Genomic DNA, 72089 nt, shown 5'->3' on the forward strand with positions numbered 1-72089 from the left:
CTTTGCTTCATTGGTCCACTCCTCCCACATCCCAAAAACATGCATGGTAGGTTAATTGAAGACTCTAAATTGCCCATAGGTGTGAATGTGAGTGTGGATGGTTGTTTGTTTCTATGTGCCCTGCGATTTGCTGGTGACTGGTTCAGGATGTACCCCGCTTCCCGCCCGAAAATAGCTGGGATAGGCTCCAGCAGCCTGCAACCCTAGTGAGGATAAGCGGTAAAAGAAAATGGATGGATGAATTTAAGATAACGAGACCATTTTCCCACTTTGCATTGTCCGCAACGCCGACGTCTCTCAGGTGACATTTGGAGCGGGCGCTTTGCGTCCGCCTCCGTTCCCTCAGACACCCCAAGCAGGGTGGCTCGGAGCGCTTTCAGGAAGCTCCTGCAGCCGGGGATCGTCCGATGTGTCCTTGCCACCTCGGGTGAGGTGGGAGTCCTGCCTGGCCCGGTCGTCGGCGAGTTGGTCAGGGTGACCAAAGGAAGACTTCTCCACCAAGACTCCAAAAACTTCTCAACTCTTCCCAGCTCCGGCCCCTTTTATGGCCAGAGTGGGTCAAAAAGGGGGGGACTGAACTGGTTGCCAGCCAATCGCAGGGCACATAGAAACAAACAACCATTCGCACTCACATTCACACCTACGGGCAATTTAGAGTTGTCAATTAACCCACCATGCATGTTTTTGGGATGTGGGAGGAAACCGGAGTGCCCGGAGAAAACCTACACAGGCACGGGGAGGACATGCAAACTCCACACAGGTGGGGCCGGGGAGTGAACCCCGGTCCTCAGAAGTGTGAGGCAGATGCTCTAACCAGTCACCCACCGTTGCGCCGGTTTAAAACCAGTGGAATAAAATATTAATTATTGGGTTTAATATAGCGAGACCATTTTCCCACCCTGCATTGTTCCACCCTCATCCTCTTTCATACCAGTAATTAATGTTTCAAATGTTATGTGGTGTGGAGAATATTACTATTTTCATGTGACATTTGTGTCATGGTGTGAGACATTTCATCCGGTTCAGTTAACAACAGATTTGACGTTAGACATTCAAGTTTGCAGGAATACAGTCACTAGTGGAGGTTCATGTAAAGTTCTTAAAATATTGTGGGTCCAATCCTTTCGACTGGTGGGGAGTTAATTAACTTGGCGTCCAGTTGATGGTGTTAACCGTGGCAGTTCCTATGCTAAACAATGTGTCGAGGGAGGCGGCAGCCATGAGTAGGCTCCTTACAAAACGCTTTGAATGTCTGGGAAGTCCGCTGAGATCGGCTTGAGTGACGGCAAATGTTTCTAATTGCTGTCATAAAGGTACGCGGCTGTGTCGTGTGATCCGTTTGGTTCAAACCTTGGAATGTTGCACGCCACTTTGTCTAAGTCTCTTAAAGTCATACCTGGAGCAGCGCTGGGTGGAGGGAGAGTCGGGGGTGAGTCGAAAAGGTGAGCTACGACTGGTGGGGCTGCCACCCGTGAGGTGGCCGCACGGCGCCCCCTGAAGGTGGGTTCCGGCCCAAAGGTTGGAGATGTTTTGTAGGGCTCTGTGACACTTCTGGCGAGGGAGGGCCCCACACTGTCTGTAGCAGGGGCTGGAACACTGGGATGAGTCAGAGTCAGTGGACAGCTGTTGAGCGAATTGTAGCTCACGCCTGACATGGGTTAAGTCATGCTCTTGGTCCCGGAGTTGTTGCTGGAGGTGGGACAGCTCCGTCTCCCTGATTACCATCTGTGTTTTGAGCCAATACGACTGTTCCATCTATTTGGAGCGTTCCGCTTTGAATGTGTCGTTCGGTGGGCCACTGAATGTCACCGGAAGCTTGCCGCAGCAGAATAGTTGCTCGCTGATGTTCGGCCAGTAATTCAAGCACTTGGTCATTAGACACTCGGTCGGCTAATTCTACCAATTTCGCTTTTAAGTGGGCAATCTTGGCATAAGCGTCTTGTAGTTGGTTATACTGACCTCCGGAAGTTAATTCGCTCAAGATAGTGGCTTGGGTTGTTTTATCATCATCATAGTTTAATCTGCCGCTGTCTTTAGGCAGCAACTGTGAGGCTCAGCTGCAGCAGTGAGGTCGGCTTGCCGAGCCTCCGCATCATCGTATTGCATTTCAACGTCAAACAAGCAATCAACAACAAGTCTAATCATAAGTACATTTGACTTTTACCCAAAGTTAAATCACACTTTTGCGAATCAGCTAAATGTCTAAATCGCCTCACCAATTGAATTGACTTGCAATATATTAGTAAGATGTAAGATGGCGCCTACCAGTGTGGCCGCCTCGGTAACGCGCTCTCTAGTATTGTCTTTGTTTTTGTGTTTTTCGTCCGTCTTTGGAGACCTTACACGACTCACTTACACAAGGGGAGACCTGCTAACCATCAAGGAGGCTACTCCGGACTTTCTGTCACCAACTTTCGAAAATCCGCTCAGTTTTTTCCCCGAGTTACTCACCGGAGCGGCGTCCGCGGTTTTCGGCGCATGGATGCGGAAGCGGCGCCACAGAGGAAAACGAGCCGGCATTCAGGTGAAACTCCGCAAGAGAGGACACAGATTGGCATTCCCGTCGATCCACCTCGCGAATGTACGCTCCCTACCCAACAAAATGGACGAGCTTCATCTTCTGTTAAAGACCAGTAAAGACTTCGGACGTTCCGCGGCCATGTGCTTCACGGAGACCTGGCTTTGCGACGCTGTACCCGATGGCGCCGTCACGCTTCCCGGCTTCAACATTCATCGAGCGGACCGCGACACGGAATCATCGGGAAAAACGAAGGGCGGCGGGATATGCCTCCATATAAACGAAAAATGGTGTACGGACGTCACGGTGCTCAGCACACACTGCAGCCCGCATTTGGAGTCGCTGTTTCTGAACTGTAAACCATTTTACGCGCCACGTGAGTTTGCATCGTTTATACTGGCTGGAGTCTATATCACACCGCAAGCTAACACGAACGCCGCATTGCTAACGCTCGCCGAACAAGTCAACGAAATTGAAAAAAAACACCCTGACTCACCCCTCATTATTCTCGGGGACTTTAACAAAGCTAAACTCAACCACGAACTCCCTAAATACAAGCAGCACATCGACTGTCCTACCAGGGAAAATAATACTTTAGACCACTGCTACACTACGGTAAAAAACGCATACCGTGCTATACCTCGTGCAGCCCTGGGCTCGTCTGATCACTGCTTAATTCACTTAATACCGACGTACAAGCAAGAACTTAAATGTGCGAAGCCTACAGTGAAAACAGTCAAAAAGTGGACCAATGAAGCAAAGATGGAACTTCAAAGCTGTTTAGACTGCACAGACTGGAGTGTCTTTGAAAATTCAGCTGGCAGCCTGGATGAATATACGGACACTGTCACATCCTATATCAGTTTCTGTGAAGAGGTTTGTGTACCAACAAAATCATTTCGGACATTCAACAACAACAAGCCGTGGTTCACTGCTAAACTTAAGCAGCTTCGCCAAGCTAAGGAAGATGCATATCAGAGCGGGGACAGGGCCCTGTATAATCGAGCTAGAAACCAGCTTACTAAAGAAATTAACATTGCAAAGAGGATCTATGCAGCAAAGTTGGAAAAACAGTTTAGCGCGAACGACTCGAAATCAGTCTGGCGTGCATTCCAATCGCTGACTAATTACAAGCGACGATCCCCCCAAGCTGAGAACAATAGCACACTAGCCAACGACTTGAATACCTTCTATTGCAGATTTGAAAAGGACAGTTTCACTCCACACACCCACCCGGCCGCACCCGCGACCACAACCACACCTCTGACTTCTGCGTTAACCATCCATGAACAGGATGTGAGACGCATCTTCAAACAACAGAAGATTAACAAAGCGGCAGGACCGGACCATGTGTCCCAATCCTGCCTCAAAGTCTGCGCGGACCAGCTCGCTCCAGTCTTCACTCAGATCTTTAACAGATCTTTGGAAATGTGCGAAGTTCCATCCTGCTTCAAACGCTCCACCATCATTCCAGTCCCCAAGAAACCTGCAATCTCTAGTCTGAATGACTACAGGCCTGTCGCTTTGACATCTGTGGTCATGAAGTCCTTTGAACGTCTCGTGCTGGACCACCTCAAGAGTGTCACAGGTCCCCTGCTGGACCCCCTGCAGTTTGCCTACCAAGCGAACAGGTCTGCGGATGATGCAGTCAACATGGGACTGCACTTCATCCTAGAACACCTCGACAGTGCAGGGACCTATGCGAGGATCCTGTTCGTGGACTTCAGCTCAGCGTTCAACACCATCATCCCTGAACTCCTTTCAACCAAGCTTCTCCAGCTCAGCGTCTCACCTGCCATCTGCCAGTGGATTTACAGCTTTCTGACGGGCAGGACACAGCAGGTCAGGCTGGGGGAGGCCACCTCATCCACACGCAGCATCAGCACTGGGGCGCCCCAAGGTTGTGTCCTCTCTCCGCTGCTCTTCTCTCTCTACACGAACGACTGCACCTCAGCGAACCCGACTGTCAAGCTCCTGAAGTTTGCAGATGACACCACTGTCATCGGCCTCATCAAGGAGGGTGACGAGTCTGCATATCGACAGGAAGCGGAGCGGCTGGAGCTGTGGTGCGGGCGACACAACCTGGAGCTGAACACGCTCAAGACGGTAGAGATGATCGTGGACTTCAGGAGGCATCCTTCGCCACAGCTGCCCCTCACGTTGTCCAGCTGCCTTGTGTCAACCGTCGAGACCTTCAAGTTCCTGGGAATTACAATCTCTCAGGACCTGAAGTGGGCGAACAACATCAACTCCGTCCTCAAAAAGGCCCAGCAGAGGATGTACTTCCTGCGGCTTCTGAGAAAGCACGGCCTGCCACCGGAGCTGCTGAGACAGTTCTACACAGCGGTCATCGAATCGGTCCTGTGTTCTTCCATCACAGTCTGGTTTGGTGCTGCTACAAAAAAGGACAAACTCCGACTGCAACGGACAATCAAAACTGCTGAATAGGATTGTCGGTACCCCCCTACCCACCATTGAGGACTTGCACGCTGCCAGAACTAAGACAAGGGCGTGCAAAATCCTCTCGGACCGTCTGCACCCCGGTCACCAGCTCTTCCAGCTCCTTCCCTCAGGTAGGCGCTACCGATCAACGCAAACTAGAACTAGTAGACATTCCAACAGCTTCTTCCCTCTTGCGATCAACTTCTTAAACACCTAACCTATAATTCCATTACAACAAGCTGGCAATTTTTTGACTTGAGTTCGTTGTCACATTTCTGTGGGGCCAATTATGTATTATGTATTACTTGTGCACTCACTGTAGTTGTCTCGCCATGCTGCACTATTTGCATATACTGGCCACTCATGCCAGAGTAGCATCTGCTCCATTTGCACACTGATTGAGGAGTATCTGTAACATTTCCACAACCGACATTGTCCCAGATGATCGCACTACTCGTCACTTTAAACCGCATACACTCCTTGAAGTCTCAGCGCCCTTTGCACAATGGTCATTGCACCGGACTATTGCAATATTAGTCGTTCGAACTGCTCTAAGTGCTAGAGGACTCTGCATCTTTTTGCACAATTGTTTTTTGTCAATGTCTTTATGTCCCCAAAGTGTTCTGTAAATTGACTGTTTGTTGTACTAGAGCGGCTCCAACTACCGGAGACAAATTCCTTGTGTGTTTTGGACATACTTGGCAAATAAAGATGATTCTGATTCTGATTCTGATTCTGATAGCCATCACACACCGTCAAATCAAGTTGCTTAACTAAATTACAACAAATAATAATTTATTTACCCAAACTAAATAAATGAACTTCAGCCAAGTTTAAGCGCGGATTTTACGTTAGACATTAAGTTTGTAGCAATACAGTCACGAATGGCGTTCATGTAAAGTTCTTAAAATATTGACTCCCAGTCGAGTCACAGACTGTCTTATGAACCCCTGTCTGTAGTGTCGGTCCGTCGCCCGTGGGTGTCGCTGTTTCCTGTTCCAACTCCCAAGTAGCAACACTCAGCAGGGTGGAGGTGCCTCTGTGGGTTCAATCCTTCGACTGGCGGGGAGTTAATTAACTTAGCGTCCGGGGGAAAACTCAGCATCCTTGGGGGTCCGCTTTGAAGTACCAGGCAGACGTGATCCACTTAGCGTCTGCATGGCAAAGCAAATGTCTGTGTCTTGTCAATAGTATTTTGTGTTAATCCGTTAAAAGTCTGTGTGTGACTCTGGAGTTAATGTCGACCTCGGCGGGGAGCGGCGGTAGTGCGAGGCTGGGGTGCCGGGGGGCATCTTTTGCGTGGCATGTCCGCTACAACTATAAACAGGGTTTGGAGAGTAACTGTTACTTTAAAGATTGATGGATGGATGGATAGATAGATTTGCTAGCTAACGTTTGCACACAACTCTGTTTATTGTAACGAGTGAAATGAAAACAAGAGGCAAATTAAGCAGAAAATCCTTGCAACACACATATGCACGCACGCACACACCCAGTAATTTTGAGACGATGATATGTGATGTTACTCTGGGAAACAACTTTTGGTTTCATTCCTGTGACAAATATAGCAGCATTGATGTGTGTAAAAAGAAAAGTTGTGGATGATGGCGATATGAGTTTACTGGCTTACTGGATTTAAGAAGGTAGGTGTGGGCTAGCTAACTTGCTCACCAGCAGTCTCCATGCCTTTGACAGCTCACACTTGTCATTTAAAATGAATAAGTAGCAGCTGGGCCAGCGTCAATATAGGTATGTGGTGCCACTGGGCAGACACAATGGCATACTGGCCTGTCTATGACGTACATATGTGGTACGCATGTTCACGACGGCGCTGTGGACCATCTGAATGAAGCAATCAATTATGTTGCAGCAGGCAGCCAATCATATTGCAGCAGGTCACTTTTAACTCAAATGGAAATCATAACAACGATCAAGACCGGACTCTATTTCTCGAAGAACGTGGAGGATGAGGAGGAGATTGCAATGCGGGGAAAAAAGGCGACCTTCAACCAACATGCACTTGCACAAGATGAAAAAAGGTCACATATCCCTGCAAGTTAAGAGGAAGTTAAAAACATCTCTGCTACGTACCAGCTCTGATAGCAAACCGCCATGTTTTAACGATGACATCACCGCGCAGCATCGGAGAATGTCCCAGCATGCAAACCGACGTTTAAAAGGTGGTTAAAAATGCTGTGTTCTGCCAGTCTGCCTAAGTAGTTAATCACATTAATGTTAATAGCCCGTATGTGTTTTTTTTAATCACACCTCTGCATCCTACGATTTTTATTTTATTTTTTTTAAAAATAATTTTGCCCCAGGAGTGAAAGTGGTATTCAGATTGATGCGCAAGTTTGTGGCTCGTATCCATGATAGGCTGGAGAGATCGAAGTCTCTTCTTCATAAAGCTATAATTGCAAATAGGGTAAAATTAGGGTGCACCATAGTCTGAATATTTTACACAATAATTTGGTGTAAATTCATCGTCCATCCAGCCATTGTCTTCCGCTTATCTGAGGTCGGGTCGCGTGGGCAGTAGCTTCAGCAGGGAAGCCCAGACTTCCCTCTCCACATTACGTATGGGCAGAAGGCGTTTCATGTTTTCTGGGTTCAAATTTGTGGGTGCACATTAAACCTGAGAGTGTATTATACAGCATATTACACACAAGAAATTACAGTATTCACCATTATTTTGTTTGATTTATAAATCAGGATTAAAAAATATGACTCATTAATATATTAATTAAACAACCTTTAACTTATTGAAAAATGTATTTGCAGCCCTTCAACCCCGGTAACCTTGCTTATATAACGGGGGTTTCATTTTTAGATGCAGAGGTCGTAGTTGTTTTACATTCATGCAAAGTACTTATATTTCTATTTAACAGGTACGTGATGCAGCACAGACAATAACTATAATTGGCATGAGTTACTACGCCCAACACGTGGAGGTCATCCAGATATCCGGGGACACAATTACCATTCCACTGGCTGTGTGGAATAACCTCTTTCCAGACCCCCCTGTCATCCTCTGTGAAGGACTCACCCTACATTTGCTGAAAAACACACAGGATGCCATAGTCACACTAACAACGGTGACAGATGATCAGTAAAAAAAAAAAAAAAAAAAGGGTTCTTAGTTGGCATATGCCTCACTGTTTTGAGTCTGTGGATTTTCTCCGGCGACTCCTGTTTCCTCCGCCCAAAATATTATATTATCCATCCATCCATATTCCGTATGATTTTATCCTCACTCATTATATTTTATTTTATCTATTTATTTTAATTAATAAATAATTGTGCAAATTGGGAATTAGTGGTGAGAAGAGCAGTGTCGGCAGTAGAATAACTCATGAACTTTAGTCATCAATCGTTTTTACTGACTTTGTTATGGAACATTTTTGACTCGTTTAAAGTGTTGAAGTATGAAATGCGAGCACAACACACAACTGTGCTTAATGTATCTCCTTCCTGGTAAGTCATGGCACTCGTATCTCAAGGCAGTACTGTACAGTATTTAGGTCTATGGTAGTACTTGAAGAGCCACGTGTTGTTTTTTTTTTTTTTTTTTTTTGAGGTGGTACTAAGTGAAAACGTTCGAGAACCACTGCTCTAACTTGTCTGTAGCTATGAATGTGAAAATAAAAGGACAACATTTAAAGAAGCTCTTAACAGATATCCTGTTTTGTTTCTAAATACATTAAATGTTTAAATTTTCCTTTTGTGGGCTGGGCTAAAGCAAAGACTGTGAAGTCACGAGCCCGGGGGTGTATACTTTCTAGCGCGAGTTCACTCCCCCACTATATAAGTTCAAAGTGACGTAATTTCGTTTGGCGATGCTGCTCAGTTGTGAGTTTGCTGTGCTTAGCTTCCCTAACAAGGCCCGTTTACAACTTCAGCATGCAGTGAGCAAGCTAACGATGGCTACACGCCAAAAATGCATCTTCGCAGGATGCCTACGTTTACAGAACAGCTCGGTGACGTTTTTTTTTTTAAGCTCCCAAAAAATTAGGAAATAAAAAAGCGATGGATTGACTTTTTAAAGACACGCATATGGCGAGCTGAACATCAACAGCACCACCAGTCGACTCTGCAGTGCGCATTACTCCATTTTACGACGGATAATTTTGTAAACTTTCACCAGAGACAATATGGCTTCGTGGGTAACTTGGTACTAGTGAATCAGAATCAGAATCAGAATCAGAATCAGAATCATCTTTATTTGCCAAGTATGTCCAAAACACACAAGGAATTTGTCTCCGGTAGTTGGAGCCGCTCTAGTACAACAGACAGTCAATTTACAGAACACTTTGGAGACATAAAGACATTAACAAAAAACAATTGTGCAAAAGATGCAGAGTCCTCTAGCACTTAGAGCAGTTCGAATGACTAATATTGCAATGACCACTGTGCAAAGGGCGCTGAGACTTCAAGGAGTGTATGCGGTTTAAAGTGACGAGTAGTGCGATCATCTGGGACAAAGATGGTTGTGCAAATGTTACAGATACTCCTCAATCAGTGTGCAAATGAAGCAGATGCTACTCTCGCATGAGTGGCCAGTATATGCAAATAGTGCAGCATGGCGAGACAACTACAGTGAGTGCACGAGTAATACATAATTGGCCCCACAGAAATGTGACAACGAACTCAAGTCAAAAAATGTCCAGCTTGTTGTAGTGGAATTATAGGTTAGGTGTTTAAGAAGTTGATCGCAAGAGGGAAGTGCCGACTGTCTAACTTCCTGGGCTTCTTCTATTGTCCCACAGTTGTCAGGTGCCGTGTTTGGCTGTGACATTAAGTCGACAACGAGGGTAAGTTGACTTGTGTGCTTATTTTTATGATTATAGCCCAAAATAACCATTCAATTTTTAAGTTGAGCCTCCTAACGTGATTTTGTATCGCATAAGCTATCACCCCCTCAGTACGTTTGATTCCTTTTGGCGCATCCATTCGACACACCTGCAGCAACTGAGAGCTGAGAGGTGGCCCTTATTATTCAGGTTTTGAAACCCGATTTTATATACTTCAACATTTCTTGACCGATTGTAACAATTCCAACTACAAAATATTTTCCACATTTCCCCAATTCTTACATTACACAAATCCCAGTTTTCACCCACATTTCACACTTTACCGTATTAAAATACCCACATTTTCCCCATGTTAGGACAAATTCTAAATTATTACCTCCTGCTTCCACATTTCTTGACTGATTTAAACCATTCTATTTTCAAACTGTTCAGCTCAATTCACATTATTCCAGATCATTTTTATATAATGCAACATCATTCTAAATCATTCAATATGATTCAATACCATTCCACATGATTTCATTGAGCCTTTCAGCATTCAGCAAATTGCAGTCTAATTAGTTAGTGCTCTTTATTCCGAAAACCCACACCACACCTACATTTCAGGACCTAGTTATTATTGACAGGTTTCGTATTTAATAACAATATTTGAATATTTATGATTACAGTTGTAGTGTATTTTTATTGCGCACTTGAAGAGAGACATTTTTACAGTATAGCAGGATGCCTGCAGAAGAGTCGCCTGCTTCAGGGATCTTTCTTTCAACTTTCAGCTTCAAAGAGGGAAATTGCATTACTGAGACCAAATCTTTATCCGTAAATTCCCCCCTGTAGTTTACAGGACAATACGTCTACTGGGTAAACAATGAATCGAGTCATAAACGGAGGCTGCTGGTGTAACATCGAAGGTTACGACCGCCATTTGGTCTCATTCATTACTTTGGGTTTCGGTTGATCAATGACAAGAGGGCCACCTGGTGGACAAAAAGCGACACCAAGAGGAAGTAGTTGTATAATTCAAACCTTAGTGAACCAATCAGGCTTAGGGGCGGTACCTACGAGTACCCCCACAGATTCGACATTTTCGGGGGGGGGGGTCCTGATAGCTAATCTGACCATGAAAACAGCTGTTAAGACACATAGGCTTGTTCAATAAACCTGATTTAGCCAAACCCCCTGTGTCTCGGAGTATTCTTTGCTTCCACTCGACATGTTATAGCTGTAAACACTAATGAAAACATTGGAAAGGAGTAAAAAAATGCTCATCATCAGATTATAGGAACACCTTTATTTTAGTGCCTATCTGTTTCCAAAATTTAATAGTATGTATGTGAACGGGTGAATGAGAAGCATTAACTTTGCGTACTTAGGAGAAGGTCGCTTTATTTTGTATTTCATTCAGTCCATTGACTTGCATTAGCTCAAGGGAAAGATATGACACATTCAATATGGTGGCTGCGCTTTACGTATGCCAGCAACGGGCCAACCCGCTGGGGCTGGGGTCTAGGTGTATATATCTATATTTAATACTCTCAACTGTGGTCTCCGGGAAGCTGTCTCCAAATTTGCTGTCAGGTAAATTTGTTTTTCGTGTGTTAGTTTGTAACTTTTGCACACATTGTCTTGACGAGCAATGTAGCAATAGTGCTTGCTATGTCAGAAACGACTTTGTTCAGCTCTTGCTTTCTGCGCAAGACGTAAACACGATGTTCGTCGAAAGATTCCAAGCCTTGCCTTGCAAATAATCTGCTGCGTGCATAGGACCTTTTGTTGTTCGTATCGTAAAGGTGTCACCCATTACACAATATTAATGTTGTTAAAAATGTGTTCCTACGTGTGGCGTTCGACACTGCAGTCAGGCTAGCCTTCAGTTGGAAAGATGAATTCAAGCTAGCCGCCACAACATTAATTAATATATCCATCCAACCATTTATTTTCTGAGCTGCTTCTCCTCACGAGGGTCGCGGGCGCGCTGGAGCCTATCCCAGCTATCATCGGGCAGGAGGCGGGGTACACCCTGAACTGGTTGCCAGCCAATCGCAGGGCACATAGAAACAAACAACCATTCGCACTCACATTCACACCTACGGGCAATTTTAGAGTCTCCAATTCATGCATGTTTTTGGGATGTGGGAGGAAACCGGAGTGCCCGGAGAAAAGCCACGCAGGCACGGGGAGAACATGCAAACTCCACACAGGCGGGGCCGGGGATTGAACCGCGGTCCTCAGAACAGTGAGGCTGACCCTCTAACCAGTCGTTCACCGTGCCGCTTATGTACATTATATATTATATATATTATGTACATATATTACCAGTCCAGTTCTGGGAGACACACTGGAAATTTCATACAGCTCTGGTGTTTGCATTTCAAGATATACTCTTAAATGCTCTGCTCTGAAATCTGCATATTTAGCTGATTACCCCAGATTTAAAAAAAAAAAAAATTCAAAACAATCCAAAGTGAAATCTTGAAAACCTCAACTGACTCATTACACCATACAAATTAAAGTGGTAACTTTTCAGAATGAAAGTACAGTTATCACCATGCCTTGTAAATATATACATAAAAATACAAGTTGTGGCAGTGCATGAAAAAAACCCCGAAAGGGTTTCACCAAACCAACCTCTTTTGAACTGAAGCTGTTGACTGATAATTTGCAATATTCAGTCTCTGGAGGTCTTCGTTTTAACAGAACTGTATTCCTCACAGTACAAAAGTGGCACAACATTTGATATGAAGTAGGCTTACTTTGCTCCTGAAATCTGGAATCTGTTCGCCTTCTGTGAATAGACAATGCAAGACATGCCCTCATTGTAGTGTGCATCTTAACTTTACAGTCTTGACGTCAAGGCAGATTGAAAGAGGGAAACTAAATAATGAAGACAAAACAAACATATCAGCTGTCTTCTTCTTCTTTTCCGAGTGGGGACTGGGGCGACATGGGAGCGCTGTACGAGGACCGTGCAATTATCCAGAACCTCACGGGTTAGGAGTTCTTTCACCTACCCCAACCTTAAAGTTGACTCTGGTTGAATGGATAGGATGGACTGGCCAAATTGGGATTTTAACCTTTACCTGTTGGGTACCTGTTTGTCCATTTGTTTGGCTCTGGCCTGTGACCTTCTACCGCCCTCAAAGCTAAACCTGTGGAGTATCTTCTTCTTCTTCTTTTCCTTTCGGCTTGTCCCTTTAGGGGTCGCCACAGCGCGTCATCCTTTTCCATGCAAGCTTATCTCCTGCATCCTCCTCTTGAACACCAACTGCCCTCATGTCTTCCCTCACGACATCCATCAACCTTCTCTTTGGTCCTCCTCTTGCTCTCTTGCCTGGCAGCTCCATCCTCATCATCCTTCTACCAATATACTAACGATTTCTCTTCTGGACGTGTCCAAACTATCGAAGTCTGCTCTCTCTAACTTTGTCTCCAAAATATCGAACCTTGGCTGTCCCTCTGATGAGCTCATTTCTAATTTTATCCAACCTAGTCACTCCAAGAGCGAACCTCAACATTTTCATTTCCGCCACCTCCAGCTCTGCTTCCTGTTGTCTCTTCAGTGTCACCGTCTCTAATCCGTACATCATGGCTGGCCTCACAACTGTTTTATAAACTTTGCCCTTCATCCGAGCAGAGACTCTTCTGTCACATAACACACCTGACACCTTCCTCCACCCATTCCAACCTGCTTGGACCCGTTTCTTCCCTTCCTGACCACACTCACCATTGCTCTGGACTGTTGACCCCAAGTATTTAAAGTCCTCCACCCTTGCAATCTCTTCTCCCTGTAGCCTCTTCCCCCACCACCCGTCTTATTCATGCACATATATTCTGTTTTACTTGGACTAATCTTCATTCCTCTTCTTTCCAGTGCATGCCTCCATCTTTCTAACTGTTCCTCCACCTGCTCCCTGCTTTCACTGCAGATCACAATGTCATCTGCAAACATCATGGTCCACGGGGATTCCAGTCTAACCTCATCTGTCAGCCTATCCATCACCACTGCAAACAGGAAGGGGCTCAGGGCTGATCTCTGATGCAGTCCCACCTCCACCTTAAACTCCTCTGTCACACCTACAGCACACCTCACCACTGTTCTGCTGCCCTCGTACATGTCCTGTATTATTCTAACATAATTCTCTGCCACTCCAGACTTCCGCATGCTGTACCACAGTTCCTCTCTTGGTAATCTGTCATTGGCTTTCTCTAGATCTACAAAAACATAATGTTGCTCCTTCTGACCTTCTTTGTACTTTTCCATCAACATCCTCAAGGCAAATAATGCATCTGTGGTACTCTTTTTAGGCATGAAACCATACTGTTGCTCTAGTCTAGCCTCCACTACTCTTTCCCATAACTTCATTGTGTGGCTCATCAACTTAATTCCTCTATAGTTCCAACAGCTCTGTACATAACCCTTGTTCTTAAAAATGGGCACCAGCGTACTTTTCCTCCATTCCTCAGGCATCTTCTCACGCGCTAGAATTCTATTGAAAAAACTCCACAGCCACCTCTCCTAGATGCTTCCATACCTCCACAGGAATGTCATCAGAACCAACTGCCTTTCCATTTTTTTTTTTTTTTCCACCACACTACTGTTTACCAGTCAACATATTTAAATCTCTATCCTTAATCACCCTAATCTGCTGCACATCCTTCCCATCTCTATCCCTCTGTCTGGCCAACCTGTATAGATCCTTTTCTCCTTCTTTAGTGTCCAACCTGGCATACATGTCATCTATGCCTCTTGTTTGGCCTTTGCCACCTCTACCTTTGCCCTATGTCGCATCTCAATTTATTCCTTTCGCCTCTCTTCGGTCCTCTCAGTGTCCCACTTCTTCTTAGCTAACCCTTTTCCTTGTATGATTTCCAGTACTGTGACCACCAAGTTTCCTTCTCTCCTTTCCTGACAGAAGATACATCAAGTGCTCTCCTGCCTGCCGTCTCTCATCACCTTGGCTGCAGTTGTCCAGTCTTCTGGAAGCTCCTCCTGTCCACCGAGAGCCTGTCTCACCTCTTCCCAAAAAGCTGCACAACACTCGTCCTGTCTCAGCTTCCACCACATGGTTCTATGCTCTGCCTTTGTCTTCCTAATCTTCCTCCCCACCACCAGAGTCATCTTACACACCACCATCATATGCTGTCTATCCACACTCTCTCCTACCACAACCTTACAGTCGGTAACCTCCTTCAGATTACATCGTCTGCACAAGATGTAATCTACCTGCATGCTTCTTCCTCCGCTCTTATAGGTCACCCTATGTTCCTGCCTCTTCTGGAGAAAAGTGTTCACTACAGCCATTTGCATCCTTTTTGCCAAGTCTACCACCATCTGCCCCTCCAAGTTCCTTTCCTGGATGGCGTACTTACCCATCACTTCTCCATTACTACTATTTCCTTCACCAACGTGTCCATTACAATCTGCACCAAACACAACTCTCTCTCTGTCTGGGATGCTCAGAACTACTTCGTTGAGCTATTTCCAGAATTTCTCTTTCATTTCTCGATCACATTCTACCTTTGGGGATAGCCACTAATCACATTATACATAACACCCTCACTTTCAAGTTTCAACCACTCGATCTGATACTCTTTTCACCTCCAAGACATTCTTAGCCAACTCTTCTTTTAAAATAACCCCGACTCCATTTCTCTTCCCAGCTACATCATGGTAAAATAATTTAAACCCTTCCCCTAAACTTCTAGCCTTACTGCCTTTCCACCTGGTCTCCTGGACATACAATATATCAACATTTCTCCTAATCATCATGTCAACCACATGCTGGAGAGACTACGTCTCTCGGCTGGCCAGGGAATGCCTCGGGATCCCCTCGGAAGAGCTGGAGGATGTGGCTGGGGAGAGGGAAGTCTGGGCGTCCCTGCTAAAGCCACTGACCCTGTGACCCGACCTTGGCTAAGCGGTAGAAAATGGATGGATGGATGGATGGAAGTTTTATTAAGCAGACTTATCGTCTATTGGAAAACACCCACAGTACACAATAAGACAAAAGTAAAGTACATCAGTAAAATCTTTATATTTAATTACCATAATTAATTTCACCGCTTTCCCGTACAAGAAACAACAGGAGTCTAGGAAATTTCACCTGCACTGTCCAGTATGCAGGTATTTGTTTCATTGTCACACTGGATGAATTTTTGGCTAAAAAGTTACAGAATCGATTTGTAGCCACTGAAACCTTTCAGATTGTATCGTTCTAAATGAACAATATCGTCCTTGAAACAAATCGGCAATGATGATATGATATGAATCAAATCGTTGCTAAAATGAATCATTACACCCCTAAAGGGGATACATGCATACATATGTACACACACACACACACACAACAAATACCTATAAAATACATAAAACATGGCAGTGAAATTGCAGCATTAGGAAAGGGAGTAGGTAGTCTTGAAAAGGTGAGTTTTGAGTCCGGAGTCAATGTTACGGGTGGCAGGTGGCAAGGAGTTCCAGAGTTGGGGAGCAGAGTGGCTGAAAGCTCTGCTTCCCATGGTGCTGGGGGGAGAGTAAGGTGGAGAGAGGAGGATCTGAGGGAGCGAATGGAAGTGGCGATTTGGAGGAGGTCGGACAAATAAGGAGGACCGAGATTTTGGATTTCCATGAACGTGTGGAAAATTATTTTATATTGTACTCTTTATGTAATTGGGAGCCCTGGGGAAAACCTGATGTCACTGGTGAGGATATCGGATTTGATTTGAGATTTGAGCTGAATGAAGTGGGAGTGAAGACAGAGGAGTGGAACCAGTAGAGGTGTGTGTGTGTGTGTGTGTGTGTGTGTGTGTGTGTAATACCAGTGGCAGAGAGTCTACTGAGAATGGCGTGTGAGATAACATCAAAATTCTTCAATCAAGTCGAATAGGATCTGGATGGAACAAAGTCCAGAGTCGGCGGTAGTGAGGAGGTCGTTACCCGGAAGAGGGGACTCCAGCCTTTTCCAACTGAGGACCATAGTCTCACATTTGGAGGTGCTGATTATCATCCCAGCCGCTTCACACTTGGTTGCAAACTGTTCCAGCGGGAGTTGAAGATCACGGCTTTATATAATGAAGCCATAACAACCACATCATCTGCAAAAAGCAGGGACATAATATTGATTCACCAAACCAACCCCTACAACACCTTGGCTGGGCCAAGAAATTATGTCCATAAAAGTTATGAACAGAAGAGTGACAAAGGGCAACCTTGGCGGAATCCAACTCTCACTAGAAATTAATCCTACTTATTGCCGGCAATGTAGACCAAACTTTGACACCGGTCGTACAGGGACCTAACTGCCCGTATCAGTGGGTCCGGTACCCCATACTCCAGGGGCACCACCCCAAAGGATTGCCCGAGGGACACGGTTGAATGCCTTCTCCAAGTCCACAAAATGCATCTATATACCGGAATGCATACCGGTTGGGCGAACTCCCATGCACCCTCAAAGACCCTGCAGAGGGTGTAGAGCTGGTCCACTGTTCCCCGGCCAGGACGAAAATCACACTGCTCCTCTTGAATCTGAGATTCTACTCGATGAGATGATGGACCCTCATCTCCAGAACCCCTGAATAGACCTTACCAGGGAAGCTGAGGAGTGTGATCCCCCTATAGTTGGAACACACCCTCCCAGTATGCCAACCCAGAGGCACTGTCCACGATGTCCACGCGATCTTGCAGAGACTCATCAAACAGGACAGCCCAACAACATATAGGAGCCTTCAGTAACTCCGGGCTTATCTCATCCACCCCCGGGGCCCTGCCACCGAGGAGCTTTTTAACCATTTTGGTGACGTCAACCCCAGAGATAGGAGAACCCACCTCTGAGTCCTAAGACTCTGCTTCCTCATGGGAAGGCGTGTCGGTGGAAGCAAAGCAAAGCAAATTTATTTTTTAGCGCATTTCATACACAAGATAACTCAATGTGCTTTACATGATTAAAAACATTTAAAAACAAAGAAAAAAAAACAGCTTATAAACATTTAAAACGAAAAAAAATAAAAGTACAATTAAAACAGCATACAGTACAAGAAATATCATTTAAAAGGGGAAATGCTCTAAAAAGCATGAGAAAAAAGAAGAGTTTTTATCCTGGACTTAAAAACATTCCCACTTGGGGCTTACGTCACTTCTGTTGGCAACTTATTCAATTTGTGTGCAGCATAAAAGAAAATGCTGCTTCACCATGTTTGCTTTGGACACTGTGCTCCACTATTTGACCTGAGTGTGTCGATCTCAGAGCCCTATGGGGTTTATATTCTATTAGCATTTCATTCATCTATTCAGGACCTAAACCGTTTAGTGAGTTATAAACCAGTAGCAGAACTTTAAAATCTATTCTAAAGCTGACCGGAAGCCAGTGTAAAGACTCTAAAGAGAATTGGAGTAATATGTTCTGACCTCTTTGTTCTGGTCAGAACCTGAGCTGCAGCATTCTGAATGAGCTGCATCTGTTTAATGCTCTTTTTGGGGAGTCCAGTCAGAAGACCATTACAATAAGTCAAGTCTACTTGAGATAAAAGCATGGATGAGCTTCTCCTGGTCTGCTTGACACATGCAAGCCTTCACTCTGGATATGTTCTTCAGATGGTAAAAGGCAGTTTTAGTCATTGATTTGATATGACTCTTGAAAGTCAGGTCGGAATCTATCAGAACACCAAGGTTTCGGACTTGGTCTTTGATTTTTAAAGAGAGTGACTCCAGGTATTTACTAACAGCAATCCTCTTCTCTTTGTTGCCAAAAACAATTATCACAGTTTTATTGTGCTTTAATTGAAGAAGATTTTGGCTCATCCAGTTATCTGTTTTATTGATTAACAGTGACACAAACACCTCAATTGAACTGTAGTCATCTGGAGACACTGCTAGATATAACTGTGCTTCATCTGCATAATGGGTAACCAAGGGTAGCATATACAGGCTGAACAGGAGCGGTCCAAAAACTGACCCTTGAGGGACCCCATAGGTCATTGCCATTCGATGAGATTGAACACTTCCAATGGTTACAAAATAACTCCTTTCCTCCATGTAGGACCTGAACCATTTAAGGACTGTTCCATTTAGTTCTACCCACGTTTCCAACCTGTTCAGCAGTATATTATGAACTACCGTATCAAAAGCCCCACTGAGGTCCAACAAGCCCAGAATTGACACATTTCCCGAGTCAGTATTCAACCTTATATCATTTAGCTGCTGAACTGTTTTCTCGACAGTTTTTTGGTCAACTGTATTAAATTCTGACATGGTAACAGAGTTTTTCCTGGGTGGCTTCAGATGTAGTATCATTTTATCATTTTGCTGATTTGTGATAATATTGAACCTGATGGGTTGTATTTTTTCACGAAAATAACAAGCAAATTCATTGCATTTATCTGCTCTTAGGAGTTATGTAGCTATCTGTTTCGGCGGGGTTGTGAGCTTGTCAACCACAGCAAACAAGAGTGCGAGTATTGTTGAAGTTCTTACTGATGATTACAGAAAAGTGTTGCTATCTAGCCCTGACTAACTCTTGGTTAAAATTACAAAGACTTTGTCTGTGGCGATCATAGTTAATTTGGAGTTCAGTTTTTCTCCACTTACGTTCTGCTTTCCTACACTTTGATTTAGAGGTATTGACCATCATTGTACTCCTTCACGGTGTTCTTTGTCGCCTCAAGATTGTCTTAGTTTTAATAGGGGCGACAGCATTCATGACATTTGAGATTTTACAGGTGAAATTATCCAAAAGTTCATCTGTCTCAGCATTCACTGTTTGTGGCACAGCACTGGGCTCCATAAACTTAGTCTCGGTACTCTCATTTATGTACCTTTTCTTAATAGACATAGAGGTTGTCTGAACTTTTGGAAGAATCTGTAATTCAAAAAATACAAAAAAAAATGGTCAGAAATAGCCATATCCTTAATGTCAGTTGATAGAATTTCAATATCCTTAGAGATGACCAGGTCTAAGATGTGACCTTGAGTGTGGGTTGGAGTCTTAATATGTTGAGTGAGGTCAAATGTGTCTTGCATAACAGAGTTCTTTAGATTTTTTTTCCATGTTGTTGTCAAAATGAATGTTAGTCTCCCGTTATGACACAATAGTTGTAGTAAGTACAAATAACTGACAGTAGTTCTGAAAAGTCCTCCATAAATTTTCTATTGTATCTTGGAGGCCTATAAATTCTTAAAACAATAACCTTTGGGTCAACCTTTAACTAAAAAACAGAGATATTCAAAAGAGCTAAAATCACCCGGTATAATTTCTTTACACTGAAGTAATGACTTAAAAATAACAGCAATACCACTGTCTTTTTTCACTATTCGACACTTGTTCATATCATTAAAATTTGCTGGTGTTGCCTCATTTAATTTGGTATTACATCAACTTTCTGTTAACCACGTTTCATTTTGTAGCAAAAAAGTCCAGATCATAGGTTGTTATGATGTCATTAATCAGCATCGATTTATTACCCAGTGACCTTATATTGAAAAGAGCTAGTCTCACAGAGATAACTGGAGTCAATGGTTTGATAGGTTCACATTTTTTTTAGTTCAACTTTTTTGGTGCCATAGTTCTTTGACCACCTTTCTGTCCATTGTAAATTACAGGGATAAAACATGCCTGATCTCCATAGGGGTCTGACTTATTCTGGAAAATATGTCAGTCAGATTCGCAGATAAGGTTCTTCAAGGGTGGAGGAGGGGCCCTTCGCATCTTAGTGGACGGTGGTTTCAGGCGAGGGGGGATGGGAGGTAGGTCTTGGCGTGGTGTGCGTTGGATTCCAATATTGACAATAGTCTTCATCATGTCCGTCACACCTAGCAGAGAATTTAGGCTAGTAGAGAGTGAGTTTTGCGCCAATGGGGCAGGGAGGGTTGTGGGAGATTCAAGGTGTGGCTAATCTCATTTGTCATTCGCTCCTCCGATTGTTTGGATGATGCTGATCAATCCGTCTGCGCCTCGTGTCGCCTTATCTCCTGTTCCTCTGATTGTTTGGGAACAACAGCATCTTTTTGTCCTTCAGCCGTGTCACCAAGGCCAGTGTTTTCTTTTTGGGCCGCTGAATGACGTACACAGTAGAAAATGTTGGCAGCCAGTAATTTAACCCCTTGTCTATTTAGACAGAAACCGTGTGCCTTGTAAAGATGGTGCAGTACACACTTCTTTGAGCCACTTATTTAATTGACTGAGACTAGAGAAACATTCATCTCCAAATCGTACAAGTGGGAGAGGTCCACTAATAAAAACTTCAACATCCAAACATTGCACTTTTGTTCGGAGAGCAATGAAATCTCACTTCAGTACCTCTGATTGCTCCTTGAGAACATAGGGCCCCTGTGAATATAATGACATATTTCTCAGTTGGGTGCTGATTGGTTTTCTGCAGGATTTTTTTTAGAGATATCACACCATGTAATTGGTAAGTGTTCTCACTGCAAAAAAAATTCACATCCTTGACAGCTCCATCACCAACTATTAACATTTGAGGTGTCTTTTTTTTTTCTTGTGTAATTTAGTTTCATACCTTTCAGGAGTGGTGGAGGATGAGCATTCTTGGCCAGGGTCTTGTAAAAGTTGCTCAAATCTATTTGTAAGTCTGATGTCAATGTATTGCATTGACTTGTGTCCTCTTCTCTTGCCCTTCGCGGTAGCTACTGTCCAAGGCCGCTCACTCGGGTTTGAAGCAGCCCGCAACGCAGGCCAGCCGGATTCCTCGGTAATCTGCTGGTGTTGTGTCCTCCCTTTTCGATGTTGTCCCATATCTTTGGGCTTTGCTCCCAGAAAATTCCCGGGAAAACTATTGGCTGGTCCATTACCGTTTCCACAGACCACATCCGTCCTCTTTGTTGAGATAAGTGGCTGTCTGTTGGCACACTTCTGCTCACTATTTTGAGAGATCGGTAGAGTGGTTTAATTCCCCGACTGTCCATTTACATGCACATACACTTCAAGACGGTGGATTTTCGTTTCCAGGATTAACATCCTCTGCAGCAGTCCGTGATAGTCCTCAGTGGTAAAGGGAGACATCTTGATTGCTGGTCTTGTTGCTAATAGCAGGCTTGTGCTAGTTAGCAGGCCATGCGCACGCAATGGTGAAAGGGTATCAGAAAATATTGGAATATAGCAACTGTATCTACAAAAAAAGTGTAGTCCCACAGGTTGAAAAATATCAAGGAGTCGCTGCTTCTAATTTAGTTTGAAGAAAAACAAGCTTATCAGCAAGAAAAATGTAAACAGAAGTGAAGCAAGCAGAGCGAGCAAAAAAGTGTCTTCACTGTACGAGAGCGAGAGAGAATAGGAAATGTCAGCAGCTGCACAAAAGCAGTGAGCAAGAACTTTGGATACCCAAGGAAGCTGGATTACAATGGATTTCTCACATTTACTACAAGACTGTCGAGCATCTTTTGGAAGACTGTATTCTTTATTGGAACATCACATTATCTACTAGGATCAACGATTACGGAGTTTACCCTCTTCTGAACTGTAAGTACAACGATTTCTTTGGCGAGGCCGCCATCTTCTGGACTTCAGTGAACAGCCCTGCACCGTACTTTCTTGTGGTTTGTCTTCTGTTTTATTATATGGCGGCTTAGGTTGTAAAACTATATGTTGCACATTGATATAATTTGAGAAACGAATTTGAAGGTCCCCTCCTGGAGCCGTCATTGTGGTGGAGGGGTTTGTGTGTCCCAATGATCCTAGGATTTAAGTTGTCTGGAGCCTAATGCCCCTGGTAGGGTCACCAATGACAAACAAGTCCTTGGTGAGGGACCAGATGAAGCATGACACAAAGAATCCCTTCAAATGAGAAAAATATTTGGACCTTGTTTTCCCTTTCCCGGATGTGGGTCACCGGGGCCCCCCTCTGTAGCCAAGCCTGGAGGTGGGGCTCGATGGTAAGCGCCTAGTGGCTTGGTCTGCACCAAGGGGGCCCGGCCGAGTACAGCCCGAAAAGGCAACGTGGGTTCCCCTTCCCATGGGCTCACCACCTGTGGGAGTGGCCAAATAGGTTGGGTGCAATATGAACAGGGCGGCGGCTGAAGGCGGGAACCTTGGTGGCCCGATCCTCGGCTACAGAAGTTAGCTCTAGGGATGTGGAACATCACTTTTCTGGCAGGGAAAGAGCCTGAGTTTGTGTGCGAGGTCAAGAAATTCCAACTGTGTCTGGCTCACCTCGACACACAGCTTGGACTTTGCATGCCTCTGCAGTCTTCTTTAGAGGGGTTGGACTCTCTTCCGCTCTGGAGTTGCCCACGGTGAGAGGTGTGGGTATACTGATATCCTCACGTCTCGGTACCTGTACATTGGGGTTCAACCCAGTCAAGGATAAGGTAGCCTCCCTCTGCCTTCGGGTGTGGGGATGGGTCCTGACAGTTTTTTGTGCGTATCAATCAAGTAGCAGTTCAGAGTACCCACCCTTTTTGGAGTATGCTGGAGAGCGCCCCTGTTGGGGACTCCCTTGTTCTTCTGGTGGATTTCAGGACTCACGTGGGCAATGAGGGTGAGACCTAGAAGGGTGTGATTGGGATTGGGAGGGAGGTTTGGTCCACATTGCTGGCAATAAGTTGAATGTTTCCAGTGAGAGTTGGACCCCCGCCAAGACTGCCCTTTGTCATCGATTCTATTCATTGCCTTCATGGAGAGAATTTCTAGGGGCAGCCAAGGCGTTGAGGGGTCCGGTTTGGTGACGTCAGTATTATGCTTTTTGCAGATGATGTGGTTCTGGTCGCTTCGTCAAGCCCTGATCTTCAAGTCTCGTTTGAAGCGGTTTGCAGCCGATTGTGAAGCGGCTGGGATGAAAATCAGACGCCTTGGGATTCCCCTGGAAGAGCTGGACGAAGTGGATGGGCTTCCCTGCTTAAGTTGCTGCCCCCGCGACCCAACCTCAGCGAAGCGGAAGAAAATGGACGGATAGATAAAATTGAAGGTTTTTTGAAAAAAGTATTTTCTACAGAATTGGTTCAATTTATTTATTTATTCAATCAAGATTTTATTTGTCTGTGTTTTGTATTTTCTTCTGGTGAGTTGTTTATTTTTTTCAAACTACTAGAATTTCATTACTAAAGCTGCTTTTAAATTTCATGTCTTTGTGTCAGTCTATTTACTCATAAGTTACAGTTACATGGTATTTTTCAAAAGTTGGTAATTGGGGAATATTGACTTTAAAACCCAAACGAATAGAATAAAATGAGTCTAGGCACCATTTTACATGGGGATTAGATGGGCTACAGAAGAAACATAAAATGACTTTCAGCCTCCCTCAGTCTGGGGCTCCTCACAAGATTTTACCTCATGGCATATCAGTGACCATAAGAAAAGTGTGGCATTAGCCCTGAACTACACGCTAGGAGCTTGTTAATAGTCTCAAGGCAGCTGGCACCACAGTCACCAAGAAAACCATTGGTAACACACTACACTCTAATGGATTAAAATCCTGCAGTGCCTGTAAGGTCCCCCTGCTCAAGTACAGGCCTGTCTGAAGTTTGCCAATGAACACCTGAATGATCGGGAGAAGGTGATGCAGTCAGATGAAAACAAGATCAAGCTGGTCGGTATTGTAGCGTATATTGGTTTGCGTATAAGATGATTCTGACTCTGAAACACTGCTCTCGAGTCCTCCGTGTTTAACTCACTGCGTTCATTGCAGCAGTCACCTCCTGCCACTCGCGTTTCGTTTGATTTGTTGTGGCACTTCCACAGCCACCAAAAAACACACCTTGCTTCCACCTCACCAATAAGCATGTCAACTTCAGTCGCCAGGAATTGTCTTTTTTTCTCCGAATTGTTTCTGTCGTCACCATAATTCACCCATCACAATACATGTCAGCATGTCTCATTCATAATCAGGAGTTGATTTTGCTTCGGGATCCATGTGCACTTTTTCCTAAGTGGAACTGTGACTTGTCAAGGAAAATTCCCTACAGGTATGCATACACAGAAATTCTCCAAAGGTGTGCGTACACACAGTTTGATGGGTTTTGGGTTGTACACAATTTTCAACTTTTGAGCATACACGCAAACTTTTGGCTGGAATCCTACGCACTCTATGATGAGTAAGGTCCCAGTTTCACGCTGAGAACAAACTAATCGTCAGATGTACATCAAACTTGACAAAAAACAAGAATAACAATAGTTTATAACGTCGTTATACCTGTCACTCGTGTCAAAATCCTATAAATGTGTGATATTGGATGCCGAAATCGAGGAACATTTTGATATTTGTAGGAAGTACAAAGAGTGGAAGGAAAAGTGTGTTCATCTGCATTTATAATTGCCGAGCCAACTTGTCTCATCTGCAACGAGGTTGCAGCGAGGACGTGGGTTGCGCGGAGTGGTGGTGGTTGCTTGGAGTGGAGGTTCACCACCGCATGAGTGTATCATGGCGATCCTGCGCCGTCCAGTCACACCGGGGACCACCACCGCGTAACTGGTTGGAAGTCGAGTCCGTCGACCGCTGAGCTAAAAGCCTGGGCTGGGTGTTGATTGGGTGGGGTCCTCAGCCTCCGTGGTGCGGGCACAGCAATTACAGGACACTTCTGTCAGTCTTTGTGCATGTAAAACGGTGTCAATTCACTTGCATGTCCGCAGGCACACACCCTTGGGAGTCTTTCACTGGGTGTGGGGCCACACACTTATTGCGACAAATAACTCATGAATATGCAAATCGCTTGTGTATCCCCTCACTTATACTCTCGTCCTGTAGACTTTTATAATTTACATAGTTAATCCACCACACTTCAGTTGTACAGCCGGGTTCGCGACCCTTGTCCTGCATGCTTCTTCTCCTGTCCTTGTCCTGTTCTATCTTGTCCTGTCTTTCCCTCACAGGGTGTAGCACTAGAGCCCCATGCAACACTGTTGTTGTTTCATTGTTGTAGATAATGTAATGACTTACTTCTCTCATCCTGTTTACAATTAGTGCTTTGTCTTTTGTCTTAGTTTCTCTCTCCCCTCGAGAAACTTTGTTCTGTTCGACTGATTGACTCTGATTCTCAATAAACTTCAATTATAATACTAAGAAACCACAGCGGAAGCTTACAAACTCCACTGTGACATAGTAAAACTGTTCCGGCATAAAAGGGATACAGATCTTCCATTCTTGCTTGACCTAACAGCCGAACGGGACAAAAAATAAAAATAAAATAAAAGCCCGGGCTGCCAGCTCATCACACAGCCTCGCTTGTTCCCATTACATGAGGAGCATGTCTCGCCCGATCAATTGCAAAGCGACGCTCAGACAGGCAAGGGGCGTTCGAAGTGATGCTGATGTGTCCTGTAATTCCCATTAGTTAATATCACTATTTTTTATTGGGTGATTATTTATTGCACATCCCTCATCAACAGTTACAGCTAGCGCAGCCGCCATTTTGCAGAAAGTACTTCCCCCATTAAACGGTGATTCTGCATTTGGGTCACTTGGGGAGTCACATGGGAAAGTCAGCCAATCAGTGTATTTCTTCTGACGTCCCGTCACATGGGTTACTCGGCCAGTCAGGTGCTTAGATACTCTAACACGGAAGTGAAGGGAGCGCTATAGCAGCTTCCCCCCCCCATTGCGCTTGTAGCAGCCCGGCTCATTATCGTGCCTTGGCAAACGTCAGCTGGTGGGCTGCTAGTTGCCGACCTCTCGTGTAGATGAATAAATGAAGGACACATTAAACCACTTCTTTTATTTTATTTGTTTCATGTTTAGTATTTTGTTTGCAATAAAATATTGAACATGCAGCGCTTTTCCGGTTTCGTCTCTCAGCCATGACACCCTCTCCATTTGCAACATTATGCTACCACACTGGAAAAAAAGTCCTTAACTTGATCATCACTTGCACATGATTCAAATGAGGTAAAGTGATGGAAACCTCAAAAATAATAAAATTATATTAAGTAAATTCAAATGACTTTTCATTGTAGTAGCAGTAACACTGTCGATGGGCTGCAATTGTTGATTTAAAAAAAAATAAAAAATAAAAATAATAAAAAAAAGTTTTTTTTACTTATCAAGGCAAATTCCCTACAGGTGTGCATGCACATGGTTTGATAAGATTTTTTGGGAGTCGTACACCCTTTTCAGCTTTTGTGCGTATGTAGACTTTGAGTACGAATCCTACGCACTCTTTGATAAGTAACACCCAGATCAGATCTGTATGACACTTCCTGGGGAATCCTGGGATGATCGAGTGCAGGAGTATTCAACTAATAATTTAAAAGGTCCAGATCGAGAACATTTCTTGAAGCAAAGGTCCGGGAGATCATTTTGTCTATTTTTTGTGATATATATTTTTAAGTAGCCTGCCTATAGTATTGTTATATGTGCTCATTTTACATACCCTGGCAGAATTTCTGAAATATTATTTTTAATATGACCAATGACTTCAATAATGACCATCTCATTCTTTAAGATTTAGTTAATGATTGTGCTTTTCTGCAATGCCTTACAATGAATCCCACTAAAAATAAAATATAGTGTCTTCTTCATTTTTCTTTCAAGAATTTTACACATCTTACAAATTCTGCCAAGAGTAATCAAACATATGAGCTCAAACCTCCAGTGTAATGTTCTCTCATTTACTAAATAAAAGTAGGGCTGCATTTCATAATAAGAGAAAGTAAATAAAAAGAGAAAGTTATACGTGTTTAAATAAAGTGCTTAACCTTTCCTCTTTTCTGTTTGGCATCTTGACACACGAGTGAAGTCTCAATGTTACATATTTGAATTTAACAAATCTTAACAACTGAACCGTTTAAGTGGTTATGTTTGTTCAAAACCTTTGTTTTGTTTCAGAATGGTGTTTCACGTATATGTACTTTGAAGAAGCTCTCCCAGTGGTAACTTCCCACTGAAAACTTTGAAAAGTATAAACAAAAATAACTCTGGCCGTTCCATTTTAAGCATAATTTGTTCCAAATGTTTCTTGCTTTACCGGTCATTTTCTGATCTTTCTCTCTCTGCCTTTAACTCACCTTCTATGCTGAGTCTCTTATCACGCTCCCTTTCTACATTTCTCCTCCTCTGCCTGGTCTGTGCGCAGTCAGTGAATACGCCTGAGATATAGATTTGATTGGCTGAAGAGGGGTGCTGAACTCGCATGTGATTGGTTGTTATGGTTCGCCACTACCGTAAAGCCTGTAATGCTGCTCCGCTTAAAATAGAAACACCCTGTATGTCTTGAATCATTACATTTCTTTTTTTTGCTGTGGTTTGGGTCCGTTTGGGACTGATTCTGGGTCCGGACCCAGACTGCGGTCCGCTAGTTATAGACCATTGGTCTAGTGATGCTCTAGTGTCCCCCGGAAGTGGACTTTTTCTGCGATACTTAAGGGATTATTTTTAATCATTTTTTGAAATAGGGTCTAATTGCAGGCATATTGTAGCTACATGCAGATTTGTAATAAATTTTATTTTCAGATGCAACTTAAGAACTTTCCTGGGTGAAATCCTGGGACAGTTTACTTTCTCCCAGAAGTAGACTGTTTGCGAGATAACAAATATTATTTTATGTAATAATTTTAAAGCATTGATGTCCATGTATTATTTGTAAGGCTTTTAAAGTTGGCAGTCGCAGCGCACTGATGGCATGTTACTGTAATGCATCGTATTAACCATTTTTGTGGCATCTGGCTTGACTATGTCTTTTCGACTGGAGGATACCCTGACCACAGTAATTAATTGCCAAGTTTATGTGAGATGAGGTTTTGAATCACCATTCAATTAGTCATTTACATCCTCACATCTACAGGAAGAGTTGTTGTTGTTGTGGACGACTGGGCAAGCCAAATACCATGTCCACACATGCGATTTTTCTTGATATCAACCTAAATTAATTGATGGCACATAAAGCGGTCCAATATCGTAATGATTTTTGTTTATGCTACAGAGGTTTTAACATATTTCTGACAATAATAAAGTCAGCCATCATTTTGAAAGACTTATTTTTACCCCTAAAAATGATTTCTAAACATTGTCTCTTTAAGCTATTGTATGGTACCTTGATGTTCTAACTAATTATGGTGGTACTTGGCTGTAGTGGGAGAAAGTCACAACAAGTTTTTACCTTAAAGTTTCAAGCAAGTCACATGACTGGCAAAAATCAAACGAGTCCTAACAAAATTTTAAGCAAGTCACCTCAAGTCATCACTTGGGTTAAGAAAGTCTAAGTCAAGTCTTCAGACAATTTTGCTCTGTCACAATATATTGGTTATAATTAGGGGTGCGCGGTATAGACGGTAAAAATTTGGCCTACAGTCAGTGGTTTGTCAGTCAGTTGATTAAGACAAATATGAAAAAACAAAAATGAAATATAATACAAATATTTCAAGAGCAACTAACATTACCCTGTGCTGCTGCTGTTTGCTGTTTGTCACTTCTCGACTCGTTTCGCTAATTGCCAAACCCCGCACACTGCACAACAGTTCAATTGGGTTCAGCAGCGGCGCTCGGTGTGCGGTGAGCTTAACTATTCAAGAGAATCCTTCGATCTATTTTCTACCTTTATCCCTTTTATGGGCATGGGTGAGCTGGAGCCTAAATATCCCAAAAACTATTTTCGCTGCGAAAATGCAGCCCTCCTTGTTTCCCTGTGTATATCGTCAATAGAGAACAACAATTGCTCGCTCTAACATATTTAATATTGAATCGTGACTACAACAGAGTAAATTTAGGCTCTAAGCGCGCAGTCATTGCATCATCAGTGTGTATACTCTCCACCTCAGGTTGTTGTGAGGGGAATGTTGAGCCATAATTACTGGTTGCCATTCACGGTGTTCCAAATTATTCTGCAAATTATATTTTTCTCTGATTTTCCTAAACTGACAATGCAAATTAAAATCTGTATATTTTTCAAGTCATTAACCGTTAGAGTAAAATACAAATGCATTTGAAATAAAAACCTCCAAATGGTAACAGTATTTTTTTCAAAAATAAAAAACGGAAAATGTGACGATCGATGATCGTGTGATATTGAATTGGACCCAAAAGCAGGCGGAAGTGGAGGAAGTAACTGAGAATGGTTATTGAAGGATATCTCGTAGGCTGGATGTTCGAGGACTGAGGGTGGTTGGCCGAAGCAGGGAACATGCAGGAAGTGGGGGCTCGGGCAAGAGGAAGTGCTTGGGACAGACGGGGAGGCAGGTGACACGGAGGGAGCACAGGAGGAGGAGAAAAACACTGTAGCGGACATGCTTCCCGCAAACTGAGGTGACACAATGACTCCCCACGGCTTGATAAACGGCATTCTTCGAAGCCGCCCTGCTGTGAGACTTCACCAACAAGATGCCTAGTGGACCCTAAAGTAATAAGCAGGTCCCCTCGAAATCTTGGCTTACAGTCATCAAAGAGTCCTTTTCTTCATTTGAACTGGCAGCAGCCCAGGAGGGGACCGATCGACGATGAAATGCAAATTACAGCAAGAACCAATATACTTAATATTCAAACGTGCATGCAAGGCGCCACCCACTGGCTTTTGAGAGTACTGCAACCCGTGAACTCTCATTTGATGTTTAATGAAGGATAATTGTCTGTTTTGAAATTTCACGAACTCTGCAGAAATATTCCAAATGTATGCCTTGATGTCTGTGTCAGTGTGTCAACTTTACAAGCGCAATTGCAGAGTTTTGAGAAGCGTTTGTCTTGATTTGACTCCAAGCAGCATGAAATGTGATTTGAACCATAAGCAGTTGATTTGCCAAAACTAAAGTATAAACAGACATTCTATGTGCTTGACCTTTGAGTAAAGAGAGTTGAGGTTGTTTTATATTAATATATGATTTTAAACCCATATTATGAAATTTTGTAGACCAAACTCAAGCTGATGGGTGTGGTCTTGTCTGGTCCTCGGTCGTATTCGACACGCCCCCGGGGTATTTAACTCTTAACTCCTTCTCTCGCGCTCTTGTGTTTTTTTCTCTCCCTCTGGCTTCTTAGCTCTTGTTCTGGCTGGCAGCTCCCCAGCCACGAGGCGGCCGTGGGCCACCCCTGCCCTCTCTTTGTTTGGGCACACGGCTCGGTAACCGCGGACCTTGGGGATGGAGATTAGGCGGCTCCCTAGCCTCCGTGGACCCCCGCTGCTAAGCCTCCCGAACAGTTGCTGTTCAGGTTCCCAGCCATGCGTATAAGTTCTCTCGGATCCCGGAAAACAGGCAGGGGGAGAGATGGTCATATTCTCCCAAGGAGCCCTGACGAGCAACAATTTTTCATCGCTTTTTTTTGTTTTATTTTTCGACATTTTTTTCTTCTTCAACCAAATGCTCCATGCTATCTGAGACTCTCCCAGAGAGAGACCACTTCCAGAGGCCAGCTGATATACGGTCGTGAGTAGACACTGCAAGCGTTTGCCAGACTGTACAATATTAATGCCTAATAATTTCTGGGAAATTACTAGCTTCAGACAAAGTCTCAACTTTGTCCTCTCTCTCTCTCTCCCGTCCGCACTGAATGCAGTAAACGCTCATGTTTCCAACTTTAGTCCAACACCCGATGTTCTATTCCCTTTTTGTACGCCTATTTTCCTTCTTTTTATCATTATTAGTGTTATTTTCTTTCTTTAGTTAGACCCCTTTGTGTGTTTCCCTCTAGATCCCTTGTAGATGTCGTTAAATATACTATAAAATTCCAGTCTTGGTTGTATTTTGAGTTTAAGTCAACCTCTGTCATCTAGAACTCAAAATTTCATAAAATGTAGCAACCTTCAGATTACAAGACTGATAGGTTTCTCGTCACTTTCCCTAAATTTTATACATATAAAAAGTTATGCGGTTCCCCTTTACTAGATAAAATAGTTGATTTTAACGATTAAACTTAAAATTACGCTAAACCAGAAGTAATGCGGGTGTCTCTTCCGGCTTATTACTTTATCCTAAATTAATCAAGTTTTTAGTTAACCCTCAAATACACAATGGGGTAAGCACAATCGCGGCGAGTTGAGTAACTTTCAAGAATTGTCATGAGAGTTGGCTGGTGTACTATAGGTGTAAGTCAATATTCTGGCGCCGAACTCTTGGATCTGGCAGGCTTAAATACAGACAGTGATGAGGAACAGGTGCACAGGTGAGGGGGGGATGGAGGGGGTGACTGGAGATAGTGAGAGAGAGAGAGAGAGAGAGAGAGAGAGAGAGAGGGAGAGGGGAAGGTGAGGCACCAAGCGCCACCCAAGTTCCAAAAAGGCAACTGCAGGTGACAGAATATGAGAGTATCCCCAACCCCCCACCCCACGGACGCCTCCTGGCTTCTCAGTGTGCGCAGCATAAAAGTCCCTAATCTAGGAGTCATCCAGAATGAGTTTGCGAGAGACGTTGTCCAAGGGAATTCCGTGGAGTTTAAACACATGATTGACAAGGAGGTTACCGGTTTCGAAAGCAGAGGGCAATTTGGGAAGAGATTGTTTTGGCAAATATTTTTTTGACAGAATAAGTAAGGAACCAATCTTGTCTTTGTGGGTTTTTATTACAAAAAAGAAAGGTACTTGGAGAACCGGTCTGTTATGGTAAGGATGACGTTACCTTCAGATGGGGTAGGCCGGTGACGAAGTTCAGGGAAATGTGGGACCAAGGGTCGGAATGTGTAAGAGGCCCAGCAGACCAGCTGGGGGTTGATGTGAAGCCCTGCCTTGGGCACAGACAGAGCAGGCAAGGGCAAATTCCCGGGTGTCTTTAACTAGGCTGGGCCACCAGAAGTGTTGTTGAATGAACTGGATGGTGCGGGTGATTCCGGTAAGTAGGTAAGCTTAGAATTGTGGGCCCACTGGATGACGTCAGAGCGCGCGGAATTGGTCACGAACAGCTGATTAGAAGGTCCAGTCTTGGGATCCGGTTCTGACATCTAAGCCTCTTTAAGCACCCGTTCAATCTCCCACATGGCCGCCCCAACAAAGCAGGAGGCAGGAAGGATGGGCTCTGGTTCACTTGGTGTTGAAGGGGGGGAATGGAGGCGAGAGAGGCGCATCAGGCTTTCCGTTACGCGAACCAGGGCGGAAGGAGAGGCTGAAATTAAATCGGCTGAGGAATAGTGCCCAACGAGCTTGACGGGGATTCAACCGTTTAAAACCTCCTCAAGTTAACATGAATGCCGCATTGCTAAAGCTCACTGAACAAGTAAACAAAATGGGGAAAAAAAAACCTCATTATTCTTGAGGACTTCAACTAAGCTAACTCAACCACAAACTTCCTAAATACAAGCAGTACATCGACTGTCTTACCAGGGAAAATAACATTTTAGACCATTGCTGTACTATGCTAAATACCGCATACCGTGCCATACCTTGTGCAGCTCTGGGCTCGTCTGATCACTGCTTAATTCACTTAATACCGACATACAGGCAAGAACTTAAATGCGTGACCTACGTTGAAAACAGTGAAAAAGTGGACCAACGAAACAAAGATAGAACTTCAAAGGTGTTCAGACTGCAGACTGGAGTATCTTGGAAAATTCAGCTGGCAGCCTGGATGAATATACGGGCAGTCTACACTATATCAGTTTCTGTGAAGAGGTGTGTGTACCAACAAAGTCATTACACATGTTCAATAACAACAAGCCGTGGTTCACTTCCAAACTTAAGCAACTTGGCCAGGCTAAAGAGGACGCATATTGAAGTGGAGATGGGGCCCTGTATAATCACACGAGACACCAGCTGACTAAAGAAATTTACATTGGAAAGAGAAATTATGCAGTAAAGTTAGAAAAACAGTTTAACGCTAGCGACCCTAAATCAGTCTGGCATGCATTACAATCGCTAACAAATTACAAGCAACCAATCACCCAAACTGAGAACAATAAGACTAGCCAATGACTTGAACACCTTGTAATGCAGATTTGAAAAGGACACTTTCACACCCCACATCCACCCAGGCACACCACCGACCACCATCACACCTCTGACTTCTGTGTTGACCATCCGCGAACATGATGTGAGACGCGTCTTCAAACAACAAAAGATCAACAAAACAGCAGGCCCAGACCTTGTGTCCCCATCCTGCCTCAAAGTCTGCAAGGACCAGCTTGCTCCAGTCTTCACACAGATCTTCAATAGATCTCTGGAACTTTGTGAATTACCATCCTGTTTCAAACACTCCACCATCATCCCAGTCCCCAAGAAACCTGGAATCTCAGGTCTGAATGACTACAGTCCTGTTGCCATGACATCTGTGGCTACTTATTTGACCTTTATCGTTTATCTCCTTGACTGTTCTGAAAAATAGAGGCGTTTCTATTGGCCAGAAAATTTATTCAAGGTCAAAAATTCATTCATGACATTTGAGAATTTCTAGGTGAAATTATCCAAACGTTCATCAACTGTCTCAGCATTCACAGTTTGTGGCACAGCTATGGTCTCCATAAACTTGTGGCGGTACTCTCATTTATGTACCTTTTCTTAATAGACACAGAGTTTGTCAGAACGTTTGGGAGAATCTGTAAGAATACAGAAAAATGGTCAGAAATAGCCATATCTGTAATGTCAACTGATAGAATTTCAACATCCTTAGAGATGACCAGGTCTAAGATCTTGCATGTGGGTTGGAGAGAGGTCAAATGTGTCCAGTACAGCAGAGAGTTCTTGAGATGTTTTCCCCCATATTATTGTCAACATGAATGTTAATCACTGCCAGGCCTCTTTGTCAACATCCATCCATCCATTTTCTGAGCCGCTTCTCCTCACTAGGGTCGCGGGCGTGCTGGAGCCTATCCCAACTGTCATCGGGCAGGAGGCGGGGTACACCCTGAACTGGTTGCCAGCCAATCGCAGGGCACATAGAAACAAACAACCATTTGCACTCACAGTCATGCCTACGGGCAATTTAGAGTCTCCAATTAATGCATGTTTTTGGGATGTTGGAGGAAACCGGAGTGCCCAGAGAAAACCCACGCAGGCACGGGGAGAACATGCAAACTCCACACAGGCGGGGCCGGAGATTGAACCCGGGTCCTCAGAACTGTGAGGCTGACGCTCTAACCAGTCGGCCACCGTGCCGCCTTCTATGTTAACATGGATATTTGAATTCTTCAGCCTTCAATGGCAGTGTATGAGTTAGTCTCCCGTTATGACAAAATAGTTGTAGTCAGTACAAATAACAGAGCAGTTCTGAAAGAAATCCTCCATAAATTTTCCATTGTATCTTGCAGTTCTATAAATTATTAAAACAATAACCTTTGGGCCACCTTTAACTAAAAAAAACGGAGGTATTCAAAAGAGGTCAAATCACCCAGTATAAATGGGTTAGGGTTAGGCACTGAAATAATGACTTAAAAATAAGAGTGTAGCGAACATGCAAGCCGCAACTTTGAGGCGTCACAGAGACTCGCGACGACCTGAGAACCCCCATTCCTCCACGCTGCCCTGCTGTGAGATGGCGACTAGGACAATGCCTGTTGTAGTCAAGTGGACCTTAACCTAATTAGCAGCTTCCTGTCAAATCTTGATTCCTGTCTTCAAAAGACTCCTTCCCCGACCAAAAGATTGGAGGGACACTCCCTTCAAGCAGACTATGTGGTTAATATTCACCCATGCAACATCAGTGATTAATAATTGTGGGGAAATTACTAGCTTCATACGAAATCCTGACTTTGCCTTCTCACACTCTGACTCAACGCATTAAACGCTCACACGCTCATTTAGTTTAGCCCAGCGACCACACACATGATGTACTCTTTTCGATTTTCGTATGCCTCATTTTCTTTCTTTCGTTTACCCTTAGTGTTATTTTCTTTTTGTAGTTTGTAGTTGTGTGTTTCATTAAATATACCATGAAATTCCACTCTTGGTTGTATTTTGTGTGTGTTCTGAATTTAAGTAAACCTCTGTAATCTAGGACTCAAAATGTCGTAGAGTGTAGCAACCTCCAGATTCTGAGACTGATTTAAAAAGGTTTGTCGTCATTTCGCCTAAAGTTAAACTTGAAAAATTTTACGTGGTGCCCTTTGAGACATTAGTTTGATTTTAACAGTCAAATCGAATTTTACGATAAACCGGAAGTAACGCAAACGTCGCTCCTGGCTTATTACTTTATCCTAAATTAATTACAATTCTTATTTCATACATAATCGCTACAAAAGCAATACCACCGCTTTTTTTTTTCAATTCGACACTTGTTCATAAAATAAAAAATTGCTGGTGTTGCCTCATTTAAAATACAGCTACTTTCTGTTAACTACATTTCATTCAGTAGCAAAAAGTCTAGATCATAGGTTGTAATGGTGTCATTAATCAACATTTATTTTATTATCTAGTGACCTGATATTGAAAAGAGCTAATCTCACAGAGATAACTGGAGACAATGGTTTGATAGATTCACATTTTATCCTCACTATTTGTAGTTCTACTTTTATTCCATATTTCTTTGACCAACTTTCTGTCCCTTGTAATTACAGGGATAAAAAAATGCCTCATCTCCATAGGGGTCTGACTTATTCTGGAAAAGATCCCGCACATATCAGTCAGATTTGGAGATAAGATTCTTCATGGGTGGAGCAGGGGCCCTTAGTATCTTCGTGGATGTTGGTTTCAGGCGAGGGGGGATGGGAGGAAGATCTTGCCGTGGTGTGCGTTGGATTCCAATATTGACAATAGCCTTCATCCTGTCCGTCAGACCTAACAGGGCATTTAGGCTTAGTGGAGAGTGAGTTTTGCGTTGGGCTTCAGTCATTTTTTTCTCTCTGAATGTATTAGTTATGGAGGATTTAGAGGCATTTGAAGTGCTTGTTTTTATTTTATTGTTATTTTTTTTTAATTCCACAAAGATGGCGGCCACTTGTCACATTGGTACTGGGAAATGGTTTCTCAACAGTCGTACCCTGACTTCTATGATATATATATATATATATATATATATATATATATATAATTTTTTTTCCCCCAATCGTAACTCAATTTACTCGTACAGCCAATAATTGAAATTATCCTTATCCTTTTACTCTTTTGATTTCTTGTGCCCGTCTGACTGTGGGACGTACGACCACAGTTTTTAATGATGCGATGGCTCTTTTTTCCCACTGTAATTGTCTCTCTTCTGTCTCAGACAACTAAAATCTTCCCCAGCAGAGCAAGCTTTCAGGATGATGTTGAATAGAATGTAGAGTAGTTCCATTTCTTTCTACATCATGTAGTTGTAGCCATATGCTCATAGTTTTTACTAAAGTTCAAATTTTATGGTTTTGATTTAAAGTTTCCCTATCCAGTCTGACAATGAGAACAACCACCACCTCAACCATTTCCCTTAATTAACAGATACTGCTTATAGTAAAGTATGTGGTGAACACTGATATTCTCTGATTTTTAAATAAGTATCATTGGAACCCTAATAATGGAAATCCAGCAATATTTATCTCCTCAGGTTATGGTTTTAATCTTACGTTTAACCTTGTTCTTGCTCTCATTTCATACCCTGTCCTCCTTCTCCCCTCTCTACCCCCCTCTTCACCATCCCTTCCATCAATCTTCTCTTCCCAATTCCTGTCAGCAGATGTTTGTCTCATTCTGAGACTGAAGGTCTTCAACAACAGGAGTGATGCACACTTCAGTGGTCGGCTGCAGAATGAGTTTGGGTTTACTTTTTAATGGACTGCTTGTCTCTGTGGTAGCAGCTTTACTTTGGGAATACTCCAAGTTAAGAGAACATGCTACTGTGCTCGAGGAAGAGTTGCACATGACACAGAAGTCCCAAGATTTGACAAAAGCTCATATCGACTATCATCTAGCTCTACAGGGTCTACATGAAGATGGTACCCGTATGGTGTGCAGCAGCAAAATGCACACTGATCGCATCTGCAGCTTTGATTATCTTTGCTACTGTACAGAGGCAGATGAGTTTGTATTCTTCCATTCAAATTCCTCCATTATGTTGCCAAACTTGGGTTCCAGACGATTCCAACCTGCTCTGCTTGACATGTCCTCAGTAGAAGATCACAATACCCAGTATTTCAACTTTTTAGAGCTTCCAACTGCTGCTTTGAAGTTCTTGTCCAAGCCTGTGTTTGTACCAGATGTGACATTAATTTTTAACAGGTTTAATCCTGACAACTTAATGCATGTTTTTCATGATGATCTGCTGCCAGCCTTCTTTACTATGAAACTGTATTCAGATCTTGATGACCGGGCACGTTTGGTGTTCATGGAGGGTTGGGGTGAAGGGCCACATTTTGACCTGTACCGACTTTTAAGCAACAAACAGCCACTTCTCAAACAGCAGCTAAGAGACTTGGGAAAGCTAATTTGTTTTACTAAATCTTATGTGGGTGTATCCAAGATGACAACTTGGTATCAATATGGGTTTGTTCAGCCGCAAGGGCCCAAGGCTAACATTTTGGTCTCAGGAAATGAGATTCGACAGTTTTCTAAAGCTGTTATGCTTAAAATGAACATCACAAGAATTGAAGAGGTGGAGAAGGATGCTGGTAATGCTAGAGATGATAATAAGAAGGATGAATACATAGTTGTGTTCAGTCGGTTAACAACAAGGCTAATACTGAATGAAGCTGAGTTAATGATTGCACTGGCTCAGGAGTTCCAGATGAAAGTCTTTAAAGTTTCCCTGGAGGAACAATCATTTCCTAGCATTGTCCAGGTTATCAGTGGTGCTTCCATGCTCGTGAGCATGCATGGAGCCCAGCTTATCACCTCGCTTTTTCTCCCCAGAGGAGCTGTTGTGGTTGAACTTTTCCCCTTTGCTATAAACCCAGAGCACTATGTCCCATACAAAACCCTTGCCAACCTTCCAGGCATGGATCTACACTATTTTTCATGGAGAAACACCAAGAAGGAGAACACTGTTGGCCATCCAGACAGACCGTGGGAACAAGGAGGTATAGCTCACTTAGAGAAGGAAGAGCAGGAGCAAATATTGGCAAGCCAGGAAGTCTCAAGGCACCTGTGTTGTCGCAACCCTGAGTGGCTCTTTCGAATCTACCAAGATACTCTCATAGATATCCCGTCACTCCTGGTCGTTCTCAGGGAGGGCATGAAAACTAGGCTAAGCTTCAAGAAGTCCAAACCTGTCAGTAAGATTCATCCAGGTAGGGTCAGACAACCCCAGTGTCAAACCTCGGTGCAAGCCACTGACAAGGCACAGCTTACGATCTCTTGGAAGATCCCATGGAATATGAAATACCTGAAAGTGAAAGAGGTTAAGTATGAGGTTTGGATTCAAGAACAAGGAGAAAATACCTACATGCCTTACATCCTTCAACAGCTAAACTACACGTTTTCAGAAAATATTAAGCCTTTTATCACCTACATGGTATGGGTCAGGTGTATATTCAACAACAACCTTCTGGGTCCCTTTGCAGATGTTCTTGTGTGTAGAACTTGAGGCAGTATGTTGCTGTACAATTGTAATATTATATGTTGTATTCATTTTTGTTTTTGACCTTCAAGATATAATGAAGTCAATGTTTTTAATTAACAATTGCCCTGTCACGCAAAGTTGTAACTTAACAATTATGGAGTGGAGTTAAATTTGTAACAGTTTTGAAAATAGTAAATGTGATTTTTGGTGTGAACAACCCCAATTCCAATGAAGTTGGGACATTGTATTAAACATAAATAAAAACATAATACAATTATTTGTATATATAATCATGTTCAACCTATATTTAATTGAATACACCACAAAGAGACGATATTTAATGTTCAAACTGATAAACTTTATTGTTTTGAGCAAATAATCCTTAACTTAGAATTTTATGGCTGCAACACATTCCAAAAAAGCTGGGACAGGTGGCAAAAAAGACTGAGAAAGTTGAGGAATGCTCATCAAACACCTGTTTGGAACATCCCACAGGTGAACAGGCTAATTGGGAACAGGTGGGTGCCATGATTGGGTATAAAATAAACTGATTAAAAAAAAAAAAAAAAAAAAGGAGGTTCCCTGAATTGCTCAGTCATTCACAAGCAAAGATAGGTCAAGATAGGCCTCTTTGTGAATAAGAGCGTGAGAAAATAGTCAAACAGTTTAAGGACAATGTTCCTCAATGTACAATTGCAGGAATTTAGGGCTTTCCTCATCTACAGTCCATAATATCTTCAAAAGGTTCAGAGAATCTGGAGAAATCACTGCATGTAAGCGGCAAGGCCGAAAACCAACATTTAATGCCCGTGACCTTCGATCCCTCAGACGGCACTGCATCAAAAACTGACATCAATGTGTAAAGGATATCACCACATGGGCTCAGGAACACTTCAGAAAAACAATGTCAGTAAATACAGTTCGGCACTACATCCGTAAGTGCAACTTGAAACTTGACTATGCAAAGCAAAAGCCATTGATCAAGAACACCCACAAACGCCGCCCGCTTCTGATGAAAAGTGGAAAAGTTTTCTGTGTCCACATTTCAAATTGTTTTTGGAAATTGTGGACGTTGTGTCCTCCGGGCCAAAGAGGAAAAGAACCATCCGGACTGTTATGGACGCAAAGTTCAAAAGCCAGCATCTGTGATGGTATGGGGCTGTGTTAGTGCCAATGGCATGGGCAACTTACACATCTGTGAAGGCACCATTAATGCTGAAAGGTACATACAGGTTTTGGAGAAACATATGCTGCCATCCATCTTTTTCATGGTTATGCCTACTTATTTCAGCAAGACAATGCCAAACCACATTCTACAGCGTGGCTTCGAAATAAAAGAGTGGGGGTACTAGACTGGCCTGCCTGCAGTCCAGACCTGTCTCCCATTGAAAATGTGTGGCGCATTATGAAGCGTAAAATACGACAACGGAGACCCCTGACTGTTGAACAGCTCAAGCTGTACATCAAGCAAGAATAGTAAAGAATTTCACCTACAAAGCTTCAACAATTCGTGTCCTCAGTTCCCAAAAGTTGTTAAAAGAAAAGGTGATGTAACACAGTGGTAAACAAGACCCTGTCCCAGCTTTTTTGGAACGTGTTGCAGCCATAAAATTCTAAGTTAATGATTATTTGCTAAAAACAATAAAGTTTATCAGTTGGAACATTAAATATCTTGTCTTTGTAGTGTATTCAATTCAATATAGGTTGAACATGATTTGCAAATCATTGTATTCTGTTTTTATTTGTTTAACACAACGTCCCAACTTCATTGGAATTGGGATTCTGAAAGGTTACCCACTTTTGTGTTTACTTTTCCTGTTGCCTAAACTAAATACATACAGTGAAATCTTGATACCTTGTCTCATATTCATCTTTTCATGTCAACCCCAAATGATTTCAGTCTAAAATACAGTGGAACCTCGGGTTACGAACGACCCTGTTTCGAACAATTAGGGTTACGGATAAAGTTTCTGTTGAAAATGTAGCTCCAGTTACGTATTATTTTCGGTTTGCGAATGGTCTTGGTATGGATGAATGGAAGGATTGTTGTTTTGCTTCTACTGCAGCTACGTGACGATCATTGACTGCAAATTTATTTAAAAAAAAACAAAAAAAAAACAGAAGTGGGTCACAAAAACGGACAAGGAAGTGGCCATACACTGGGTACAAAAGTATTCGCACCGCCTTAAATTTATCACTCTTTGTTATATTGCAGCCATTACTAAAACCATTTGTTAATTTTTATTACTCAATGTACACACAGAACCCCATATTGACAGAAAAAAACAATTGTTGAAATGTTTGCAGATTTATTAAAAAAGAAAAACCAGTGTGTAAAGAACACCCAAAAATGGTGAGTAAGAAAATGATTTGAATTGTGTCTGACTTTCGGTTCCAAAGTTTTAGTCAAGAATGTCCCTCCATTGTAAGTGAATGTGGTGTGAAGGGTTTGGTCTGGTTAGGGTTTGGAAGAAAAATGTGGTATATTTGTCAAAGTCTAAATTTTTCTTCCAGAATTTTTTTGTAGTTCTTTTAAGGTTGGAATTACACTTTTATTTTATGACATTTGCTCTAGATGGCTTCCCATGGACTCACCACCTGTGGGAGGGGCCGTAGGGGTCGGTTGCAGTGTTAGCTGGGCGGTGGTCAAAGGCGGTGGCCGAAGGCGGGGACCTTGGTGATCCGATACCTGGCTACAGAAACTGGCTCTAGGGACGTGGCATATCACCTCTCTGGCAGGGAAGGAGCCCGAGCTGGTGTGTGAGGTTGAGAATTTCCGACAAGATATAGTTGGGCTTGCCTCCACACACGGCTTGGGCTCTGGAACCAGTCCTCTTGAGAGGGGTTGGACTCTTTTCCACTCTGGAGTTGCCCATGGTGAGAGGCGCCAAGCAAGTGTGGGTATACTTATTTCCCCCCGGCTCGGCGCCTGTTCGTTCACCCCGGTGGACGAGATGGTAGCCTCCCTCCGCCTTTGGGTGGGGTGACGGGTCCTGACTGTTGTTTGTTCCTATGCACCAAACAGCAGTACAGAGTACCCACCCTTTTTGGAGTCCTTTGAGGGGGTGCTGGAGAGCGCTCCCGCTGGGACTCCATTGTTCTGCTGGGGGACTTCAATGCTCACGTGGGCAATGACAGTGAGACCTGGAAGGGCATGATTGGGAGGAAGGGCCCCCCCAATCAGAACCAGAGTGGTGTTCTGTTATTGGACTTCTCTGCTCACCACGGATTGTCCATAACAAACACCAAGTTCAAGCATAAGGGTGTCCACACGTGCAATTTGCACCAGGACACCCTAGGTTGCCGTTCGATGATCGACTTTGTGGTCGTGTCATCGGACTTGCGGCCGCATGTCTTGGACACTCTGGTGAAGAGAGGGGCGGAGCTGTCAACTGATCCCCACCTGGTGGTGTGTTTGCTCTGATGGTGGGGAAGATGCTATGTTTGGGCCTGCAGGCGGTCTGCTGGGAACATCTGGCAGAATCCCCTGTCAGAAGGAGTTTCAACTCCCACCTCCGGCAGAACTTCATCCACGTCTCGGGGGAGGTGGGGGACATTTAGTCTGAGTGGACCATGTTCCGCGCCTCAATAGCCGAGGCAGCCGATCGGAGCTGTGGCCGTAAAATATAGTTGATGCCTATTGTGGCGGCAATCCCCAAACCCGTTGGTGGACACCAGCGGTGAGGAATGCCGTTAAGCTGAAGAAGGAGTCCTATCGGGCCTTTTTGGCCTGTGAGACTCCTGAGGCATCTGATGGGCAGCGGCTGGCCAAGCGGAATGTAGCTTTGGTGGTTGCTGAGGCAAAAACCTGGTCATGGGAGGAGTTCGGTGAGGGCATGGAGAATGACTTCCGGACGGCTTCGAGGAAATTCGGGTCCACCAACCGGCGTCTCAGGAGAGGGAAGCAATGCCCCATCAACACTGTGTATTGTGGGGATGGGGCGCTGCTGACCTCGACTCGGGATGTTGTGAGTCGGTGAGGAGAATACTTCGAAGACCTCCTCAATTCCATCGACAGGCTTTCCCATGAGGAAGCACAGTCTGGGATCTCTCAGGCGGACTCTCCTATCTCTGGGGTTGCAGTCACCGAGGTGGTTAAAAAACTCCTCGGTGGCAAGGCCCTGGGAGTGGATGAGATTTTCCCGTAGTTCCTAAAGGCTCTGGCGTTCAACCGTGTCCCTCGGGGGTGCTTCGGGAGTATGGGGTAGCGAAACCCCTTCCACGGGCTTTTCGGTCCCTGTACGACCGGTGTCAGAGTTTGGTCCGCATTACCAGCAGAAAGTCGCACTCGTTTCCAGTGAGGGTTGGACTCTGCCAAGGCTGCCCTTTGTCACTGATTCTGTTAATAATTTGTATTGACAGAATTTCAATTCAGATTCTGCAGTCGAGGCGTAGAGGGGGGCCGGTTTGGTGGCCTCAGTATTGCATCGCTGCATTTTGCAGATGATGTGATTCTGTTGGCTTCATCAGGCCATGATCTCCAACTCTCACTAGAGCGGTTTGCAGCCGAGTGTGAAGTGGCTGGGATGAGAATCAGCACCTCCAACTCTGAGACGATGGTCCTCACTCGGAAAAGGGTGGAGTGCCCTCTCCAGGTCGGGGATGAGATCTTTCCCAAAGTGGCAGAGTTCAAATATCTTGGGGTCTTGTTCACAAGTGAGGGAAGAATGGAACGGGAGATCGATAGGCAGATTGGTGCAGCGTCTGCAGTAATACGGACTTTGTATCGGTCCGTTGTGGTGAAGAAGGAGCTAAGCCGAAAGGCGAAGCTCTCGATTTACCGGTCGATCTACGTTCCTACCCTCACCTATGGTCACGAACTGTGGGTCGTTACCGAAAGAACGAGATCCCGGATATAAGCGGCCCGAAATGAGTTTCTTCCACAGGGTGTCCGGGCTCTCCTTTAGAGATAGGGTGAGAAGCTCGGTCATCCGGGAGGATCTCAGAGTAGAGCCGCTGCTCCTCCACATCGAGAGGGCTACCACATGCTTTGAGGCAGGGAGGCTGCGCCGAGGCCTGGAAATTTTGGGGGGGAATTGTGTCACGAGACCCTCGTCAACAGGTAGCCCCGGTCACCCTGAGTCGGTTAGGGTTAAACCCTAACCCTATCTTTTCTGTTCCTGTGCAAGCTACCATTCCCAAGTTATAACATTTTGTTCGTAAACTAGGGGGCAGCACTGAGCAACATTCAATCGACGATAACTCTGGAACAGGTACGTTGCACGGAGACGGGACCAACTTGCCCAGAAAGGACTCGGGATGGGCTACGACATACATGAAGGATGCGAGGCTGCGTCGAGGTCGTGGATTTGACTCCCCCTGATGGCAGGGTTTTGAGTAGTAATTGGGTTTTGAGTAAGAAGATAGCATAGGATCTGGCTCCTTCTGGTGGGAGGGTTATGGTAATTTAGTTTTGGGTAAGGGGATAACTAATGGGGACACTTGGATGATGCTCGCTCCGGTTAGGGTTAGGTTAAGGAAGTGGGGATGTCGAATGCATCCCATGCTCGGACACAAGTAACACATACGGTTCCTTTCTTCGTTTTAGGTTAAGAAACTTTTACCAAACATTTACACCCATCAATACTTTCATTTTCCTACATGGGTAAATATTTATATATTTAGGTGGGACGGTGGACGACTGGTTTGAGTGTCTGCCTCACAGTTCTGAGAACTGGGGTTCAATCCCCGGCCCGGCCTGTGTGGAGTTTGCATGTCCTCCCCGCCGTGCCTGCGTGGGTTTTCTCCGGGCTCTCCGGTTGCCTCCCACATCCCATAAACATGCATGGTAGGTTAATTGACAGGTGTGAATGTGAGTGCGAATGGTTGTTTGTTTGTATGTGCCCTGCGAGTAGCTGGCAACCAGTTCAGGGTGTACCCCGCCTCCTGCCCGATGCTCCAGCACGCCCGCGACCCTAGTGAGGAGAAGCGGCTCAGAAAATGAATGGATGGATGGATTTATATATTTAATGTGGAGGGGAGCTCTCGTACACTCTAAATCCAAATCCTCATTCTATATACATATGTGCATATATGAGCATCCCCATATTTGCAACAATACACCCACATACATATACACACAAAGGATATTTAAACCTTCGAAGGAGGTCAATAATACCAAAAATGACCAGCAGAGTGCAGCAGAGGGTCACGGGCTCAGGGCCAAAAAAGCGTTCCTTTCCAAACCATTTCCCTTGTGTATATTTTCTCTATCCATCTAACTTATAATTAAGGTCAGGATGAAAAAAAAAAACACGGCACATTTCAGTCTCATGGTTAAGGTTGGAATAAAAAGATGTGTGCATATCATCCTTAGTCCTATTTCACCTAGGTTTAGGGCCAAGCTCCTAGTTCTAAGGTTTGGGCTATGAAAAGGAACTACATTCCAGGTAGCCAGTTGGTTAAGGTTATAGTAAAATAATGTGTAGCAGTATATTGTGTACCTTTTAGAAAACTTAGGTTAAGGTTGGGGGTATGGGGGAAAAACATCCAACATAATTGGTTAAGATTAGGGTAAAATATGTAACACTATATTATATAATATCTATCCCAAATCGGTTAAGGTTAGGGCTAAATTATTGCCTCTGAGGTTAGGGCTATGAAAAAGGAAACTCATCCCAAGTAGCAGCCAGGTTAAATTTAGGATCAAAAATGTACCAGTATATTGTGTATCTATACAAAAATAGGTTAAGGTTAGGGTTATGGGAAGAGAGCGCATCCAAAAAGAAGGGGTTAAGGGATTACGGTTAGGGTGAGATATATAACCCTATATTATATTTATCTATCCCAAACAAGTTAAGATTAGGGCTAAATTATTGCCTCCATGGTTAAGGTTTCGGGAGAAAAAGGCAGCAGCAATACCCAATAAATCCATGCGATAATCCCAAACGGCGAGACAGTCTGGAGATGAGGGACACACACATAATGCTCAAACGGTCACACATTTAAATTAAAAAGTGAGCAACACGTTTATCAAAGATTAGCAGATAACATTGGTTAGTAAAAAAATATTTTTAAATGTTTTTTTATTCTTTTATGGAAACACCGCAAATCACACACCAATGTCAAGTCACACCTTCATCTCCGGGAGCCCACCCCAATCCCAGGAACCATATCCACTTCAATTCCTATGCATATGTCTTTAATCCGAAGATAATCCATATGCATACATATTAGTGGTCCTATAAAAACAGAATTTATTTCTAAACTTAACTGTACACTTTATGCCACTTTAGAGGACAAAAACTCACTTCCGAAGTAGAGCCTTCAGGATAGGTTTACTCCAGAGGAATGAGAAGATAAAGGGGGGGGGGGGGGGGGGAAAACTTAAAATTCTTCAAATTTGTGTCAATTAAGACCTATCCAATTTTAAGCCTTTTTATAATGACCCGTGATACTCAGGTGAATGACATCGTCGTCGTCAATGGAAGAATAAATATTGCTATTCAAATTCATGCATATTGTGCTCCAACAATCACGAACATTAAACGTTAAATATACATGTATCAATACTGAGTCATTCACATGAGTCTTTGACCATTGTTTATTTACATTAATGGGTTTAATTTTCCGGCGGCACGGTCGCCGACTGGTTAGAGCGTCAGCCTCACAGTTCCGAGGACCCGGGTTCAATTTTATTACGTGTGGAGTTTGCATGTTCTCCCCGTGCCTGTGTGGGTTTTCTCCGGGCACTCCGGTTTCCTCCCACATCCCAAAAACATGCATTAATTGGAGACTCTAAATAGCCCCTAGGTGTGACTGTGAGTGCGAATGGTGGTTTGTTTGTATGTGCCCTGCGATTGGCTGGCAACCAGTTCAGGGTGTACCCCGCCTCCTGCCCGATGACAGCTGGGATAGGCTCCAGCACGCCCGCGACCCTAGTGAGGAGAAGCGGCTCAGAAAATGGATGGATGGATGGGTTTAATTTTCCAATAGCCATTACATTTCCAGTTCAACTCCACCTTCCAAATACTGTTTCCAGATAAAGTGCATAAACTGCCATAAACCCATCCCCAAAACGTATTTTCAACGTTCTTCCCGTCTCATTTACATACATTTTATTACATTTCTGACATTGGATGGCATATACCACATTCATGGTTCCAGGACTCAGCTGTTGGTGTATCGGTTGGCCCTGGCCCGTGACCCTGTTAAAAATGAAAGGTGAGTGTCCAAAAAAAGATGCAATCCTTACATTCCTGATTTTTACAGTGATCTAAAGCTGTATGAACCAACAAATCCCCCAAGTTTAAATTTCTTTGAAAAGCAGTTATCGTTTTAAATCTTTTCAGTGGGTCACATCTTTCTTGTGTCCATTTGAAGTTATTTTTCATTTCCACATTTAATTTATTCAAATCCCGTGACTATGTCATGACCATTGGGATGAGTGGGGAATCCTCCCTCTTTTTCTTGTAGGCCCCATTCCCCTGGAATAAGAGTGAAACTTCTGCTTTAATCTTGCGAAGAAAACGCTTCGAATAACACCTGTCTCAAGGCTCTAAAAAGGGTCCTTGGAGCTAACTCTGCATCCTCAGGATATGTACAAATTCTGTTAAAGCGAATTAATTGAGATTTAACAATACCTTTGAAAGTATGCTGTGGATGATAACTCATTTGATATAAAATAGAATGTCTATCTTTAAAATACACCTTAGTGGCCAAGGTTTTTAATTAGTCTCCTGTTCATTTTCTACAACGAACACAGTATACATCCATCCATTTTCTACCGCTTATCCGAGGTCGGGTCGCGGGGGCAGTAGCTTTAACAGGGATGCCCAGACTTCCCTCTCCCCAGCCACTTCCTCAAGCTCGAGGCGTTCCCAGGCCAGCCGAGCGTGTCCCTGGGGTCTCCTCCCGGTGGGACGTGCCCGGAACACCTCACCAGGGAGGCGTCCTGGGAGGCATCCAAATCAGATGCCCCAGCCACCTCATCTGGCTCCTCTCAATATGGAGGAGCAGCGGCTCTACTCTGAGATTCTCCCGGATGACCGAGCTTCTCACCCTATCTCTAAGGGAGAGCCTGGACACCCTGCGGAGGAAACTCATTTCGGCCACTTGTATCCGGGATCTTGTTCTTTCGGTCACGACCATAGGTGAGGGTAGGAACGTAGATCGACTGGTAAATCGAGAGCTTTGCCTTTTGGCTTAGCTTCTTCTTTACCACAACGGATCGATACAAAGTCTGCATCGCTGTATCGATCCGCCTGTTGGTCTCCTGTTCCATTCTTCCCTCACTCGTGAACAAGACCCCAGGATACTTGAACTCCTCCACTTGGGGCAGGATCTCATCCCCAACCTGGAGAGGGCACGCCACCCTTTTCCGACTGAGGACATGGTCTTAGATTTGGAGGTGCTGATTCTCATCCCAGCCGCTTCACACTCAGCTACGAACTGCTCCAGTGAGAGTTGGAGGTCACGGCTTGATGAAGCCAACAGAACCACATCATCTGCAAAAAGCAGAGATGCAATACTGAGGCCACCAAACCGGACCCCTCTACGCCTCGGCTGCGCCTAGAAATTCTGTCCATAAAAATTATGAACAGAATCGGTGACAAAGGGCAGCCTTGGCGGAGTCCAACCCTAACCGGACTGACTGCGGGATATGCGGACCAAACTCGTGACTCTGGTCGTACAGGGCCCGAACAGCCCGCATCAGGGGGTTCGGTACCCCATACTTCCGAAGCACCCCCCACAGGACCCGCCGAGGGACACGGTCGAACGCCTTCTCCAAGTCCACAAAACACATGTAGACTGGTTGGGCGAACTCCCATGCACCCTCAAGGACCCTGCCAAGGGTGTAGAGCTGGTCCACTGTTCCACGGCCAGGACGAAAACCACACTGCTCCGCCTGAATCTGAGATTCAACTTCCCAACGGACCCTCCTCTCCAGCACCCCTGAATAGACCTTACCACGGAGGCTGAGGAGTGGGATCCCCCTGTAGTTGGAACACACCCGTCCGGTCCCCCTTCTTAAAAAGGGGACCACCACCCCAGTTTGCCAATCTAGAGGCACTGTCGCCGATGTCCACGCGATGTTTCAGAGCTGTGTTAACCAGGGCAGCCCCACAACATCCAGACCCTTGAGGAACTCTGGGCGAATCTCATCCACCCCCGGGGCCTTTCCACCGGGGAGCTTTTTAACCACCTCGGTGACCTCAACCCCAGAGATAGCAGAGCCCGCCTCAGAGAACCGAGAGTCTGCTCCATCATGGGAAGGCGTGTAGGTGAAATTGAGGAGGTCTTCCAAGTATTCTCCCCACCGACTCACAACGTCCCAAGTCGAGGTCAAGCAGCTCCCCTTCCCCACTATACACAGTGTTGATGGTGCACTGCTTCCCTCTCCTGAGACGCCGGATGGTGGACAAGAATTTCCTCGAAGCCGCCCGGAAGTCTTTCTCCATGGCCTCACCGCACACCTCCGATGCCAGAGTTTTTGCTTCAGCGACCACCAAATCTGCTTTCCGTTTGGACAGCCGGTACCCATCAGCTGCCTCAGGAGTCCCACAGGCCAAAAAGGCCCAACATGACTCCTTCTTCAGCTTGACGGCATCCCTCACCGTTGGTGTCCACCAACGGGTTCGGGGATTGCCGCCACGACAGGCACCAACCACCTTACAGCCACAGCTCCGGTCGGCCGCCTCAGCAATGGAGGCACGGAACATGGTCCACGATGTCCCCCGCCTCCTCCGGAACATGAGCAAAATTCTGTCAGAGGTGGTGAAACTCCTTCTGACAGGGGATTCTGCCAGACGTTCCCAGCAGACCCTCACAATATGTTTGGGCCTGCCACGTCGGACTGGCATCTTCCCCCACCATCGGAACCAACTCACCACCAGGTGGTGATCAGTTGACAGCTTCCCCTCTCTTCACCCGAGTGTCCAAGACCTGCGGCCGCAAGTCCGATGAAACGACCACAAAGCGACCTAGGGTGTCCTGGTGCCAAGTGCACGTGTGGACACCCTTATGCTTGAACACGGTGTTTGTTATGGACAATCCGTGATGAGCACAGAAGTCCAATAACAGAACACCGCTCGGGTTCTGATCGGGGGGGGGGGGCGTTCGTCCCAATCACGCCCTTCCAGGTCTCACTGTCATTGCCCACGTGAGCATTGAAGTCCCCCAGCAGAACGATGGAGTCCGCAGCAAGAGCGCTCTCCATCACGCCGTCCAAGGACTCCAAAAAGGGGGGGTACTCTGAACTGCTGTTTGTTGCATAGGCACAAACAACAGTCAGGACCCCCCCCCACCCGAAGGCGGAGGGAGGCTACCCTCTCGTCCACCGGGATGAACCCCAACGTACAGGCGCCGAGCCGGGGAGAAATAAGTATACCCACACCTGCTCGGCGCCTCTCACCGCGGGCAACTCCAGAGTGGAAGAGAGTCCAACCCCTCTCGAGGGGACTGGTTCCAGAGCCCAAGCTGTGCGTGGAGGCGAGTCCGCTTCTTCTTCTCTTCCTCACACACCAGCTTTGGCTCCTTCCCTGCCAGAGAGGTGACATTCCACGTCCCTAGAGGCAGCTTCTGCAGCCGGGGATCGGATTGCCATGGCCCCCGCCTTTGGCTACCGCCCAGCTCGCACTGCACCCAATCCCTATGGCCCCTCCCACAGGTGGTGAGCCCATGGGAAGGAGGACCCACGTTACCCTTTCGGGCTGTGCCCGGCCGGGCCCCATGGGTGCAGACCCGACCACCAGGCGCTTGCCTTCGAGTCCCACCTGGCTCCAGAGGGGGGCATTGACCCACATCCGGGCAAGGGAAACCTGTGTCCATTTGTCATCATCATAAGGAGTCTTTGAGCCGTGCTTTGTCTGGTCCCCCACCTAGGACCTGTTTGCCATGGGTGACCCTGCCAGGGGCATAAAGCCCCAGACAACTTAGCTCCTTGTATCATTGGGACACACAAACCCCTCCACCACGATAAGGTGACGGCTGAAGGAGGGGTCATGGTTAATAACTTATTTTCATGGTTAATTCCACTGATATAAATAAGTTAACACAAATGTTAACTACTTACTGTGAGGGGTGAGAATATCGGTTTTGTGAAAATGCGCAATTCACAACACTGAGTTCAGAACCACTATTTGTTTGCATTCAGAGTTAACAGTTTTGTTTGAAACAACAAACAACTGTCAAATGAGCGAACCAAAGGTATTTATATAGCACCTTTTATAAATTAAAAATGTAAGAGACGAATGCTGGAATCTTGGCCAAGTGTTTGGTGAAAGTGCGTTGTTTGACTGATTGAAGATCTGTTGTTCGTTGTGGCTACTGTATGTATCTGTGTGCATGTTACTACTTAAGCTAATGCGTTGTGAGCTGTTGCAGCTGGGGAAAATAAGTTGTGGAAAAAAATTGTTTTTTGAGGATTGGTGATGAGCAAGTGGAACGCTGTGATATTGTAGAGCAAGAGTTTTGTTTTTGTGATGTTATGAGAATGAGGCCTCGAGACCTGAACGGGAAAAGCTACCAATAACAAAATTAATTCCATTGGGGGGAAAAATAAAGAGAAAAGGAGGCTGCTCAAAATCTTGGAATAGTGCAACTCAACGTTCAGACAAAATAATAATGTTGATTGGATTACGTTATTAGATTGGGATAATTATCAGTGTGTATTCATAGTTAAATATAGTACAATTTTAACAATTTCGACATCAAAAAGATATTGAATTTTTAAAAGGATTGTATGTTGCAACCTGTGGTCATGACTTTGCGCAGGTGTGTGTTTTGTTTTTTAATGTTGTGTTGTCCGTGTGTTTATGTGCAGCTGTGTGTCTTATGTGCAGTTTTCTCTGACGAAGCAACCTTCAGCGTGTTTACCAGAATGTATGCCTTTTGCTTAACTGTCACCGCACGACTAATTGGGGAACTTTTTTGTTTAACTCTGTCAAAGAACAGATTTTTCACAACACGCATACGTGCTTTGCATTGCGTCCTTCTTACGAATTGAACTTAATGCGCAATATTCCGCTTCCTGGACATTTCCCAAGTCCCAAGTCCAATCCCACCATTTGGGCTACCAGCAAATATAGGGTTAATCAGGAACTTTCCGCCGATTCAATTGAACCTAAACTGCCCATCCACCAACACTGCCAGCATCCACTTCACACGGATGCTGTTGATATATTTGTCCAGTATTGAAGTCGATACCCATTGGGCTAAATTCCGTCCGGTATTTTGTTTGTTTTTTGTATATTACTAAAGTGAGCATGGGTGGGATGATGTGTCACTTTATCAAAAGGGCCCTTGGGGGGGGGGGGGGTTAAGTCTGGAGTCGTTTGTCTGGAGTCGTTTTTTTTTGTGCTTAGCAGCACAAGTCACAGCACATGTTGCATTATTACATTTGACACATAATTGACTGCCACTAAATCTGAATTTATAGATTCACTTAGAGCCAATTCAACAGGCTGCAAACACAGCTCCAATATTGGCATTATTACAGTGATACATATGACAATTATTCTACAAACATTTCATGTTGATAATATTGAACTCATTATGGAACATTTCATCTATTTGGGTTGACATATGAAGCGATATAGACTAAACTGCACATTTGTCATTAGGTCAACATGGTATGATATAGTGGCTTTCCACATGCAGTATACATATTACAAGACTTGTAGACTATAGTTTGAAAAAGGAACACAGGGGCCTTACTGACATTCTTAGCTGAAACGGGCATACAGTCAGCAAAGATACATTTTAACTTCCGTCTGAAAAATTTAATTTCTAAATTTCAAACCCCAAAATTTCAGATGAAAAATCTAATAACGGTACACATGTTACATTCAGGCATGACTATTTATTGCAGGTCCTGGATCAGAAATTATGCATAACTGACTGTGTCATTGGCATCCCTTGGACAAAAAATGCTGAAGCAGATTTGATCAAACGGAAGAAAGTCCTTCAATTTCAAGACTACTCAAAACCCTTCACTTGTTACTTACATAACGCCGTGTGGACACAAACAGGTTTTTTGGGGAAAGGAAAAGTACCGAGCTGGAGATTTTATTCGAACCAAATTTTTTTAATGTCTAGAGCACTTTTTATGTATTTACATTGAGTAATGTTTTGATTATTACTCATAAAGATAATGATAATATACAAATGTAATATTAGTATAATGCTGATAATGTTTAATGGGTCAGACCATATTGACGCTATACTGATCTGATAATGTATATATCATGAAATACTGATCGCTTACAAAATACTGTCGAGATATGGTTGACATGTTTAAGTAAGAATTGAAGTAAGTGGTAATTGACCAAAATTATTTTAAGAATTTTATTACAATTCTTCAAAAGCTTTTCTCTGACAACAGCTTTCTGACAGATTTCAATTTGATCACATGATAGCTACCACCCGCAAATAAATACTGGGAAGTCAAATTAGGTCAAGTATATATGAGGATGTGTGTGCCCCTATCCGTTTTTTGAGATTGTTTTTGCAGGCACTCCATTGGACCGGATCCATTCGGGTCTACCAAAGCCAGATCTGCCGATGGGGATACAAATCGTTCAGGTATCGCACATTATCGACGAATTAATTTCAGGAAACAAGTCCAATCAGCACTCCTAAGGCTGGCTGACGGACCTCTGCATGACATTATAGCGGACATGCCACCCGACACCCCAGCCTCGCACTCCCGCCGAGGTGGTCCAGAGTCACAAGCAGACTCAAAATGGATTAACACAATAAACTATCTTCAACAAGACACAGACATTTGCTTTGCCATGCCAACGCTAAGTTAATCACGTCTGCCTGAGACTTCAAAGGAGAGACCCACGGATACTGGGTTCGCCCCCGAACGCTAAGTTAATTAACTCATCCGCCAGTCGAAGGATTGGACCTGCAGTGACGCCTCCACCATGCTAAGAGCTGCTATTTGGGAGCAGGAACAGGCAACAGCGACACCCACGGGCGACGGAACGACAATAGATACAGGGGTTCATAATACAGTCTGTGACTCGACTGGGAGTCAATATTTTAAGAACTTTACATGAACGCCACTAGTGGCTGTATTGCTGCAAACTTGAATGTCTAACGTCAAATCTGTTGTTAACTGAACCAGATGGAACGTCTCACCCCACGCCACAAATGTCACATGAAAATAGTGATGTTCTCCACACCACATAACATTTGAAACATTCATTACAGGTATGAAAGAGGATGAGCGTGGAACAATGCAGGGTGGGAAAATGGTCTCGTTATCTTAAACCAAATAATATTTTATTCCACTCGTTTTAAACCACAAAAGAATCCTAGAATGGAAAAATAACGCCAAAAGGCAGTCCAGCCCCTAGGTGCTCGCGAAGGTGGTAGAAAAGGAGGGGAGGAGGGGGGTAAACGCCCACTGTTTGACCACCTCTGGTGGTGAAACGGAAATCCAACATTGTGGTCTACTAAAAGTAAAGATTAGTGCATATTTGGGTTTATATTAACGAGACCAGGAGTCCTCACCTATATGCATTCACTACACACCCATTCTGCTCATGTCACGTCACAAATCCCTTCCTTCGCCAATGTTCGTAGATATTGTTTATCTTGTTTGTTTTGTATTTGTCTGTGTTTTATCCTGTAGAAACTCCGTTTTATTATTAAATTCTCTATAAAATTCACCACTTCCATTGATTATAAGTCTGTTTGGGTTCGGAACAAAACCTCTAGAAAGTCTAGAACTCAAAGTTCCAAAAATGTAGCCACCTTCCGATAAGAGACTGATTATAAAGGTTTGTCGTCATTTCGCCTCAAGTTACATTTGTAAAAATATGACGTGGTGCCCCTCATATCTATCAAATATCTTGATTTATAACCCTGTAATTTAAAATTACAATAATCCGGAAGTGCTTGAATTTGAATTTGAGTCTTTGTAAAGCGCCTTGGCCACTGTGATGATGTAGATAAAGCGCTATATAAGTGCAGTCCATTACCATTTATTTTTCCCCAACATATCAAATAAAGTACATTTTTAATGTACGTATGTATGTAATGTATTTCAAGATTCAAATTAACTTTGCTGGTTGCATTCCTAAACCGAAGAGCACTGACGTCCGTATTATTGGCAAGCTTTTATTTTGAAGGTGGCTCCGCCGCGAGTTGGCGACCTATTACCGTAATGCCTTGTATGAATAAAATTAGGGGCTGCTGGTTTGACTGCTACTTTTACGAGTGGAGGCTGGCTTGACCGCAGTGAGAGATCGCACGGTCCTCGTCTTCTTCCCGCTATGCTCTGGAGTTTCTAACCAGACTAGCTATATGCCCGTTGTGGTGTTGGGAATTGTATTCTGAGTTTCGCTGTGTAAATAGGAGGTTTGGGAAGTCCCTGGTCGCGAGAACGTGTTCTATACCGAGAATCCCGTTACACGTCAGTCGAACTCTGAGCGAGAGTGTGTGTGGGAAAAACCCACGACGGTCGCCATTTTCACTTTGTGTTAAAATCACAAGCCTCTCGCTGAACACCATTTGGTCATTTATAGACTCAAGGCTTCGTAATTCGTCTTCCGTCTTGGAGAGACGTGACGTCATATGACGTTGCCACCTTGGTTTCTTCCTTCGTGGCGTGATACGTAGCATAAACTCCGGGTTGTCCTCGAGTGCCCATCGTGGACGTTCATCCCATCACACAACTTCCGGGTGTGTGACGGCAAACTTGCGCTGACTACCTCCGGCTGAAGCCGCTAGTTAGCCATTACCGATCGCGTGCTGAGGCACCGCGTTCATCTTGGGTCGTTTCGAAACAATAAACGTGGCCTTTCATAATAAGCACCGCCGTGTGCTTTTTGTGTGTTGATAAGCTTCCGGTGCGGAGCAGCCTGGCGTCACCTGTTACCTAGGCAACCGAACAACCCCGAGAGCTTGCACTATTCATGATAGTTAGAAAGAGCGTTTTTAAATTTAAAGCCTCCGTTTTCGCTCGTTTTTGAAACGCCGATGCCGTGATCTTTCTTTAAAGCTTTATGCCTGGTATTTTAAACCAGTTTTGGGATTTACAACGTGAAGAGTTTCACCCCCGGAAAGCGGCGACACTGCTATAAAGCAACAACGCCACCTTCCGCCAGTAAACGTGCACAACACCTTCTGTCGAATTAAACTGAATAACGTTTACAGTAACCACAGTTAATTAACGGATTTCTTTTACAAAGTGGAGTTTATTAATTGATTGCTTGGCTGTTTTAATCACTCTGGTTTTCGTTTTTTTTTTAAAGAAAAAGGAAAACTTGATTGAAATTTTGCCGAAAAACATGTATTTTTCTAAAACTTTTCTTTTGGAATTATTTTCCATCCATCCATTTTCTGAGCTGCTTCTCCTCACTAGGGTCGCGGGCGTGCTAGAGCTTATCCCAGCTATCATCGGGCAGGAGGCGGGGTACACCCTGAACTGGTTGCCAGCCAATCGCAGGGCACATACAAACAAACAACCATCCGCACTCACATTCACACCTACGGGCAATTTAGAATATCCAATTCATGCATGTTTTTGGGATGTGGGAGGAAACCGGAGTGCCCGGAGAAAACCCACACAGGCATGGGGAGAACATGCAAACTCCACACAGGCGGGGCCGGGGATTGAACCCCGGTCCTCAGAACTGTGAGGCTGACACTCTAACCAGTCGTCCACCGTGCTTGGAATTATTTTTTAAAAAAAATTATTTTCATTATTAATTTTTTATTGTTATTATTTTTTTAATTCTTGCTTTAATTCTTTTGTCTTTTATTTATTTAAATTATTTTTGTGGGGGGGGGGATTTCATTTTTTTTTTGAATTTCTTTTTCTTTTAATCGCTTCTTGTTTTTGATGCCTCTTCACTTGGCCTAAAAGCCACACCAGTACTAGCCATAAAAGCAATTTATTAATTCACAAGTCTAATCATAAGTACATTTGACTTTTACCTGAAGTTAAATTACTCTTTTGCAAATCAGCCTACCTTGAGCAAATTAATTTCTGGAGGTCAGTATAACGAACTACAAGACGCTTATGCCGAGATTGCCCACTTAAAAGCGAAATTGGTAGAATTAGCCGAGCGAGCGACTGATGACCAAGTGCTTGAATTATGGGCCGAACATCAGCGAGCAACTATTCTGCTGCGGCAAGCTTCCGGTGGCATTCAGCGGCCCACCGAACGCACTGACACACTCAAAGCGGAACGCTCCAAAGAGATGAAACAGTCGTACGGGCTCAGGACACAGATCCAACTCCGGGACCAAAAGATGAGTTAACCCATGTCAGGCGTGAGCTACAATTCGCTCAACAGCAGTCCACTGACTCGCTGACTCATCCCAGTGTTCCGGCCCCTGCTACAGACAGCGTGGGGCCCTCCCTCGCCAGAAGTGTCACAGAGCCCTACAAAACATCTCCAACCTTTGGGCCGGAACCCACCTTCAGGGGGCGCCGTGCGGCCACCTCACGGGTGGCAGCCCCACCAGTCGTAGCTCACCTTTTCGATTCACCCCCGACTCTCCCTCCACCCAGCGCTGCTCCAGGTATGACTTTAAGAGACTTAGACAAAGTGGCGTGCAACATTCCAAGGTTTGAACCAGAGGACCAAACGGGTCACACGACACAGCCGCGTACCTTTATGACCTCGAATTTCACCTTAAACGGTTCCCTTCTGCTACTACGGACGACAGACTGTGCCTTATCAAAGTTACATCTCGCCGAGAAGTCAGCAGCTTAATTGAACGACAACTGGCTCATGTGCTGGCCGATTACCTGGCCCTCTGCCAAGCATTGTCTCAAGAATTTGATGACCCAGAGGCCGCAACCGGCTTTTCTGCAGCCCTAACAGTTAAACAGGGGAGACTTGAGAGACCCCAAGCTTATTACTGCCGGTTGCGTAAAGCGTACTTTGGAAATTTAAATGAGCCGAATATGGAGGAGGAAAAAAATTTCAAAACACTGTTTGTCGAAAACCTGCATCCTAACAACAGGGCCGAGGGCCGCTACGTCATCTTGCTTCATCCGTGACTTTCACACATGCATGGCTTCAACAGCACAGGACATGTGGGTTTTGTCTCTCCTTAGACTCCCCGTGCACTTCTCTGGAACTTGCAAAGTGCACCTCCATGCCGTTTTACCCACCCTACCAACCCACCTCTCCCTCAGGTCACCTGCAGCATCCATTGGTGATGTGAGCCTCCTTCTGTGCTGGTTGCCAGCCTTCCTCTTCTGTTCCACATTGTTCGTGATGGCGAAGTTGCCTGCCTTTCTTTTGATCATTCTGTGGCTCACCGTGTCCGGCGCTCCTTCTCTTCTGCTCCTTCCTGCGCGCTGCGCAAGCTTAACTTCGGTTTCTCCTTAACTTTGCACCTCCGCATCCTCCGTGAATCGCCTTTCACCGCCATTCGTGGCCTCACGGTGCGAAAGGGGGTTCACACAAGACTCCGCCCACGATGCATCATGCACAAAATAAAATCAGCGAAATAACAGGTACCCGCAGCGCCCCCTCCGGTGACGCATGTAGCCTTAGTACCGTCGGGACGTCCATCAAAACTAGCTACGCAGGAGCCACGTGGTCTCGCAAAGCTATCCACCATACCGCTTTCGACAGCACTCACATGCTCCAGCAACCCACCTTCAGGGTGGCATTCGACAAAGTGGCGTGCAACATTCCGAGGTTTGAACCTAAGTCAAACAGGTCACACGACACAGCTGAAAGACCTCGAATTTCACCTTAAACGGTTCCCTTCTGCTACTACGGATGACAGACTGTACCTTATCAAAGTTACATCTAGCCGAGAAGTCAGCAGCTTAATTGAATGACAACCAGCTCATGTGCTGGCCGATTACCCGGCCCTCTGCCAAGCATTGTCTCAAGAATTTGATGACCCAGAGGCCGCAACCGGCTTATCTGCGGCCCTCACAGTTAAACAGGGGAGACTTGAGACACCCCAAGCTTATTACTGCCCGTTGCGTCAAGCGTACTTTGGAAATTTAAATGAGCCGAATATGGAGGAGGAAAAAAATTTCAAAACACTGTTTGTCGAAAACCTACATCCAAACACCAGCCACCAACTGGGCGTAGCAGCGTGCCCGTGCACACTGTCCAGTGCCCAACTGCGTGAACTGGCCGACAAGGGTTTTGCTAAACAAAAACACCCTCCCTCTAAAGCACAAGACTCAGGCATCTTCCTTACAAATGCACCACCACAAATGGAATTAGAGGGTACTACATACAACACACGTGTGACTGACACACTGCATTCTGGCGATGTTAAACCCGACAATAAAAAAAAGTCGTTTAACCCATACAACCAATCGCACCCCGTGCATAACAATTGTTCTCGTAACCAACAACGCCAATTCAACGACAAATCAAAATAATGGAATGACTGCACCTCTAATTCGCGGCAAACTTGCATGTCGAAACAGGGTACACGGTAACGACCACCCGAAATCTTACTTGTCTAACCGAGACCCTAAAACGATAAGTGACAACCGGGAAAAGAGCTCCCGAACCAACAGTTCTCAAAGGGAATTTAGTGCCGTGGCAGAAGAATTACTTGAGGTCCTCCGCAGCCTGTCCAAAGAGATAAAGCGGGACCTATCATTATGACTAGGCCTGACTGAGTCGAACAGGGCCACAGAGGACACAATAGGTCAACCAGGTAACCTCCGTTGTTCCCCTAATGACCTGCCATGTGCCTCCGTTGACCCCGGCCGACTCCTCAATGACCTCACCTCATAGCGGATCACTTTGTGACGACCAATCCCTCAACCTCTCTCGCGCCGTCCTAATCGTCCGACTATACCCAGGCGAGGCCCCTGACTCGCGTGACATCACGCTACTAAATAACGTTCTGCCATTCCGACAGCTTTTGGGTGAACTAATTGCTAAAGGTACATCCCGAAAGTTCTATTTACCCATTACGCTTGAGCATGAACTTGTCCAAGAGGCTCTGATTGACCCCGCAGCAGACATCAGTGTTATGTCCCATGCTGTGTTCAATCAACTTCTGATACAAGCCAGTGCCCGCGACCTTCAACTGCAACGCTGCGCACTAACTATCCATGCATTTTCAGTGACTAATACCGATGTAAACACCGTAACTATGCTCCACTGGACAATTGGCCCTATGACATTAGTCCACCCGGTCTACATGTCTCCAATTGAAACCCTCCCCCCGCTCATCGGCCAAGACCTGCTCTGCCGGTTTGAGCCACTAATCGATTACAAAAATCTTCAGCTGTGGGCGCAGGCGGAACAGGCATTACCACCACCAACTCGGGAACTGTCCTCAGGCCAGGGCCTGGGGTGGGACCACTCGGAGGATGGCGACCTGTCAGGCCGCACTCCTTCAAGTAACGACACCCCCATTGACGACATCACCGAGTCCCCTGTAGCCACCTTGCCACCGCTGAACCGACTTAAAGAACTTGACACGTTTCTCTGCCATCTTGTCCAACCACCGCACGAAGAGCGCTACGGCCCCAATGTTACTGGTGGAATTAAGTTGCATGACTGCCCAACAGACGACGTCATCCTGGCCTTGTGGGCTGACAAATCGGCAATCTCTCAGGCACTGTTTGACAACCTACGACTTAAGAATCCTGACCTTCAGTTAACGCTGAAAACATTTCGGTTTCCCGTTAACACCGTACCACCGTCTGCCGTCACTGCAGTGGGCGTATGCGCCCTAAACCTGCAATGGAACCATCCCTCGTTAACTCATTGCTTCCTAGTAGTGCCCAATTTGCCGCATAAAGCTTATGTTGGCGCTGATGTACTTGTCCGACTGGCTGTTCAAGTTTACACTATTAACAATGTTTTGTGGTCACACACTAATGGCGGCGCCGCCAACCGCGTTGTCCAACCGTTAAACCTTAAGTTGGGACAAACCATCCCCGACGCTTGCGAAGTTTTGAGCGAAGACGAAGTTATAGTAAAAGCGTCAACAATCAACTTCCCTATTCGACTGGTCGCGCACGTTAACCAAGCCGTAACCGGTCCGCATGCGTTCTTTCAGCCTTCGTAGGAGTTTGATGACCTGGGTTTGTCGCTGCATGCCACACCGCTCCTAGACGCTTCCTGAACAACCGTGCTGCTGATTCACAACCACACAGGGTACGACATTCACATCCTCAGATCCACGAGGCTTGTCCTCTAGATCTGCTCCGACTTTCACAACTTCAATATCACGGTTCCCGTGATTAGTCAACTTCCACTACACCTCTTCCCATTGCCTAGCTCTGGTGGAGGCCAACTCACTGTTCCTTCGCGACACATTGCTCTCGTTCCAGTGGGTCCTACTGAGGGTGATGACATCATCAGAGTGGACCTGACTACAGACCAACACCTGGTGATCCATACGCTCAGTACAATCCCAGCTGCACCCGAAAGTGGGTCTCCCGCGACTTCACCCACTCCCTCAAACCCATCGCGAACAAACTCTCCTGCACCGTGCGATAGTCACCTACTCCCTTAGGCTGCACGTTGAAACTCAAGTGCAGCAGAACCTAGCGGATGCTGACGCCCTAAGTTCCGATGAAAAATGACAGATTTCCCTTTCTCCCGCCACTTCATCCAGCTCTTCCGGGGGGATCCCGAGGCGTTCCCAGGCCAGCCGAAGGATGTAGTCTCTCCAGCGTGTCCTGGGTCGTCCCCAGTGTCGCGCGTGTGTGTGTCTGCGCGTGTAACACTTGTGTAACTCGGCAGAAGAAAAGAAGACGACGATGACATCTTCCGGGAGTCTCCTTGATGGTTTGGAATTAATCACCATGGTTATTGTGATTAAATTGCGCATTGATGCTCCCACTTTGACAGTTGAAACAATTTTATACTGCACAAGACGTGACAATCATGACGAGCCTTTTTGGTTACATACAATTGCCGCTAGTTCTGATAATTCCACCTCCTACAGCATAAATGTTTGGTTTCTATATGCCCTTCATGTGGGACATTCACAAAATCGTTCTAACTGCTATGTTTGTTCCTGCATGCAACTGCAAACCCACATTGTGCCGTCTCCACATCCGAATGCATCCTATTTCTTCTCATTGGAGTGGGAAAATTTATGATATAATATGAAACTCTTAAGTTATCGCTTTTCTAGTTTTGTTAACACGACCCTGACCATTCTTTGCGCGTCATGTGGAAATTAATGCAAGCCCTCTAAAAAGTGAAGTAGGTCTCCAAACCTGCATGACACTTGATCTACTATTAGCTTCTCAGGGGGGTGTTTGTACTCTCTTGCACATACATTCCTGACAACGCTGGTGATACAGGTGTCATGGCCAGTATTCACGATTTCACAATTCAGTCTCTGATGAACGTTTTCCTGACCGTTTCCCTCAATTTGACTGCTTGGATGACATTGGCAACTCAAATGATGACCATGATTCATAGTCCTCAGTCTAACTCTGCTGGATGACTGATTTACAACACACTTATGAAGGATTTTCTTAAACCTGAGGTGTGAAATTTTGGATGACTGTAGGGTTCTTTTGTTAATGGATATTATACTGTGTAGCGGACATGCACCCCGCAAACTGAGGTGACACAGTGACTCCCCACATTGATAAACACATCTGGATGAACTGCATTCTTCCAAGCGGCCCTGCTGTGAGACTGCCCCCAAGAAGATGCTTTGGACCCGAAAGTAATTAACAGGTCCCCTCGAAATCTTGTTTTACAGTTGTGGCGGACATGCACTTTGTGGCGTCACAGGGACTCGCGGCCACCTGAGAACCCCCACTCCTTCACGCTGCCCTGCTGTGAGACGGCGCCTAGGACAGGGCCTGGTGCACGTCAAGTAGATCTTAACCTAATTAGCAGATTCCCGTCAAATCTTGATTCCTGTCTTCAAAAGACACCGTCCCGGACCAAATGGTTGGGGAAGACTACGTGGTGAATATCCACCGATGCGCGTGAGGCTCCACCCACGGGCGTTGAGAGGAGCTGCCACACAAACACAAACGCCAGAAGTTGTGGACGTGCCTCTCATGTTTGTTAACAGAAGATAAAATGTCTGTTTTAATATCTTGCAAACTCAAACAGTGTGAAATGTTGTATTGAACAATAAGCAACCCATCTGCCACGACCAAAGTTTAAACAATGATTCTATGCGTGAGAGTACAAATTTGGGAGTGTTTGAGACTATAATTTTAAATCCTATTTACTCAAGTTTGTGGGCAAGATTCAGGCTGGTGGGCGTGGTCTTCTCCAAGTTGGCACTCCCTCTTACTACGCCCCGCCCCTGGGGTATTTAACTGTAAACTCACACCTTTCTTGGAGTTGAGTTGAGTTCAGGGTAGTCTTGTTTTTCCTCCCCAAGTACCTTGTGGGCAGCTCGCCAGCCGGCCTGACCGTCGGCCAACCCTTCCCCCGTTACAAATGTGTGTAAAACTCCAACCAAAGCTTTTAGATGCAAAAAACTGCCTGTAACTAGTATAAATCGGAGAGTTTTACTCGAAAATGCAAGAGAATTTACTTGGAAAGCATCCTTTGTGAAGTTATGAGTCAAGATAAAAAAAGTGTACAGCGCCTGCTGGGAAGCATTTTTAAGCAATAAAAAAGAGCAAATGTGTGTGAAACTCCAACCAAAGCTTTGGGATTCAAACCACTGCCTGTAACTAGTGTAAAGGGGATAGTTTGACTCTAAAATGCAAGAGAATTTACTTGGAAAGCATCCTTTGTGAAGTTATGAGTCAAAATAAAAAAAGTGTACAGCAGGCGCATTTTTAAGCGATAAAAACTGCAAATGTGTGTAAAATTCCAACCAAAGCTTTGGGATTCAAACCACTGCCTGTAACTAGTATAAAGGGCAGAGTTTTACTCTAATAAGCAAGAGATTTTACGGTAAAATCATCCTTTGTGAAGTTCCATCCATCCATCCATTTTCTCAGCCACTTCTCCTCACTAGGGTCGCGGGCGTGCTGGAGCCTATCCCAGCTGTCATCGGGCAGGAGGCGGGGTACACCCTGAACTGGTTGCCTTTGTGAAGTTATGAGTCAAAATAAAAAAAGTTTACAGTAGGGGTTGGGAAGCATTTTGAAGCAATAAAAAACAGCAAATGTGTGTAAAACTCCAACCAAAGCTTTTGGATGAAAAAAACTGCCTGTAACTAGTATAAAGGGCAGAGTTCTACTCTAAATAGCCAGAGATTTTAGTGGGAAAGCATCCTTTTTGAAGTTATGAGTCAAAATAGAAAACGTGTACAGCAGGCGCTGGGAAGCGTTTTTAAGCAATAAAAAACTGCAAATGTGTGTAAAACTCCAACCAAAGCTTTTGGATGCAAAAAAATGCCTGTAACTAGTATATAGGGCAGAGTTCTACTCTAAATAGCCAGAGATTTTACTGGGAAAGCATCCTTTTTGAAGTTATGAGTCAAAATAAAAAAAGTGTACAGCCAAGGCGCTGGGAAGCGTTTTTAAGCAATAAAAAACTGCAAATGTGTGTAAAACTCCAACCAAAGCTTTTGGATGAAAAAAACTGCCTGTAACAAGTATAAAGGGCAGAGTTCTATTCTATATAGCCAGAGATTTTAGTGGGAAAGCATCCTTTTTGAAGTTATGAGTCAAAATAGAAAACGTGTACAGCAGGCGCTGGGAAGCGTTTTTAACCAATAAAAAACTGCAAATGTGTGTAAAACTCCAACCAAAGCTTTTGGATGAAAAAAACTGCCTGTAACTAGTATAAAGGGCAGAGTTCTACTCTAAATAGCCAGAGATTTTAGTGGGAAAGCATCCTTTTTGAAGTTATGAGTCAAAATAGAAAACGTGTACAGCAAGGCGCTGGGAAGCGTTTTTAAGCAATAAAAAACTGCAAATGTGTGTAAAACTCCAACCAAAGCTTTTGGATGCAAAAAACTGCCTGTAACTAGTATAAAGGGCAGAGTTCTACTCTAAATAGCCAGATATTTTAGTGGGAAAGCATCCTTTTTGAAGTTATGAGTCAAAATAAAAAAAGTGTACAGCCAAGGCGCTGGGAAGCGTTTTTAAGCAATAAAAAACTGCAATATGTGTGTAAAACTCCAACCAAAGCTTTTGGATGCAAAAAACTGCCTGTAACTAGTATAAAGGGCAGAGTTCTACTCTAAATAGCCAGAGATTTTAGTGGGAAAGCATCCTTTTTGAAGTTATGAGTCAAAATAAAAAAAGTGTACAGCAGGCGCTGGGAAGCGTTTTTAAGCAATAAAAAACTGCAAATGTGTGTAAAACTCCAACCAAAGCTTTTGGATGAAAAAAAACTGCCTGTAACAAGTATAAAGGGCAGAGTTCTATTCTAAATAGCCAGAGATTTTAGTGGGAAAGCATCCTTTTTGAAGTTATGAGTCAAAATAGAAAACGTGTACAGCAGGCGCTGGGAAGCGTTTTTAAGCAATAAAAAACTGCAAATGTGTGTAAAACTCCAACCAAAGCTTTTGGATGCAAAAAACTGCCTGTAACAAGTATAAAGGGCAGAGTTCTATTCTAAATAGCCAGAGATTTTAGTGGGAAAGCATCCTTTTTGAAGTTATGAGTCAAAATAAAAAAAGTGTACAGCCAAGGCGCTGGGAAGCGTTTTTAAGCAATAAAAAACTGCAAATGTGTGTAAAACTCCAACCAAAGCTTTTGGATGAAAAAAACTGCCTGTAACAAGTATAAAGGGCAGAGTTCTATTCTAAATAGCCAGAGATTTTAGTGGGAAAGCATCCTTTTTGAAGTTATGAGTCAAAATAGAAAACGTGTACAGCAGGCGCTGGGAAGCGTTTTTAAGCAATAAAAAACTGCAAATGTGTGTAAAACTCCAACCAAAGCTTTTGGATGCAAAAAAACTGCCTGTAACTAGTATAAAGGGCAGAGTTCTATTCTAAATAGCCAGAGATTTTAGTGGGAAAGCATCCTTTTTGAAGTTATGAGTCAAAATAAAAAAGTGTACAGCCAAGGCGCTGGGAAGCGTTTTTAAGCAATAAAAAACTGCAAATGTGTGTAAAACTCCAACCAAAGCTTTTGGATGAAAAAACTGCCTGTAACAAGTATAAAGGGCAGAGTTCTATTCTAAATAGCCAGAGATTTTAGTGGGAAAGCATCCTTTTTGAAGTTATGAGTCAAAATAGAAAACGTGTACAGCAGGCGCTGGGAAGCGTTTTTAAGCAATAAAAAACTGCAAATGTGTGTAAAACTCCAACCAAAGCTTTTGGATGCAAAAAACTGCCTGTAACAAGTATAAAGGGCAGAGTTCTATTCTAAATAGCCAGAGATTTTAGTGGGAAAGCATCCTTTTTGAAGTTATGAGTCAAAATAGAAAACGTGTACAGCAGGCGCTGGGAAGCGTTTTTAAGCAATAAAAAACTGCAAATGTGTGTAAAACTCCAACCAAAGCTTTTGGATGCAAAAAACTGCCTGTAACTAGTATAAAGGGCAGAGTTCTATTCTAAATAGCCAGAGATTTTAGTGGGAAAGCATCCTTTTTGAAGTTATGAGTCAAAATAAAAAAAGTGTACAGCCAAGGCGCTGGGAAGCGTTTTTAAGCAATAAAAAACTGCAAATGTGTGTAAAACTCCAACCAAAGCTTTTGGATGCAAAAAACTGCCTGTAACTAGTATAAAGGGCAGAGTTCTACTCTAAATAGCCAGAGATTTTAGTGGGAAAGCATCCTTTTTGAAGTTATGAGTCAAAATAGAAAACGTGTACAGCAGGCGCTGGGAAGCGTTTTTAAGCAATAAAAAACTGCAAATGTGTGTAAAACTCCAACCAAAGCTTTTGGATGCAAAAAACTGCCTGTAACTAGTATAAAGGGCAGAGTTCTACTCTAAATAGCCAGAGATTTTAGTGGGAAAGCATCCTTTTTGAAGTTATGAGTCAAAATAAAAAAAGTGTACAGCAGGCGCTGGGAAGCGTTTTTAAGCAATAAAAAACTGCAAATGTGTGTAAAACTCCAACCAAAGCTTTTGGATGCAAAAAACTGCCTGTAACTAGTATAAAGGGCAGAGTTCTATTCTAAATAGCCAGAGATTTTAGTGGGAAAGCATCCTTTTTGAAGTTATGAGTCAAAATAGAAAACGTGTACAGCAGGCGCTGGGAAGCGTTTTTAAGCAATAAAAAACTGCAAATGTGTGTAAAACTCCAACCAAAGCTTTTGGATGCAAAAAACTGCCTGTAACTAGTATAAAGGGCAGAGTTCTATTCTAAATAGCCAGAGATTTTAGTGGGAAAGCATCCTTTTTGAAGTTATGAGTCAAAATAAAAAAAAGTGTACAGCCAAGGCGCTGGGAAGCGTTTTTAAGCAATAAAAAACTGCAAATGTGTGTAAAACTCCAACCAAAGCTTTTGGATGAAAAAAACTGCCTGTAACAAGTATAAAGGGCAGAGTTCTACTCTAAATAGCCAGAGATTTTAGTGGGAAAGCATCCTTTTTGAAGTTATGAGTCAAAATAGAAAAAAGTGTACAGCAAGGCGCTGGGAAGCGTTTTTAAGCAATAAAAAACTGCAAATGTGTGTAAAACTCCAACCAAAGCTTTTGGATGCAAAAAACTGCCTGTAACTAGTATAAAGGGCAGAGTTCTACTTCTAAATAGCCAGAGATTTTAGTGGGAAAGCATCCTTTTTGAAGTTATGAGTCAAAATAGAAAACGTGTACAGCAGGCGCTGGGAAGCGTTTTTAAGCAATAAAAAACTGCAAATGTGTGTAAAACTCCAACCAAAGCTTTTGGATGAAAAAAACTGCCTGTAACAAGTATAAAGGGCAGAGTTCTATTCTAAATAGCCAGAGATTTTAGTGGGAAAGCATCCTTTTTGAAGTTATGAGTCAAAATAGAAAACGTGTACAGCAGGCGCTGGGAAGCGTTTTTAAGCAATAAAAAACTGCAAATGTGTGTAAAACTCCAACCAAAGCTTTTGGATGCAAAAAACTGCCTGTAACTAGTATAAAGGGCAGAGTTCTACTCTAAATAGCCAGAGATTTTAGTGGGAAAGCATCCTTTTTGAAGTTATGAGTCAAAATAAAAAACGTGTACAGCAGGCGCTGGGAAGCGTTTTTAAGCAATAAAAAACTGCAAATGTGTGTAAAACTCCAACCAAAGCTTTTGGATGAAAAAAACTGCCTGTAACTAGTATAAAGGGCAGAGTTCTACTCTAAATAGCCAGAGATTTTAGTGGGAAAGCATCCTTTTTGAAGTTATGAGTCAAAATAAAAAAAGTGTACAGCCAAGGCGCTGGGAAGCGTTTTTAAGCAATAAAAAACTGCAAATGTGTGTAAAACTCCAACCAAAGCTTTTGGATGCAAAAAACTGCCTGTAACTAGTATAAAGGGCAGAGTTCTATTCTAAATAGCCAGAGATTTTAGTGGGAAAGCATCCTTTTTGAAGTTATGAGTCAAAATAGAAAACGTGTACAGCAGGCGCTGGGAAGCGTTTTTAAGCAATAAAAAACTGCAAATGTGTGTAAAACTCCAACCAAAGCTTTTGGATGCAAAAAACTGCCTGTAACTAGTATAAAGGGCAGAGTTCTACTCTAAATAGCCAGAGATTTTAGTGGGAAAGCATCCTTTTTGAAGTTATGAGTCAAAATAGAAAAAGTGTACAGCCAAGGCGCTGGGAAGCGTTTTTAAGCAATAAAAAACTGCAAATGTGTGTAAAACTCCAACCAAAGCTTTTGGATGCAAAAAACTGCCTGTAACTAGTATAAAGGGCAGAGTTCTATTCTAAATAGCCAGAGATTTTAGTGGGAAAGCATCCTTTTTGAAGTTATGAGTCAAAATAGAAAACGTGTACAGCAGGCGCTGGGAAGCGTTTTTAAGCAATAAAAAACTGCAAATGTGTGTAAAACTCCAACCAAAGCTTTTGGATGCAAAAAACTGCCTGTAACTAGTATAAAGGGCAGAGTTCTATTCTAAATAGCCAGAGATTTTAGTGGGAAAGCATCCTTTTTGAAGTTATGAGTCAAAATAGAAAAAGTGTACAGCCAAGGCGCTGGGAAGCGTTTTTAAGCAATAAAAAACTGCAAATGTGTGTAAAACTCCAACCAAAGCTTTTGGATGAAAAAAACTGCCTGTAACTAAGTATAAAGGGCAGAGTTCTACTCTAAATAGCCAGAGATTTTAGTGGGAAAGCATCCTTTTTGAAGTTATGAGTCAAAATAGAAAAAGTGTACAGCCAAGGCGCTGGGAAGCGTTTTTAAGCAATAAAAAACTGCAAATGTGTGTAAAACTCCAACCAAAGCTTTTGGATGCAAAAAACTGCCTGTAACTAGTATAAAGGGCAGAGTTCTACTCTAAATAGCCAGAGATTTTAGTGGGAAAGCATCCTTTTTGAAGTTATGAGTCAAAATAGAAAACGTGTACAGCAGGCGCTGGGAAGCGTTTTTAAGCAATAAAAAACTGCAAATGTGTGTAAAACTCCAACCAAAGCTTTTGGATGAAAAAAACTGCCTGTAACAAGTATAAAGGGCAGAGTTCTATTCTAAATAGCCAGAGATTTTAGTGGGAAAGCATCCTTTTTGAAGTTATGAGTCAAAATAGAAAACGTGTACAGCAGGCGCTGGGAAGCGTTTTTAAGCAATAAAAAACTGCAAATGTGTGTAAAACTCCAACCAAAGCTTTTGGATGCAAAAAACTGCCTGTAACTAGTATAAAGGGCAGAGTTCTATTCTAAATAGCCAGAGATTTTAGTGGGAAAGCATCCTTTTTGAAGTTATGAGTCAAAATAGAAAACGTGTACAGCAGGCGCTGGGAAGCGTTTTTAAGCAATAAAAAACTGCAAATGTGTGTAAAACTCCAACCAAAGCTTTTGGATGAAAAAAACTGCCTGTAACTAAGTATAAAGGGCAGAGTTCTACTCTAAATAGCCAGAGATTTTAGTGGGAAAGCATCCTTTTTGAAGTTATGAGTCAAAATAGAAAAAGTGTACAGCCAAGGCGCTGGGAAGCGTTTTTAAGCAATAAAAAACTGCAAATGTGTGTAAAACTCCAACCAAAGCTTTTGGATGCAAAAAACTGCCTGTAACTAGTATAAAGGGCAGAGTTCTACTCTAAATAGCCAGAGATTTTAGTGGGAAAGCATCCTTTTTGAAGTTATGAGTCAAAATAGAAAACGTGTACAGCAGGCGCTGGGAAGCGTTTTTAAGCAATAAAAAACTGCAAATGTGTGTAAAACTCCAACCAAAGCTTTTGGATGCAAAAAACTGCCTGTAACTAGTATAAAGGGCAGAGTTCTACTCTAAATAGCCAGAGATTTTAGTGGGAAAGCATCCTTTTTGAAGTTATGAGTCAAAATAGAAAACGTGTACAGCAAGGCGCTGGGAAGCGTTTTTAAGCAATAAAAAACTGCAAATGTGTGTAAAACTCCAACCAAAGCTTTTGGATGAAAAAAACTGCCTGTAACTAGTATAAAGGGCAGAGTTCTACTCTAAATAGCCAGAGATTTTAGTGGGAAAGCATCCTTTTTGAAGTTATGAGTCAAAATAGAAAACGTGTACAGCAGGCGCTGGGAAGCGTTTTTAAGCAATAAAAAACTGCAAATGTGTGTAAAACTCCAACCAAAGCTTTTGGATGCAAAAAACTGCCTGTAACTAGTATAAAGGGCAGAGTTCTACTCTAAATAGCCAGAGATTTTAGTGGGAAAGCATCCTTTTTGAAGTTATGAGTCAAAATAAAAAAGTGTACAGCCAAGGCGCTGGGAAGCGTTTTTAAGCAATAAAAAACTGCAAATGTGTGTAAAACTCCAACCAAAGCTTTTGGATGAAAAAACTGCCTGTAACAAGTATAAAGGGCAGAGTTCTATTCTAAATAGCCAGAGATTTTAGTGGGAAAGCATCCTTTTTGAAGTTATGAGTCAAAATAGAAAACGTGTACAGCAGGCGCTGGGAAGCGTTTTTAAGCAATAAAAAACTGCAAATGTGTGTAAAACTCCAACCAAAGCTTTTGGATGCAAAAAACTGCCTGTAACTAGTATAAAGGGCAGAGTTCTATTCTAAATAGCCAGAGATTTTAGTGGGAAAGCATCCTTTTTGAAGTTATGAGTCAAAATAAAAAACGTGTACAGCCAAGGCGCTGGGAAGCGTTTTTAAGCAATAAAAAACTGCAAATGTGTGTAAAACTCCAACCAAAGCTTTTGGATGAAAAAAACTGCCTGTAACTAGTATAAAGGGCAGAGTTCTATTCTAAATAGCCAGAGATTTTAGTGGGAAAGCATCCTTTTTGAAGTTATGAGTCAAAATAAAAAAGTGTACAGCCAGGCGCTGGGAAGCGTTTTTAAGCAATAAAAAACTGCAAATGTGTGTAAAACTCCAACCAAAGCTTTTGGATGAAAAAAACTGCCTGTAACAAGTATAAAGGGCAGAGTTCTATTCTAAATAGCCAGAGATTTTAGTGGGAAAGCATCCTTTTTGAAGTTATGAGTCAAAATAAAAAAGTGTACAGCCAAGGCGCTGGGAAGCGTTTTTAAGCAATAAAAAACTGCAAATGTGTGTAAAACTCCAACCAAAGCTTTTGGATGAAAAAAACTGCCTGTAACAAGTATAAAGGGACAGAGTTCTACTCTAAATAGCAGAGATTTTAGTGGGAAAGCATCCTTTTTGAAGTTATGAGTCAAAATAGAAAACGTGTACAGCAGGCGCTGGGAAGCGTTTTTAAGCAATAAAAAACTGCAAATGTGTGTAAAACTCCAACCAAAGCTTTTGGATGCAAAAAACTGCCTGTAACTAGTATAAAGGGCAGAGTTCTACTCTAAATAGCCAGAGATTTTAGTGGGAAAGCATCCTTTTTGAAGTTATGAGTCAAAATAAAAAAAGTGTACAGCCAAGGCGCTGGGAAGCGTTTTTAAGCAATAAAAAACTGCAAATGTGTGTAAAACTCCAACCAAAGCTTTTGGATGCAAAAAACTGCCTGTAACTAGTATAAAGGGCAGAGTTCTACTCTAAATAGCCAGAGATTTTAGTGGGAAAGCATCCTTTTTGAAGTTATGAGTCAAAATAAAAAAGTGTACAGCCAAGGCGCTGGGAAGCGTTTTTAAGCAATAAAAAACTGCAAATGTGTGTAAAACTCCAACCAAAGCTTTTGGATGAAAAAAACTGCCTGTAACTAGTATAAAGGGCAGAGTTCTATTCTAAATAGCCAGAGATTTTAGTGGGAAAGCATCCTTTTTGAAGTTATGAGTC

At 43.8% G+C, this 72089-nt stretch overlaps 1 protein-coding gene across 4 annotated transcripts; it reads left to right on the forward strand.

Moving 5' to 3' along the window:
• The first annotated feature begins 11300 nt into the window (after positions 1–11300).
• On the forward strand, positions 11301–47948 carry pomgnt2 (protein O-linked mannose N-acetylglucosaminyltransferase 2 (beta 1,4-)). 4 transcript variants are annotated; one of them, XM_061692250.1, is made up of 3 exons: positions 11302–11346; positions 23464–23772; positions 37197–39394. In XM_061692250.1, exon 3 carries the CDS (start codon positions 37242–37244, stop codon positions 39039–39041), a length of 1800 nt encoding a protein of 599 aa, XP_061548234.1. In that variant the 5' UTR covers positions 11302–11346; positions 23464–23772; positions 37197–37241; the 3' UTR covers positions 39042–39394. The 4 variants fall into 4 exon arrangements, 3 of the variants coding, with proteins under 3 accessions (XP_061548235.1, XP_061548234.1, XP_061548236.1); XM_061692251.1 differs by lacking the exon at positions 23464–23772 and having other exon boundaries at positions 11301–11346; XR_009769576.1 differs by lacking the exons at positions 23464–23772; positions 37197–39394 and adding an exon at positions 47124–47948 and having other exon boundaries at positions 11308–11346.
• Positions 47949–72089: the final 24141 nt, after the last annotated feature.

The sequence above is a fragment of the Phycodurus eques genome, chromosome 12 (assembly GCF_024500275.1).
Source record: "Phycodurus eques isolate BA_2022a chromosome 12, UOR_Pequ_1.1, whole genome shotgun sequence".
Taxonomy (NCBI): domain Eukaryota; kingdom Metazoa; phylum Chordata; class Actinopteri; order Syngnathiformes; family Syngnathidae; genus Phycodurus; species Phycodurus eques.

Excerpts from the sequence above, each read along its gene's own strand:
- pomgnt2 (XM_061692251.1), top strand. The coding sequence starts at position 37,242 with ATGCACACTTCAGTGGTCGGCTGCAGAATGAGTTTGGGTTTACTTTTT.